Raw genomic sequence first — 72089 nt, forward strand, 5'->3', positions numbered from 1 at the left:
TCTAATTTAGTGACATGCTGTGCAGTGTTTCATTCGGCATGCAGTAGGTTTTTATTTATTTATTTTTTTTACCTTTTGTTTGAAGTTTTATCATATCACTGTAAGAAAACTTGTAAAAGAAAAAAAAAAGAACAAAACTACACAAAATCTTATGATCTGGTACAAAAAAAATGTAAATACAACTAAAATAACTTTCCCAATCCTACTTCATTTGTAATTCAACATCATTTTTTAAGATTTAAGCTGAATTTAGTCAACAAAACTCCAATATGATATTTTCCAAATCATTTAAATTAAAATCAATTCTAGAATAGAAGCCTAAATATTAATAGAAGGCCTAGTATGTCAGCAGGTCAGTCATTCTGCTGCCTTACACCCACGACTGTCACGATGTGAGGTGGCTCGAGAGCCGGTAGGACCCAGATGCAGAGGCGGAGGCACACGGTTCAGGGACTAGAGGATTTAATGAACAAAAAGCGCTGCAGAGCAGGATTACAGAACAAACAAAAACTTACTGTGGCGTGGCGAGGGACATGGAAACATGAGCGTGGAAAAAACATGGAACATGGCATGAAGACAAGAAGACAAAAAAACACCATGACTAAACTAATGGACCAGCACAGGAGGAAGGCAGAGACAAGACTTGAATACAGACAGGGCAGACAAGACACAGGTGAACACGATCAGGGCAGATGGGGACCAAAGGAAGTAAAACTCAAGAAACAAGACAAGACAGGAAACCTTTCAAAATAAAACAGGAAACAGAACCAAACAAGACAGAACAAGAACTAAAACGAAAAACAAGACACAACAAACTCAAACCATGACCGTGACAATGGTACGCTCCACTTTCATTACATCCCTTGACGTAGCCGCACAAGCTCTAGGGAACTGCGAGACACACTTATGCCCTCCAGAAGATGCAGGCGCTCCTGTCTACAACCACTCTCTATGGGCCCGGACATCCTACTTTTACACCACACTTTTGAGAACAGGGACAAGTTATGCAATCACAACACCAGTTCATTTAAGAGAAGTGGGGGAGAAAACAGGAAGTCCATTAATTATCATGTGTTGATAATCTCTGTTTTCTCTATTATATGCTTTGCATGTTTGCGTGTTTATGTATGAGACATTTTACAATCGCTGCATGATTTCTATTTTGATCCGAATTACAGAAGCTAATTTCCTTTTGTTTTGTTTTTTTATGTAGCCTAGGCCCTTGCTTTAATGTACACCAAAGTTGTTTTTTTTAGTTTTTGTTTTTTTGGACTACCACCAATGTTCACAGTTGTCACTTTTTTTTCCTTCCCTTTAGGCAGAAATAATGCAAGTCATCCATTCTGGACTCTTATTTATAACATTGCTATTTACCAAGTATGAAGCTCTGTATGTCGTCGTCTATAGAGTATGCACATGCTTGGTTCTTATCACCCATTTCAAAATGCAGCTTTTTTCCTTTTCATTCAGACTTTGGTTGTTTTGAATCTGCAGGAAAAGCTGCAATATTACCCAGCAGCTCTGTCAATCTCTACAAAGCTGAGAGGCTCTCAGTCTTTGTTTACTTGCGAAAAGCTATTCCTGTTTGTTTTTTCTCTTTTTTTCTTCTGTTCTTTTGTCCTTAATTCAATCGTGTGTAAAAAATTTGCATACATTCTCAGAACAGTAAACCGTTGATTTTGCTAACTCAACCTGCGTGTTATGCTTGCACATGCAACTTGTTTTGACTAAATAAAAATTTCAACTGCAGCTCATTTAATGTCTGGATCAATAACACCAATTTCGTCTATTGGTTTGGCAAATAGTATTTGTTTCTCCCATTATCAGCATGATAAAGGTTACCAATGGAATTTAAAGATGTCAAGAAATCTGATTTCCCCAAAAACCGTAGGTGCGAGTGGTAGCAGAAAAAGTAAAAAAAAAAAAAGGAATGGGAAGGAGAAATAAAATTTGGTCAAAAGCTATCATGTAGCCATTATAAAATGTAATTAAATTGCTGGAAAGAATCCCAATGACACGGAAAAAAGCCACATGCGGACTGCACTTTGATTTGCATCTTGTTTTACACTAGTCTACTTCAGGAAATCCATCCTCAGAGTCAAGGGGGCTACATAAGCAAACCGGTGTCTTGTCTGGCTCCTCAGGGAGCTTATTGAAACCGCTTTCATACCAAGGCCAGCTGAAGTGTTAATCCTTCCAGGTTGCATCCTTGTGTTCAGCCTTCCTACAACACCTCAACAGGAAGCTGATGTAATATCTAAATGATGCAAGGGTCTAAAACATAATGGCTTCACTTGAAGTAGAATAGTCGCTACAAGCCTCTAGATAGCAAAACTCATTATTTTTTCTTGTTTTTATTTAAAATAACAACATTTATAGTACCTGCATACCCATACCCAGGTGATTCTTACCTCTGTGGTTGTGTTGATTACAATGTCAACAGTTTCCAATCCCTGGTTAAATGCTGCATACCAGAGAAGTCACCGGTGACACAAAATAAAACGTATTGTGAACCGCCATAACCTTTTTCAAAATGTCTTTAATTCCAACTGAAGTGAAGAAAAGCAGACTTGTCTGTAACACTTCACTTTTAAATATGCAATACTTCATGTTAGCAAAGTGTTGGCTTTCAGCACAAAGCTGCTTTTCAGCACTCCAGAATCCGTTGGAGTTGCATTAATTTTACAAATAGTTCAAAGAACGTCCCCACTGGAGCTAAGGGTTTGTTTTTTAAGGGTTAATATATCCAGCTGGAGCATGTTGTCTGCAAAATGCAGAGAAGCCCCGATGGCCACACGTTCACCACTAAAGGTAACGTCCATTAAAAATGTCTTCCCAAAATCATGTACCTAACTCCTGATCTGTGTGTAATGGGACTGAAAAGCCTTTGACTGGCTAATGAGGCAATACCACCAAAGTACCTCTACATGAGATTTCAAGGGACAGTTTAGGATTGCCTTTTCCAAAACTGAATTATGCATATGAACTGGGAGTACAAACTCTCCTGACCTCTGAATGACTCAGTCTTGGAAAAAAGTAGCATAGATTAGCCAATCTATCTAGACAGTTGATTAGAATAGTATAAGATATGGTCTGATATTGTATAGTATATTAAAGTAGGCCGTGGTATGGTATGGTTTGGTATAAGCCAGGGGTCTGAAACCTTTACCTTAAAAAAGCCATTTGGGGTCGATGACTACAACTCATACGAGCCATAAAGTCTGACTCCCCCTTTAGAAAAATAAGAGTCTGCTTTGTAATTATGGCCCGCAGCAGCAGTCACTGACTGCAAGGACCATATTGTTTTCGCAGTTGGAACGACGACTTCGCCGCCTTTCAGCGAGAATTTGACCCCCGCCGCATGCTCGAAAAGTCACCAAAATGTGCACACACCTGGGATAAATTGCAAATGAATTTTCCACAAAGTCAACGTCACCCCCCCGAAGACGATGACATCACGGCCAGCGATCCCGTCAAAAAAATGAATGGGCCGAAAATCGCGTATGGGGCCGAACAAAATGTACTTCAAAATACAGCCGCGAAACCAAGACACACGTGTCGGGGATATCCCAAAGATGTTTTGAAATCATTACGGGACGGCCACACGACCTACGGCTTGGCGGCGATTTTGTGGCAAACTCTGAGAATTGGCGATTTTCGTGTTTTCCCACAATATGGGGAAAAGACACTTTTGTGTGAATGATTTTCACGCAATTGCACACACTTGCTGCCAGCTCCAGTCTACAAACACCCCAGAAGTGTCGTTGACCTTTGACCTTGGGAAAAGGCCGCCATCTGGAATTTTCTCAAAAAAGCACCAGATACAAACAAAAACTCGTCGTTGGAATTTTCATCAATCGTCTCGTAACTTTTAGAGCACCAACGGCCAGCTACTCTGGACAAAATGTTGGAATTAGAAGTTGTAGATTTTGAACGGCGTGCGCGTGGCGAGCTAGCAACCGTTGCCATCTTGGCTAGCTCGCACATTTTTCATCGGAATGTCGTGAAGAGGAAATATGCGATTCCTTGGCCCGCGCTGAACAAAACGATGCTACGCACGACAAGATCGATAAAGGAATGTGGGCGTGGTAAGCAAAAAACTGTCGCAAAAAAATGTGCAGACTCGGCAAAAACGAAACAATTCGGAACTTTTTTTTTGAGAATCGACTAACGAAACCAATATACCCTTGTCCGCGATATCCAAAGGACGTTTTGAAATCATTACGGGATGGTGACACGACCTACGGTTTGGCGGCCATTTTGTGCCAAAATCTGCCATTTTGCGTTTTTCGCGTTTTTACACAATATGAAAAAATGAACTTTTTTTCGAGCGATTTTCACGAAATTCGACTCACATGTTGCTAGAGCAAGTCCACAACTACCTCTGGAGTTTCGTCCACCTTTGACCTCGGGGAAAGGCCGCCATCTTGAATTTTCTATAAAAAACACCTTTATCAACAGATTCAAACGTAAACTTGTCATTGGAATTTTCATCGATTATCTCGAAAATGTGTTTTTCTGAGTTAGTTGATGATGCTGATCGCTATGCTAGCACTTTTAGCCACATTAGCATAGCTAGCATAGTTAGCATAATTAGCATTTTAGGTAATGTTTTTTTCTGAGTTAGTTGATGATGCTGATCGCTATGCTAGCACTTTTGGCCAAATTAGCATAGTTAGCATAATAAGCAAAATCAGCCTTGACTAGCTTTTAATTTGTGGGCGGTGAGGGCGGTGAGGGCGGCGGTGGTGCGTAGAGTTCTGCGTAGAAGGCGGGTTGCGTCTGCGGGCCATACAACGCCGCTTGCGGCTTTATTATGTTATTGTTACTACTATAAATATTTATTAACTATTGTTTTTGGCATAGGTAAAACATAAACACAAATAGAAAATAGCCTTTTTTTCCTAAAAATGAAATAGTTTATAACTTTTGACAGAGGTTGACTTCCTTTAAAAATAAATGACACCCATATCGGATCATCTGAATGCAGTAGGTAGGTAGTAATAGGCAGTACTGGGTACTGTTGTCGGGTTCTGCAAAACATTTACACAGTAAATGGCTACACAGTGGGTACACAGTGTTCAAAAATCGATCAAAATGTTTTGAAATGACTTTGGTACACTATATGAAGCCAAACTGCTTGATGGATTGTTGGGGCCCAAGTCAGAGGCCTTGCGGATATGTACTATCCTTCAACTCTTTGTAAAAGTATTGATTAACATTTGACTTTCCTGATTGTTTTGTTTCAGTTGGTGTGCATTGTAGTCCAAAAAAAAAGTTCTTTTTTTTAAATGAAAAACCTTTTGATTTTTCTTTAAAGACTCACTCCTATGAAAATTGTGTTTTCTTTGTATGTTTTTAACTTCTTTTAGTAGCCTTTTTCTCATTTGTGCAGCCGTTTATAAACAAAATTAAGATTAAAATTGCATTTCTGAATATTACTTAATTCAAATCATTGTGATTCAGTATTAGATGAAAAAAATGCCATTGGAGACCTGTAGCTTTGACGCTGTCACTACAGTCGGCGGGCCACAAGTTTCCTGCTTCACTCCATTCTGATGCATCCACTTGTAGACGACTAGATTCACGTACGTCTTTGTTTTTTTCCTCATCTGAGCTGCATCTGGCTCAAAACTGTACAGCTGGATGGCTCTAATATTGCTCACCATTTTTTTTGCACAGCTAATGTTAGCGGCAAGCAAGTGGTAGAGAGTGAACACAAAGGGATGATGGGAAATGAGGGGAGTTTACTCTGTGCGGCCAGTCCTGCCCACAACTCAAACACCAGGGACGTGTGGCACGTTTTTGAGCCCACTTTTAGTACATTCACACTGGACTGTCGTTACACATTACTACCCCATATACTCACTGTTGTCTTAGACTTGGTACGAAATCATGCTCCCGGCTTTTTCTTTCACAGCTCTACTCTGATATATAAAAGACTTTGTGTCAAGTGATTTTGGCTGGGCACAAACCACAATTATTAATTTGTCCTCTGTGATCAATTTTCACGTTTTTTAGCTTTGGCCAAAAATGGCATCATTAAAGGACCACTGAGAATGCCTTTAATTAAGAAGGTGATCAAAGTGGGACTTTCAGAGCCACAATGGAGGGGTAAAAAAAGTCTCATGTGACTCCAAAGCAGATCTTTGATATAATCAATTACAATACACCATATTTAGGAAGGTAAGTATTCTTTTTTAATATTTATTGGTTTAAAAGAAGAAAACAGTTTCTAAGTTTTCTCAGCTTGTAATGGATAGTGAATTTTGCCATCTACATATGGTTGTCAACCAACACATTGAAACATGTCGTGTTCTGAATTGGTGCAGTAAAAAAAATGGCATTATCTTAGAAAAGTCGTTTACATTTTTTTCCATGCTTCATGACCTTCTGAGTTACTTTTCTCTCATTCCCCGGCTGCCTCTTTTCTGCGTTTTTCCCCTGCTGGAACGACAGTGCAGCAGATTACCCAACACAGACTGCATTGATTGCTGCAACTAATTGAAAGGAAAGCATCCCTGATGTGAAGCACATCTGCTTGCCTGTGCAGAAATTGGCATCTGTGCCCCACCTCACCTCATCAGGCAAAGGAGCCAAGAAACCTCTTTGCTGTAGACCACTTAACTCAGCGCTCAATCTCACTTTGGAAAGAATCTTTCCAGATGAAGAGACAGAGGATGTCGAGAAAAACCATCCAGCTCTCTTATTCCTGAAGACAGAAGGAGACAGACCACGGGGGAAATCATGGAAGGAGATAGATGGAAATTCTTCAGAGCCATTGATGCACTCCTTTGTGTGGCTGGTACAAGATCTGAGGGACTGTAAAAGTCTTGTCAAAGGGGAAACTAAAAATAAAGGCTTCTGCAGCCGAAGCGCTTTCCATGCTGGTTTGCCTGAACAGACACTGATCGAGGAGCAGCATTTAACATATTGATGATTTTGCTATTCTTAATTTTCAAGAGAATGGAACATTTGATTTAACATTAGTGAGGGAAATTGTCTCAGTGTTGGCAAATAGCAAAACAAAAAAGAACAGAATCAAAATGCAAAGTATTTAGTTACAGAATTTTAGGTGAATTTAAGAGCAGAAAAATCCAAAACGTTCACCTTCAAGGACAGCCTCTGTCTTAATAGATAGCATCGGCATCAGGGAGAGAGTTTCCAAACTCTTGGGATGTCTGGAAGTTGACTGGGCTCTCATTTATTTAGGTTTTGGAGGCAATTAAATTGTTTTTTTAGGTGCCCCAAAATTGTGAGAATGCTTTCTGGAGAGTAACAGCTTAGAACTAGTTTGAGACAAACATTTCATGAAGATTCTAAATAAAAATAAATAAATAAAAAACATACATTCAATTATTATTGCAGAAACGCCTCACAAAACTCTTGAGAAACAAATAAGTGTCTGAAATGTCAGGTTAGGATTATGGTCTACAACTATAAAATCATAAATTGGAAAATAGTCAGGAAACATATTTGAAGCTAGTTTTTCATTTTAGTTGTCTTTTTGCTTCCAAGCTATTGGAAAAAAACAACAACTTGGACCATTTATGGTCTGTGATTGGACAGTTAAATGTCAGTAAAATGTTCACAACCACATTTTAGCAAACTGTTGATTTTAAATATAACAAAGTTATAAAACCCAAAGAGATGAACCCCCTGAAAGTCTTGAATATTAAAATAAATGGCTCTAAAGAAAAGTAACCCTGTAACACCGGAGATGTCACCGGCAACACGCAAATAACACACACTTCTAAATCTTTGGCTGCTGATTCTGACATGGAGAAAAGCAGCTTTGCATAATGACGCAAAGCTGATACGCAACACTCTACAAACTCTACAAACTACTAACGTTGATTGTGTAAGTGTATCAGTGCTGCTTTTCCGCACTTCAGAATCAGCTGGAATTACTTTAAGTACGACAATGGTCGAAGAGCTTCAGTAGTCCACACAGTAATAACACTGGAGCTATAGCTTCGGTTTTTAAGGGTTAATTTAAAGGGATGAAGTCAAAATGCTTGTTTGTTTGTTTTTTCTTACTGAATTAATATAATTTCTATATTCAATTGAATAGACACAGGCCTGATTTAAAAAAACAAACCCTCTAACAGTTCTTTGGTGAATTACATTGGCTCCAAATTTTGGTTTCAGACCAGTCTACACATACAAGCCCTTGTGAGTATTTAGCAATCACCCGGAGACGAAAGATGAGAATCTGACACAAACAAGAGTAAGCCAATTTATCCACAAACCCCTGGCAGGTTTTAGATATTTTCAGCATTTGGTGCAATACCAAAAAAGTTCCTTTTACAATAAAACTTTGCTAAATTATAAGCTCCTCTGTAACAGTTGATAAACAGTGATAAACTAGCTTATTAAGAGAACTATTTTTTAATTTGATTACAAGGTTTTTTCCTTTCTCACATTTTCCTGTTCAAAGAGGTACATTTTTAAGTTCCTCCTAAGGACAGCAGGGCATCATGAAGTCAGATTTTTGTTTGCATGCAAATTCCATAGTTTCTAAAACCCTAAAACCTGCATGAGAGTGGCAGTGGATGGTTTAGCTGCTCAGATGAGATTAGAGATGACATCTCAGGGGACTGAAAGCCATTTTCTTTACATGTTGACCTACACAGTCTAGCAACAGTCTGTTAAATGTTGCTTTGAGAATGTCTGCATGCCATCACTGTCAGTAAAGGGCAAAGCATGTCTTTGAAAGAAAGGTTACATGGCATGGAGGGAGGCGCCAGCATGTAGTCTCAATTCTAAAATTCCTTTGGAGTTCTTACCTAGAAAACTGTATTTATGAAATGTTTTTTGCTCCTCAGGTGATTTAAAAACATTTAGTGGATATTTGTACATCAAGGCCAAAAAAAAAAGAAGACAAACAAAAGAAGCATGAACCCTTTTGGTAGAAATTTGATTATAATAAGAGAAACCATAAATAAACTAATGGAAAAACAAATTTTTTCTAATAATAAATTTGTAATTATATGAAATTAAAATAAAACATTTTTGTTTAAATTTTGTGAAGGTTTTGAGTATGAATCGGCTTTTCTTCTAAAAGAAAGGTCTAATTTATTTTGTATTTATTCATTTTAAATCTGCCTAAAGCTCTTTTGTGGGTTTACATGTGGTATAAACGGACAGATTTTGAACTAAAGTTGCAACAAAAAAATAATTTATGTACAATTCCTATACACAGGTACATCTGTTTAGGGGCATTTTTAATCTATTTGTATAAACTCAAGTGGTTACAACAACTCAAAACTGTTGCAGAATGGCCACATTTACCAGCCCAGAGTCAACATAAACGTGATCTTGAGTGACCAGCGTAGATTGTTGGATGGTCTGTGATGGCTTAGGTTAAAGGTTTAAGATAACATGTTATAGTTGGTCAAAATTGCCCTGATCAGTTTGGCTGCAGTAGTTCGCACATCAGTTTAATTAACTTGACCAGCTAAAAATCAGAGGAGGCTCTTTTCTAGGGAATGGACTGCATATCGCCACTGATTGGCAAATAGTGTGAAATACAGCAAAATCTAAAACTGAGATTAGATTGTTAGGAGCAATGGGACTAAGGGTGCACTGTAAGACTTCACAAGACTGTAAGGAATGCCATCAAAGATGCTAACAAGTTCCGTTTTTGCCTTTGATTCCAAGCCTATACACAGTCCTTGGTAACAAATCTGCATCAAGTTTCAAGTCTCAAGATTACAGATAATGGTGGTAAAGTGTAATATGACCTAATGTGTAAAAGAAAAAAAGAGCTGTTTTGCATTCTCAGAGTGATGTATTTTTCTAATTAAAATGCTCACAGCATCACATGAAATGTTCAAATGTTCCACTTTTTTTTTTTTTTATCACCATTACATTTGTGAATCTTTAAAGATATAACTTTGAGGAATAAATTCCGTGAAAATTCAGGATATATGTGCACCGCACATGTTCACTGGTAACTATGCAAGTTTTTATGACAGGATGGCAATCCCTTTCATTCATGGAGGTGCAAACTGTCTAAATGATCATGAAGGAGAAATGAATACCTGGAGTTTGTGCCCAGCTGGAATTATGTGACAAAAAGTCTTTCATTTATCGGAAAAGACCTGCGGAAAAAAAAACCTGGAGCCAAATTTTTGAGATTTGCAACGCTACGGTTTGCACGTCTTCAAACTGTCGGTGGATGCATGTGCTAATAAACAACAGACACTCAAAAGAAGAAGTCCCTCCCTGTTTGTCCAGTGTTAACCCCACTGGGTAAATTCATGTTCAAAAATATGCCTCAAATACCTGGTGTGTATGTAGATTAAAAAAGGCGAAAAATGATCACTATTTTCAGGCCTAAAGTAAAAATGTGCATATAGTTTTCCTATGGATGTTAAGCTGTATTGTTTCTAGTATTTGGACATGAATTAGAACATACATTATTCAAACATGCTAAAAAAAGGGAGAAAGTTGATAGAAAGGATATGTTCACAAGTAACCATGGACTCCAGACGTCTTGCTTTGGTATTTCAGTGAGAAAACGCGTTTGTAGATGCCAAGCTGCTGGTGAGCTGGTGATGTTAAACAGTGTAGCATGCAGGAGCATCAGTGCTCTATTACATAAATTCTTGCTGGAGGACCAAATGCCACCACATCACAGCAAATCACATCAATGTTGAACACAGATCATGTGGATGTGGTGGAGTCAAGGCAGACACTCCATGTGACTAATGAACTTCTTTGGACACATCTATCAAGACTAGCTGAGCTGTTATTCCATCGCAGTGACCTTCTGTGACCTTTCTCTGGAGAGGGTTTTGGAAGAAGCATAACATTTTTGGATTTCGATCAGAGGAAAATTCAGAGTGCAAAAAGATAGAAGGAAGAAAGCAAGGAGGGATGATGAGATCTGACAGCTGACACCAAAAAAACCTTCAGAAAAACAAAGAAGCAGTTTGAAAACTATGAAGAACTTTTCTCCAGCTCCCTGAGAAGGCAAAGACAAATATATTAACTAGTTAGGATGTCGCCAAAATGCCTGACAGCCATGTTACTCGTTTTTTTAGCCATGTTTTTTTTTCCCTCATTCTAAATATGAATGTAATACTATGGTTTCCTGTGCTTCAACATATTCAGATCTAATAAGTTTCAGAGTAATGCTAAAACTGCTCTAGTTTAATAACGCTGATCACATCAGTGGGTTTCTGCGCAAAAGCCAGCAGGCAACACCGGACAGCTCTGAAAGGATTTAATGATACCAAGAAAAAGGTGACAATTGGTGAGAAGGTGTCTTAGCCTCGGACAGCTATGGACCCCTTGAGACAACCTAGATGAGTCAATCCTTCATTTCAACAGCCAGGGGAGAGAAGAGGATAATTGCTCTGTTCTCGTGGCAGCTTCAAATTACTTTGCAAGATAGAGGACAGTCATAAAGCCGGGAGTAGCTAACCACCCCGACTCCTTCAAAAGCCTGGTGTGAGACTGTAAAAACATTCTCCTTTGCCCATCAGTTTTGCACATGTCCCTGATTAGGACCTGATCCATTGTGAAACGTTCAATTGTGCATGCAATGCAAATTGGTTTAGTTGTCCTCACTTTTTACTTTTTATTTTCTTATTTTAAGGTCTAATACATATAAACTTTACATACATTGTTTTAACAACTTTAGACTGTTTCAAAAATTTGAATGTACAGTGATCCCTTGCTATAACGCAGTTTAATTTTCACGGTTTCGCTACTTCACGGATTTGCATCGCGCATTGTGTTCTGCATTCTGATTGGCTAAAAAGTCACTCCACTTCTTCTCTACCTGTGCGTCAATAACATTGCAGTTTAAAGTGTACAGGTACGTAAAACAGCCAAATTTACATTACGTACGTGCAAATCATCTGGCAATTTCGAGTTTCTCTAAAACCCATAGAAAAAGAGCGACAACAACTGCCTATCACTATGTTCTTCTCCTGAACAAACACAGCTGCACCGAAGAAAACACTGCAGAGCGGAGTCAGGATGCAGAGGCTCAGTCTGTAGAGCAGTGAAATACACCTGAGTCACTATTTGTCCCACTGTACTTTGTATTTTTTTCATGATCATTTTAAATTTTCTCCTGTTTAATTCTATGACTCGGGTCGCGGTGGGCGGGGCTAATCTCTGCGATTTGAAGCCTTCTATTCACATTGATGATTCAAATTGTTATTTGACAGTACAGTACAGAAGTTATTTGTTGAAAAAAACGTTTCTAAAGTACTTTTTGTGAAACAAATGCTTGAGCCTGTAAAATGGTTTGCTCTTTCTTTTCAATGTATAATAGAGTTTTTAATTGTATAATACTAGTTAAAATAAAATAAAGGTTTCTACTTCACGGATTTTGCCTATCACGGGTCCTTTTTGGAACGTAACCCCCGCGAAAAACAAGGGTTTACTGTATTAAATTATATTATTTATGTGGGAAATTCAGCTTAAAACAGCTTTCATCAACATTTGTAGGAATATTGAGCTTTTCTCGTTTTTTTAACTCATTGATTTTATGTTTAGAAGCATATTTCAGCCACTTTCAGCTTTTCTTTAGCTTTTTTGGCCAATTTGGCAATTAGTCGTAATGTTTAACATTACTGGGTTGATATCAGTTCGTCTTAAGCTTCAGCTTATTTTCATGTAGCTTTAATCCAGTTAACCCTTTACAGAGAAGATGTCGCCGGCGACACCTGAACAACACACGCCCCTTGACCTACCGTAACTCTTTAACCGTTTATGCCAACGGCATAAATACGCTTATTCAGATGGAGGAAAGCCGTGAATCACCTGATTTGCGTCAATTGTGTAAGCACTTCATTAATGTAAATTGTTAAATATACACACTGGAACTTGATCAGTTGCGTAAATGGTTGAAGAATTATGGTGGTGGAAAGAATGTCTAAAGCTAAAGCTCAGGTGTAAAAGGGTTAAATTGGCCTTTATTTTTTACAGTTCATATGATTTAGTATTTAATCTCTATACAGTGTTCTCTTAATTGATTTTTTCAACAGCACATTGTCTACTGATTCCTGATTGGCTGCCAATCAATCTCCTGTGTGCTATGTCTCCGGTACAGAATGCGTTCAGTTTGCCACACTTTAATATTCGATTGTTATCAGATTTTTTTTTTTATTTTTATTCAATGATATGGAACTTTATTATTTTCATTTAAAGTTTTGAACTTTGAAAGTTTAAACAAGAGAGAAAAAGCAGGAGCATGTTCATGTGTGTCCGGTAAAAGTGTGTAGTGAGGGGTTTTACAGCCTATAAACAAAAATTGAAGTTCACTACTTTGCAGATATTAACGACTGTAGGTTATTTTAAAACGCAAACCTCCATGATAAATAAGGGAACACCATATTTACAGGGCTTTTCAATATATATCACATGCTTGGCTTTCTATTTCTATGTCGACTTTTGATCAAACTGTAAGGCCGACCTTAAGTGTCATTAAAGGGGCCCATATGTAAAATGTATTCCTAATATTGAAATGATTCCTTTAGCTAGTGTTTACCATGTTTTTTAATAGTTTTTAGCCTCCTAATTTGGTACTTGCTCTTGTTCATCACTGTTTTAAAAAAAAAAAAAGTTTGCTAAATTAATGCAACATTTGACATTTATGTTAACATTTGTAAGCTAATTTAACCTTTTTACTTTTTATTTTTTGTATTCTTTATTTTGCCATTATTTAACAATATCTAGATAATTTTATTTTTTTATTTTTTGTTATAGCTCAATATACTACCTTTTCTTGAATGGCAAAAAGAAAGTAAGGGAACAAATTTACAAAAACAAATAGTCGGTTTTTATTATATTTCTAGATGGTGTAATTTTCCCTCCAAAACATTGTTTCTATTCATTTGGCCTGAAGGAATGTTGGACTTGTAACAAACCCTGAAAGAATCGAACAAACAGCCTTTGCAATGAAGCAACAAAAAATTAAAATGCGTTGAAAGGACAAGCAGACTTAGATAAAGCCGAGGCCTCACACAACAATGCAGCCAGCAGCTGTGCAGGTCTTAACAGATTTCCCTCAATCTGCGAGTGTGATGCAAACAGGGAACCCACCATACAATGTTATCGGCACATGATAATGAGGGGGAATATGCAGCAACATCTGCTTTGCAGTGTGATGATCAAAGTGTAAGAAACAGCCAAATATTGCAACCACGTGTTTTTGGTCACCACTTACTATTTCGTTGCCAAGGAAGACCCAAAAGCAACAGCCTTCCGTTTCTTGTGACGCATCTGCTGTCCAAGTTTGGCGTCAAGAAGGGTGATGCAAACATGTTGGGGAAAAAAAAGGTCAGAAAAGGCCATCTCATTAGTGTATTTGCAGAAGTGTAACACTCTTTTAACAGCAAAGAACAGCCATGACAGATCTGGTAAAAACATACTTTATTGCACCAGTGCAGAGTGACATTTGCACATATGTATAACAGTGAAAAAAACATACTTAATTAAGGAAGGTAGTCTTTGCCTGGGACTTCAAGGCTGGACAGGAATAAAAGATGAGCAGTCTTTCATCTATTTTTGGTTTGAGACTATAATAATAACCTGGCCTTGCTTTGAGCGGTTGAAATCCCTGATACATTCAGCGGAGGAACACTTATTTAATTCCTGCTAAGCGGCATAAATGATGCATTTAAAAAGGATGCAGACAGTGGTGAGATGTAAGTGAGGTGCAGTGAGCCATGCAAATCTTTTTAATCTGAGCAGGTGGTTGATTGCTGGTATTATTTGAAGTTGATGCAAACATACTTATTTATAAATGCGGCATTGGACATATATTTACACATGTAATGAACGGTTATCTTTAAAGACCCACTTCAATCTTCTTGTGATCTATTTTCAAAGCGTTCCCCTGTAATCACGATTATGACGTTTTTTGCTAAAATCCCAAAACACTTTGTTTTCTAGGACATAGTTTCTGCAACAGCAGTTTGATAGAAATTCACCTCTGAGTTGGCGTGGAACAATTTTTTTTTTGTACTTTATTTATCCCACAATGAAATTGTTCTCTGCATTTTGACCCAGCGGTGAGCTGCAGACTAGCCACGCCTGGGGGTCAACAGCTGGCTGGGGGGAGGGGGAATCAATCCGCCAACCCTTGGGTTGCTGGACGACCTGCTCTACCGCCTCAGCTAAACTGCCCAAACAACCCCACATCCCTTCCTCTTGCTGTTCCTGAAAACTCTGTGTACACGCTCTCCCCATAGCTTACAGCCACTCACACTCCCAAAATAATATTTATCATCATCATCATCATGGCGTAGCTTCGCAAAACAAATATTTTGTGCTCATGGCTCACAACATCAAAAGAAGCTCTCCATCCCCGGCCACGGAAACGACAAAAGAAGGTTGGGTCAGTGCTTGGGGTTGAGATTCTGACTTTGTGCCTTTGTCTCTTCTCTGCCAGGCAGGGTCCCTGGGAAAACTTTGGAGGCACAGGTGGCCTGATAGATAGTTGTGCGCCAGGTGCTCCGGTTGGCAGCGAGATAAGACCACTGATTGAGGTCAATTTTAAAAGTACTGAAGGCCTTTCCTAAGACAGTCTTTGCATCTCTTCCTAAGAGCACCTCTGTCCCGGTGCCCAGTGGAGAGCTCACCATATAAGATCATCTTTGGTAGACAAAGGTCTTGTGGTCTTAAGACCTGCCCTTCTCTAGCAGCATGGCTTCAGTACTAGTTGTTCAATGACATCTGTGGTGAAGTCACTCTGATGGGTGCTGAGTATGGTGCACAGGCAGCATGCACGCACCCCCAAAATAACACTACCAATGCACCAAAAATGCAATATTGGAGCTATACCTGCACAGTTTTGAGCCAGTTGCCAACTCACACGAGGAACTTGAAGACATATGTGACAACTGGATGCATCAGAATGGAGCAGAGCAGGAAGCTTGTGGCCTGCCCGATGTATTTTCGATTTAACATATGTGCTCTTTTTAAAACAGAGTTTTTTCCTCTGCTCCTGATTCACACTGATTTGCACAAAAGAAATACCAAGAAATGCAATTTGAGCTTAATTGTCTTTATATGTGTCCACCATTTTGAGAAAAATGCCACAAAAACATATTAAAACACACAAAAAACAACATATTTTTATTGGGATGAGACTATAATGCTCCTGGTACTAAGATAAATTATTATACAGCTTTGATTCTCCTCTTAGGGAGGCTTCCTTGTTTGAAAACCCGGGTTACCTCTTCTGGATCCCTTTAAATTCAGATTAGTTTCTCTGAGGTGCTGTCTTCTCAATTTCATGGATTTATATCTGGATTCCACAGAGAAAACTCTACCAGGAATTCATTGTTCTGTTGGCTCCAGATTTGTCATCGACCAGATATAATTATATAAAAGGTGACTTTTTTGACTACAGACATCGCCAAATTTTTTTCCACACATCTTACTTTTTCAACTCTTTGTAATTCATTAACAAAGTCCATAATAATATGTATTTTAATTTGTCCATCTTATTTTATATTTATATTACAGAACATAAAAATAAAAATTGCATGTTTATGTTGATTTAAAATGGATTTGTTGCAGTTTTGTGCCCAGGTACAGGTTTAAATCCAAGTGACACCAAGGCAACTTTATTTTTTATCACTTCTAAGAAACCCGTGGAGATGTCAATCATCTACGCTTGCCTGGGGGTTTTCCAAGATACAGTTTATACGCCGGGAAAATGATCCAGCGGCCTGCTGGGAAGACTTCAGATGTGTACAGGAGGCTCAAAGGACAGTGCTGTTTGTTGTTACAGAAGAAATATTTCGAACATCATAAAAGAATTTGTGTGGTTTGGAACCTGAGAAATGTCACTTTAATTAACACACTTTATTATTAGTAATTGCAAGAAAAATCATTACAATAATAGGAAAAATATCAAATAATCAACAATAAAAACATGAACAATTAAACCAAAACAAGTACATGTAATTGTAAAACTGACCACTTCCCTCCATAGAGAGTTACATGCCTTCAATTAATAGTGAAAATATAGTTTTTAAAATTTTGATTTTTGAGGTTGTTCAATGAAGAAATCTATGCAATTTCTGTGAATCAATGCCCAAATATAACAATGGAGAAATAAGCTAACAAGTGAATTGAAGATGGAAGCTCAGTCAGTCACTGTCTCTGTCCTTTTCTCTCTGGAGTGTATTGTTAAATAAATGAATGAAAACATGCCATGTTTGTTTGTTGGATGCTATAACAGCCTCTTTGTTGGGGTTTATAAGTTTTGCTTTGTGTTGGATTTTTGATTTTGTTTGTATCAATAAACCAAAAATTAGAGAAAAAAAATGACATTACGTTATTTTGCATCATGTTACGTTCATTTTAGTTTTAGTTTGTCCTTCATAAAGACTTCAAATTAAAAATAATAAAAATGTTATTGAGCCCAATTTTTTTTTTTTATTCTTTTAAAAGTTATTTTGCATATTCATCTAAATATCATGTTAAAAACGTTACTGATGATGTAACTGCCACAGCCCTCTAACTGAACATGTCTTGGCAATTCGCCTCACGGCTTCTTTGTGAAATGAATCCTGATTCTCTCAATTATTTATTACATCTTCAAACTGCAGCACACGGGTTCTTGAAACAATCTAGTTCTTAAAAGAAGAGAAAAATGGTTTAGAAATCTGGCGTGATAGTATAATAGTTTAGTATGTGACATTCGTTCTTTTGACTGGGGCATTTTGTTGACTGGACACTACAAAATGGATTCTCATTGTTGTGACACTGTTAGAAGTTGTGTGTGGGGTATAGTAATAAGCATGTTAAAGTCTGCTGTTTCTTTGAAAAAGAAAAAAGGTTGTTTTTATGCCTTGAACTGACAGTCATGTACAAGCTGATGTGCTCCTCAGATTGATCAAAGCTGGCACTCTTATGAGCTCTTGTGGGGTTTTGCTTGAGTAACTGCATGCAGATAAACAGACGCCCCAAACAATGAAATGTACACATGCAGCGACAAAACGCTGATAAGCTCGCACGACCTTTAACACACTCAAAAATGACAACGCACTCTTCTTGCGAGCACGATCGCAGCCTTTAGCAAGCGACAGCAGCCAATGATGGATGCTGCGATGTTGACAGGAGGAGTAATTATGCCCTGTCCCATGATTCCTAGCAGGGTGGCCACCCATCACTCTCCATTACGCCCCTGTGTTGTGGCAGCCTTCCACTTTGTTTAGCAAATGAAAAGCTTTTCCACCTGAGTGCTCTGCAGAAGAAGCATGAGAAGAGGCGGGCCCGGGTTGTATGCAATAGGAGGAGGGGGGGGGGGGGGGGGTTGTTATTGCTTTTCTGTGTGCGAGAAATTTGATATGATGGATATTTGGACTAAAATGTGTTGGCGATTTGTCTCATTATCATAAAGGGCAAGCAGAAAGGGCAAACATTTCAGTCTAAAAATGTTTCTCTTTTGTGTGTTTACGGTTCTGTCACTTGTTTCTAACGCATCCAAGGAAGAAAAATCCACTTCTTTCCGGCTCCAATCAGACAGTAGATGCAAAGGCTCTACCCGCCCTCGCAGCCGCCTCTTGGCCCGCCCTCACTGGATAAGCGCCTGCTACACACCCCTGACACTCTCCCTCTCAGCCCCTGACTACCTGGTCAGCGCTGCATGTGGCAAATTCATATAAAATAAATATTGTTTCAAAATGTTGGATTTTTTACTTGTTTTATCTCCATATCAAGCATTTTCTTTTTTGGTCACCTGGGGGTGATGAACAGGTCCATGTGAAATAGTAACTGGTGCATGCGCACACAGGAACGCGTAGAGTTGGGGAATGGTCAAAGTACAGACACGTCCTTATTGCTGCAGTCACATTGCTAGGAACGTAGTTAGGAATATGAAATATTATAAAATACGTTTTTCTGTGTGTTTATTTGATTCTATTAAAGACACTTTGATAAGAATGACGGTACCACTATTTAGCCACAGCTTTAGCAGATAGTGGTAGATCGGTTTTTGGAAAAGCCCCGCCCTTTCAACTGTCTCCACCAATCATTCTTGGAGGCTTAATCATACATCAACAGTCTGACCAATCAGAAGTGGTTAAAGTTCTTACTTCGTGTTCCGACTCAGCCCATGAAGTCTCTCAGTTCCAACAAAAATAACAGCTAAAGCTCGTCTTTCGTGGTGTAGCTCCCCGCAGAATCCAATGTCAGACCGTGGAAAAAGTGAACAAAATAATGAAGGTCAACAAAGCGAATCTGTCTGGCATCGGCATCAGTTTTTGCACCACATCTCCCATGATGCATTGGATTAAAGTGACAGCATCTCTGCATTGATGCTACTCTATGAACTGTCATGAAGCACAACGAATGCACACATTAGTCTTTTAACAGTTTTCAAATCTTCTTGATGAAATCAGAGGTAAACTGTTTGGTTCTCCTTCTTGATTTGTGTTTGTCATTCACAGCCAGACATCCTTGAGTTTGGTCTACGTCATGTTTTTAACTGAAACAGTTTTCTAATAAAATGTGTAATCGAGGAGAAATTCAGCTTCACTTTGGAACAATTTAAAGAGTTAAGGCCCGTACACACCGGGACAAATTTCGGGCGCAATATTCGTCAACGTTTAACGCCTCGTGACTAAACAAAGGGCACCAATGTGAGTGTGCACACCGACACGAAAAACGCCACGCGTCTAAGCGTCATTTTTTTAAAAACGCCTCGGGTTTGTTTTTTTGGTTCGACGCGCAGCGTCAAAAACTATACAACCCATGAGAATGGCGCTTTTGCACACGTGTCTGGAGCTTCTGAAGTTACAGTAAAACACAACTTGGGGGCGCTCAAACACAAAACTGCCTTTCTGAGCACACATACCAGCGAAGAAGATATACGCCAAGTAGCGTCTACACTGCCGCGAAGAAATAATGACGGACATTCTAAAATATCCCCGAAAACGCTCATGATACATTTTCAGCTCTTGTACCAGTCGATAAAACTCCCCATGTTCTTCTCTTCTCATAACTATGGGATGTACCCAAAATCGGCATCTTTTCCGGCGTCTTTCATCATTCAACAGAAGAATAATTTCTTCATTGCTGGAACTGGAGCTAGAGCTACTGGTGCTTGAAATATTCATGTTTTCTTTGTATTATTCTGACAAGCGCGTAAATACTTGCTCTCTTCTTCTGAGTGAAAAGCGACTTTAAGAAGCCTAAAGTTGTGCAGCGCCACCTTGTGTACAGGAGTATTTCTGATTTACATTAAGCGCCATCTAACGTCAGGGAATGAAATTGCAGGTTCGCTCGGCTCATCGTTAGCGAAAATTGCCTGGGTGTGAACACAAAAAACGTGTTGAAAAACGCTGGCGAAAAACGGCTGGCGAATATTCGGCCCGGTGTGTACGGGCCTTTAGGCTTAAATATAAGCAACAACAAAAGAAAAGAAACAGAATTAAGGCTAAATGGCCAGCAGACATATTTAAAATACATTGAAACAATTTATTTACCCAAAAACAAATACAATGTTTTTGGTAAAGTTACATTTTGAATTTTGTTTTGTTTTTTTGAGCCTCTTGAGAGAATTTGGCCACATCAATATTTTTTTAAGGTTTTGCCCTTTGTGATGTGATCATTCTTGGGGATGTTGTAAACTATGCCCAAAATTCTTTTTCACCAGGAACTAGCTACACACAAATTTAGACAGTCAGTTTAGCTTAGGCGGTCAAGCAGTTCGTCCAACAACCGAAGGGTTGGCGGATCGATCCCCACTCTCCCCAGCCAGCTGTCGCCCCCCGAGCACGTCTAGTCTGCAGCTTACTGCTCCCCCCAGGGGATGTATCAAAATGCAGAGAAGAATTTCCTCATTGTGGGATAAATAAAGTATCAATTATTATTATTATTGCAAGGAAGACAGGATTGCAAAAACAATATGGTCCATTCAGCCTAGGACTGCTGGCGGCCGTGATTGCTGACATATTTGGGAGGCTAAAAATAGACCCAAAATTTCCACTGGTTGCATTGCTAATTTAGTAAGAGTTTGTCCATGACAGCTTGTTTGGTTAACAGAATTTCCAACACCTGGATCCCAAAGGCATCATGAACAGTGATTGACAGACACCATTAGCGATATCAATTATCATTTGCCTCAGCACATTAGGACCATGAGTACATTCAAGCCACTAGACAAGGTCAAAGTTATGAAAATATTATGATCTTTCACATATAGATGACATGACTAATCACTGGCAAAAGGCCTGTTGTGTTAGCACACACACTTTGATGTCACTAAAGCTCTACTTATTAGTTTAAGCGTAGTAATCCATCCTACTGTTAGGGGTTAATAAGAGTAATCTGGCTCCGAAACAGCACCGTTTTACTGTGCAACTTTCTGCGTCTTAGTCTTGTTCGGAGGTTAAATGATTCATGTAGGTCAAAGAGAACATAAAAGAATATACTCTGGTTATATTTAACCAAGGTCTGATTTTACTGTGGATGAGTGAGAAAAGTTTACAATATTTTTGATGCAAACAGTCTCATTTTCCCGCTCTCTGCTCCACTAACCGACTAAAACCCCAAGATGCAGAGAAGTCACAAGACCTAGTTAAGGTTGGTGAACGCTGGAATAAATTTCAATATGAATGGTTTCCGATCAGTTTTCAACAGGCTGAGCATATTTTGATTTAGCTGAGAGATGATAACAAGAAAAAGGGGGGAAAAAAGCATCAGATTATCTAAAAATAGAACAGGAAATGGTTTTCCATCTAATTTAATGGGGTATACTCTTCAAAAGAAAGACTAATAATTTGACAAAAACATTTCCCATTTGTCTTTGGATTTCATTCCTTCTATCATCCTCATAACACAAACAAAAGTGGAAATTGAACAGAACCTATAAATGAACACCTCCAAAAAAGTATTGAACTTGAACAAGAATGAATTGAATAATCACTCAGAGTCAGTGACGTGCGGTGAGGTCAATGGCTGGTGAGGCACTGACGTCATCAGTCAGATTTACAAACATATGAACCATACTGAGTAACTTATTCACCATTTGATTGACAACAGTTAACGTGTTTTGTTTAAAATATCATTTCAACGTGTTTTTTTTCATATACAAACTGCAGCATAGAAAAAAGCACAAACGTTATTATCATCTTACCTTTACTTGTAAATAAAGTCCATATGCCGCTCCTTCTGAAGAAAATGACTTGCCGCTTGCTATCACTTTTTCTAGTATTTTTTAGCGTCATAATCTAAGGGCTCACCGGCGCCCCCTAACATGAGGCACGAGAATGTCTGGCCTCACCCAGCGGCTTTTTTGCCGGCGTTTAGCGCTCAGCACAAGAAACACGTCCTTCACATACAGTTTTTTATAAAAACAAACACTGTACATCATATACATCTGCTAAATTATGTAAACTCAGCTCATATAGTACAAGTGATTGAACCGACATACAGAGAGACAGCAGTACCGTCTGACTGCATAGGTATTGCGCAATCCAAGGTGAGGCTCAGCGGGCTGGTGCCTCATCGCATGTCACTTTTTAGCATCTGAACGGCAAATGCGGAAATTCAGCGATTTTGAAAAGAAAAAACACCCAAAAATGGGACATTTAAATGGAAAATGACTGCAAAGCACAAATTACTGATTAAATATAATAATTGAATTTATTTTTTCTCTTTTCTTCCCATAATGACAGGTGAGGCACAGCCTCACCTGCCTCTCCTGACTGCACGTCACTGCTCAGAGTAGATTTAAATTTCGAGACGTCATGAAAATGGAACGTACCATTGGGATGTTGTGAAGTGCTTGTAAGCCAAATGCAAGTTGCATGCACGTATTGTGAGGTATTGGAGCCAGGATGGTTTTTGTTCTGCTTTTATTTTGTTACTTCCTGTATCTCACATGTCCTCTCATTTCAGTTTTCTTGACCTTCCCTCTGTTGTTCCCTTTCCCTCAGTGTGTTCACCTGGCCTCCCTGATGTGCGCACCTGTTTGTAATTGTTTAATCTATCCTCATGTTTGTAGTCTGCGTCTCCCCTGCACTTGTTGCCAGATTGTTTTGTGCTGTTCATAGAGCTACTAGGATCTTTTGTCTTAAGAGCAATTTAAAAATTAAATTTAAGTTTTCATTGGGTAATCCTGTGTCCTGCATTTTGTGTCCACACCGTATGCTGTTGTACGGTGCCCTTATGCCACACTTCCAGTCATCGGTAAGGTGCGAGTACTGGCTCCTCATTGACAGCACATGAATGCCGCACACATGGAGCGCACAGTTATCCCCAAAAACAGCACTAATCGGCCAGTCTCAGTCCACACAATTTGGGAGTTAAAAAAAAACAAAAATTGTACGAAATGCCTGCGTCTCACCTATTTCGCCCTCACTTACCCTGGTTTGTAGTATTGTCGATTGCTACAACCAATGCCTGTAAAGAAATATGTGCATGAACATAGAAATTTGGTGCTGGCCACCTGCGTGCCCTAAACCTTTTCCGCCCGCCTACAGCACATATTCACCCATAACAGCAGTTGAAACTAAGGCTTAAATAAAGAAAAAAGTTGGAAAATAAAACAAAAGGGGAAAATAAATTCTGACAGACTTTGTATATGTCAAGGTGAGCTGAAATTTTGTCAAAAAGTTACAGGATTGATTATAGTGTTAACATTTATCTGCACTATAGAACATCATTTAGTAACTGAATCCAATGTCTTTCATATTGAATGAGGTTTTCCAAACATATAATCCTAAAAGCTTTGTCTTTTAGACTGTTTTCTTACATGGTAATTTAAAAGGTTTAAAAATAAGTGGTCATTTAATAATTGTAATATAAATTTTGAGTTTTGTAAGCAGAGTTATAACATGTGGTATTACTTTAAAAAGTATAATAATGAGAAAAATGATTAATGGTTTTTGGGGAAAAAAAGCATTCTTTCAAACTGAAGATAAAATTATTTATTTTAAGTGATGTAGCTTCTAATAACCTAAAAGCTATCCTACTTCATGTTTTTTTTTCTTTCAATTTAAGACATTCCTACAATGTAAAAATTAATATTTATTGAAAATGTATAACTAAGAATATTTGTCTTGACCCCAAAAGCGATTAAACCTGCAAAACTTACTAATCTCTTTTTGAATGTATTATAGTAAAGAAACACCTAATTTGGCATCTTTGAATGAATCTGGTTGTTATGATGGATGAAACAGCAATTCAGGCCTTTTGCTGGCTACTTGATGTGTAAACATCACCCCTGACAAATAGCACTATTCACTCCACCAGCAGCAGGAGAAGACAGACATATCAATCACACAATGTAAGCAGCAAATGAACCGCTTCAGTTGAGTCCAAATCCCAATTCTGACCAGTGGACAGCAGGTCATAGTAGCTGATTAAGACAAAGGAAAGACAAATCTGCTACAACAATCCATCCCTTTCAGGGGCTGATCTTTGCTCTTTCAGTAATATAAAGTTATTGACCTGTCAGAGCGCTGGATCTGTCTGAGCTGCTTTACCGCTCGAGATGTTTATTTTCCCATGATAGCCTTTGGGAAGAATTTGCTTTTAACAACAAGCAGGGAATCTTAAAGAAAAAAAACCCCTTTGCATTGAACTATTATCAGTCTGCAGAGTGAAATAAGTCTTAATGATCTTTCAAGAGTAGGAAACAGGAAAAGTGCAGGACCTCATTTAGGAATGGCATGAAAAACTGAAAGGCAATGGAAACTTTAAAAACCCACTCCAATAAAAATAGCATTTTTGGTGATTAAACATGTTCTTGTGGTATTTTTCTGATGATGGAGGCCATATATGAGGAAAATTAAGCGTTTGTCTCAGCGCCAATGGCCCCGCCCACAACTCGGAGGTGAATTTCTTTTTTTTTTTTTTTTTTTTTTTTTTTTTTTAACTTGTCCTGTCCAACAGCTGGGCAAACAGATGAGAGCTGAGGGCCTCTTGTGTTGGACATATTTTACTTTAACAAGAGGGGTTATTAATCTTCAGACAAACCAAAGGTATGTCTGAATAAACCCCTTTTGTAATTGAGGCCAAACTTTATTAATTTCAAACATGTTTGAAGATCTTTGGTGTTGGACCGGACGGAAAAGGAAAGAGGGGAAGAAGAGAGAGGGACACTAGAGAGAGGGGGGGAAGGAGGGTGATAGTCGGAGGTGAATTTCTAACAAACTACTGCCCTACTATCCCCTAAAAAAATCCAGTTTTTTAAATTTATTTCAGCTACAAATGGCAAATAAACCCAGTAATAGACTTTTTTTTCTTTTAAAGATTAAGACATCCTCAAAATAATCGTTTTTAGCAAAGAAAACGTTTTATAAACATTTAAAAGCATTAAGACTTTTATGTAAGCAATTATATAAACCCTATTATAACTTGTCAAAATCTACTAAGATTAATATGTTATCCAAATGAAATACGGTAATGAATAAAAAATAAAATAAAATAAAATAAAAAAACAGTCCCGTCCCTGATTAAGTCGTTTGTACAGTTCTGTTTAATATTGCAAAGGCAGCAGGGACAGAAACAATGTCAGGAAAAGAAAACAATAGCATGATTTGTTTTAGCTTTCAATAAGGATGCACTGGTCAATATACCAACAAAACTCTAAACTACAGACTCAAATAACAAAATTCATTACCGGTAAAAGGAGTGTGAAAAACAAAACGTAACTGGCTTTAGAGATACAGGGAAAAATGACGCTTTAAAGGCAATCAATGAATATTTGTCAGCACTAAATGCAGATCATGTATTACTTATATAAACACAAACAGTTTGTTATGACTTTAGTCATAACAAACTGTTTGACTTTAGTGTTTCCTGTAGTCATTTTTGTTACTAACCAAATGTTTAGAAAAGCAGCAAATACATGCTGCATGAGTACTATAGACCTGCAGAACGCAGGCTATGCTCTTAAAAATATAAAAAAAAAACACTGTCCATGAAAACAAAACAAGCTTTGGGGTATAAAATTAAAGCACCATAACTCCAAAAGCCGTAATATTTTCTTTCAACGATTGTTTTGACATTGTATATAAGCAAAGAGTGCTGTGCTTTAATTAGCAGGTTGTCGGGTACCGGGGGCCAGGGCGGTTAGGTTCACCTTCACTTCCGGGTTGAGGCTTTTATTTGTTAGGTTCCGGTTCGGTGTTCTGTTGTGTTTCTGTGGACTTGACGTCTTCATCGCCAGCACCTGTTTACTCACCTGTTGTCAATCACTGTTGTGTGTATATATACCTTGTGTTCCTCCTCACTTATCACTGGATCGTTCTCTTATGATTATCACTAGTTTTCGAGTCTCAGTGCCTTCCTTAGGATTAAAATCCTTGTGTTCTCAACTTCTGTCGTCCTGCATCTTGTGTCCACGCCTTCGTTACTTGACATTACGATCCAGTCTACATGGACGCAGCAGACGCAGAAGCTTCTCGAGCAAACGCCAGCAGCCAGGAGTGGGTCATTCGCCACCAGGAGGAACAGCTGAACTGCCTCCGCCGAGGTATGCTGGAGATGGCCGATCGCCAGGAGAAACAGCTGACTGCGATCTGCGATCGCATCGACACCCTGGCAAGACAGGTTCAGCAGCCGCTGACACCTCAGCCGCTCCATCCCTCCTCTGCCGCATCCACACCGATGGTTCCGGTCCAGACGCCTTCCGCCCCAGCGGTTCAGCTGGCCCGACCGGAGAGGTTTTCTGGTGACTCTGGGGACTGCCGGGCGTTTGTCACACAGTGTGAACTCCATTTCGAGCTGCATGCTGCCAGTTTTCCCACGGATCGTGCCAAGGTGGCGTTTATTATTTCTCACCTCACCGGCAGAGCCGGAGCGTGGGCCACCGCGGAGTGGCAACGTGGGGGAGCAACTTGCGCTTCTCTTTCTTTTTTTCTCGATGCCTTCACCCAAGTTTTTCAGCACACGAAACCCGGTCGAGAGGCAGCCCGGGCGCTGATGCGGTTGACGCAGGGAAATCGTTGGGTGACGGACTACGCTATTGAGTTCCGGACTCTCGCTGCTGAGAGCGGATGGAATCCCGCCGCGCTCGTAGACGCTTTCCTGGAGGGACTGTCCGAGGTGCTGAAAGACAACCTAGCTCCATTGGAGTTGCCGTCGTCTCTGGAGTCTCTCATCGCGCTAGTCATCAGGATCGACAATCGACTGCAGGATCGCCGACGGGGGCGCCAGTCGAACGCTTCCTTTTCCCGGGGACGCACTGACGACTACGACCCGCCCTCCTCTCATCCTTCTTCGGTTGCTTCCACAGACTCTCCTGTAGCTCCGTTGGAGGAACCCATGCAGCTGGGTCGTGGCCGTTTATCCCCCTCTGAGCGCAGACGACGGATAGCGGCGGGTGAGTGTCTTTACTGTGGTCAGCGGGGACATTTCTGTAAGCACTGCCCAAATGTCTCCGTTCGTCATTAAAAGTGGGCACACTGACGAACGGAGGGCATGCGCCCACCTGTTCAAAATCCACCTCCTGTTTTCTGGAGGGTCATGTCATGTCTAGGGGTGGGGGGTTTCCTGTTCAGGCCTTATTGGACTCAGGGGCTGAACAGAACCTCATGGATGCCGAGCTAGCCAAACGGGTCGGACTAAGGACCGAGTTACTTCCCCGTTCTTGGCAGGTTATTTCCCTTAATGGAAAGGCTGTCGCCACTATTGACCAGATTACTGAGCCAGTCCACCTCATACTGTCTGGGAACCATCACGAACATACTCGTTTTTTTCTGTTTAACTCACCACTTAATCCGGTGGTTCTGGGGTTTCCTTGGCTCCTGGCCCATAATCCAGTCATTGACTGGCCTAACAACCGTATAAACAGTTGGAGTAATCACTGTCACGAGGTCTGTTTACGCTCAGCTCGGCATCCAGGGGCTGATTCCGCTGACCCAGTAGGACAGCCGTCCTCACCCGACCTCTCCAAGGTGCCCTCTGAATACCACGATCTGGGGGAAGTGTTTTCGAAATCCCGGGCTCTCTCATTACCTCCTCACAGGTCTTATGACTGCTCAATAGAGCTGCAGCCCGGTGCTACTCTCCCCAGGACTCATCTTTACAGTCTGTCTAAGCCTGAGAGGGAGGCCATGGAGCAGTATGTGACTGACTCTCTTCAGGCGGGCCTTATCAGACCCTCTTCGTCCCCTGTGGGAGCTGGGTTTTTCTTTGTAGGGAAGAAGGACGGTTCTTTACGGCCATGCATTGATTTTCGTGGGTTAAACGCCATCACTATTAAGAACCGTTATCCTCTTCCACTCATGAACACTGCATTTGAGTCTTTACAGGAGGCCCGGATCTTCACTAAATTGGACTTAAGGAATGCGTACCACTTGGTGCGTATGAGGGAGGGTGACGAGTGGAAGACCGCCTTCAACACACATCTTGGACACTATGAGTATTTGGTGATGCCTTTTGGTTTGTCCAACGCTCCAGCTGTTTTTCAGGGCATGATTAATGATGTGCTACGAGATTACATCCATCATTTCGTGTTTGTGTACCTGGATGATATTCTCATCTTCTCCAGGACCCCCAGCGAACATAGGCGGCATGTTCGTCTGGTTCTCCAACGGCTCCTGGAGAATAAACTGTTTGTGAAGGCCGAGAAATGTGATTTCCACTCCTCTAGTGTATCGTTTTTGGGTTTTGTGGTCACTGGAGGGGAGGTGCGACCGGATCCGGCTAAGGTCAGTGCGGTGGTGGATTGGCCCACCCCGGCCACTCGCAAACAGCTCCAACGGTTTTTGGGGTTTGCCAACTATCTACGCCGTTTCATCCGAAATTACAGCTCAGTCGCAGCCCCCCTTACGGGTCTGACCTCCACCTCCTCGCCTTTTATTTGGACGGAGGCCGCTGAGGGCGCTTTTCGGAACCTCAAACGCCTTTTCACCACGGCGCCGGTCCTTGTCCAACCCGATCCCTCCGCTCAGTTCGTTGTGGAGGTTGATGCTTCAGACACTGGGGTTGGAGCTGTGTTGTCCCAGCGTAAGGGTGCGGACAGCAAGCTTCATCCTTGCGCGTTCTTCTCCCGCCGGCTTAATCCGGCGGAGACTAACTATGATGTGGGTGACAAGGAGCTTCTGGCCATCAAGTTGGCGTTGGAGGAGTGGAGGCACTGGTTGGAGGGGGCGGGTCAGCCTTTTGTGGTCTGGACTGATCATAAGAACTTGTCCTATATCCGGACCGCAAAACGGCTTAACTCTAGACAGGCACGGTGGTCACTGTTTTTTGCTCGTTTTGATTTTGTGGTGTCTTACCGCCCTGGCTCCAAGAACGTCAAGCCGGACGCTCTTTCTCGGCAACAGGAACCGGTGGTGGAGAGTCAGCAACCTAAGACTGTGATACCTGCCTCCTGTGTTCTGGGTGCCCTCTCCTGGCAGCTGGAGAGGGATATCAAAGCTGCCCAGACCCGGGAACCTGACCCTGGTAGTGGGCCACCTAACAGACTCTATGTACCCAGGGCCGTAAGGAGTCAGGCCCTTCAATGGGCTCACGCTACTCGCCTCACTTGTCACCCCGGTATACACAGAACTGTCTCCTTCCTGCGTCGCTGTTTCTGGTGGTCCAGCTTGGCAAAGGACGCCAGGGAGTTTGTGTTGGCCTGCACGATCTGCGCCCAGAACAAGGTCAGCAATCGACCACCAGCAGGTCTGTTACACCCCTTACCTGTCCCGAGCCGTCCGTGGTGCCACATCGCCCTGGACTTTGTGACCGGTCTGCCATCCTCCTCGGGGAAGACTGCAATCATGACGATCGTGGACCGGTTTTCCAAGGCAGCCCACTTCGTGCCCCTGAGGAAGTTGCCTTCGGCCGTTGAGACCGCCAGACTCGTCATTGAACATGTGTTCCGGCTGCACGGCATTCCGGTGGATATCGTCTCTGACCGGGGTCCTCAGTTCATTTCACAATTATGGAAGACTTTCTGTGCAGCCTTTGGTCCCACGGTCAGTCTCTCTTCGGGGTTCCATCCACAGTCCAACGGGCAGGCCGAGAGGACCAATCAGGACCTTGAGGTGGCTCTCCGATGCGTCTGTTCCCGTAACCAGACCTCTTGGAGCACCCTGCTGCCGTGGGTTGAGTACGCCCACAACTCTATGACATCATCTGCTTCAGGTATGTCCCCCTTTGAGAGTTCCCTGGGCTACCAACCTCCATTGTTTCCGGAGCAGGAGAAGGAGGCGACGGTTCCGTCGGTTCAACACCTCTACCGCCGCTGCAGGCGCATCTGGAGGGAGGCACGCGCTGCTCTCCTTCGCTCATCCGCAGCTAACAAGAGACTGGCCGACCGGCATAGGTTACCTGCACCTACCTACACGCCAGGTCAGTTGGTTCTCCTATCTACAGCTAACATCAAGCTGCGGACGGAGTCGAGGAAGCTGTCTCCCAAGTACATCGGGCCTTTCAAGGTGGAGAGGGTCATCAACCCTGTGGCGGTCCGACTGCGCCTTCCTCGTACTATGCGTGTTCATCCAGTCTTTCACGTCTCTCAGCTCAAACCACACGTTACGAGTCCTCTCCAGCCTTCTCCCTCCCAGCCGCCACCGCCTCGTCTCATCGACGGTCAGCCTGCATGGACCATCAGACGCATCATGGACGTCAGACGGCGGGGTCGGGGTCTGCAGTACCTGGTGGACTGGAAGGGGTACGGTCCCGAGGAGAGGTCCTGGGAGCCGACTTCAAGGATGCTGGACAAGGACATGCTCCGGGAGTTCCACCGTCGCCATCCTGACAAACCCGGGGGTGCGCCCAGAGGCGCCCCTTGAGGGAGGGGTACTGTCGGGTACCGGGGGCCAGGGCGGTTAGGTTCACCTTCACTTCCGGGTTGAGGCTTTTATTTGTTAGGTTCCGGTTCGGTGTTCTGTTGTGTTTCTGTGGACTTGACGTCTTCATCGCCAGCACCTGTTTACTCACCTGTTGTCAATCACTGTTGTGTGTATATATACCTTGTGTTCCTCCTCACTTATCACTGGATCGTTCTCTTATGATTATCACTAGTTTTCGAGTCTCAGTGCCTTCCTTAGGATTAAAATCCTTGTGTTCTCAACTTCTGTCGTCCTGCATCTTGTGTCCACGCCTTCGTTACTTGACACAGGTGACTTTTGAATCCTCGGCTATGTCCAAATTCCCTCACTACTCCCAAAAGCTATACGTTCACACCGCCCTCGGCAACATGTGTTCCAGTGGCCACTTCCAATGAAAAGTCTATGGGTTTCAATATGTATAATACTCTCATATTCTACGTACTCTACGTACAAAGTGTGCGGCCATAGAACACGTGTTGCAAGTTAAACCAGGTCAAACTTTGACACTAGGGACTCAGATTTGGTGGTGACATGTGGATGGTAGCTCTTTTATTTCACAGTAGTACCATTAGTAGAAATAAATAATTGTGGTTTGTACACAGTTGGAATCAAATGGCATTTTTTGGAATAGAGCCGTGAAAGAAAAAGATCGGAGCAAGATTTGCACCGTTTCAAAATTTTGCACCAATACTCTTACAACTGTATAGGTGGATAACATGGGCTAGTAAAGAGTAGAAAAAGAAGAAGCCCTTCCCTGCCTACCATAACTATACTCACGCTAAAGAACGCAGGTTCTGTTTCTAGTTTTACACTTAAAAAGCTATACAGAACAGGGTGTTATGCAATGAATTTTGGTCAATACTTGCAAATATGAGCATTGATGCATTAGTTTTTTTTTTTGCAGTTTTCTGGGAAACCTTTAGGGCACTAGATTTTGGAGTTTAAAAGAAAAATCCTGGAAGTGTTCCACCAACTCAACCATCCCAGTTATGCATGTTCAGTAACATCATTATCAACTCCTTATCAAATCGACCTTCTGGCAAACTTTTCATACCCTTTCATAGGTAAAGTATTCTGGCTCACCTGAGTTGAGTCAGGTCTAAAACAAAAGTTGCAGAAAGAGGGAAGTGTTAAGCAAAACACAAAACCATGAGGCTGACTAACAGACCAGCTTGGCTTAAGAATAATTAGTAGTTTAGTCTTTTTTTTGTACTTTAGTAATGCGTTTGCTTTGGCATTTGCACACTCCACTTTAGAATTAGTAGGAAACAAACTGAATTAAAGCCTGAAACGTTTCACATAGATTGTAGTGGTTGGAATTAAATGGAAAAAAAACAACTGTCTCTGCCAACACTGTGCTCTGTTAATTACATAAATCAGACAATTTACATTGGTTAAATTGCCTGAAGTGCTTGGTGCTCCAAAGATGCAAGTAAAGTAATTTAACGAACTCAGCCAATCAGGTTAGCTATACAGGCACACATAGGTGAAGCTTAACCTAATAAGACAGATTACAAATTAGGCTTCATTTTACATGAAATTGTCAGACTAGGATTTATTCATATAATTTCTCAGGCCGAAAGCATTTTAAACAGATTTTCCAGCCGTGCTTGGCAATTTCAGTTTTTTTCTTAAACACGTCTACGTTGGTAGTTTTTTTAATATGGAGCTGTTTTCACTGCAGGGATGGAGCACAGGTTCACATGCAAGTCAGTGATTATCCAGACATGCTTTTCATCCCTACAGCACTTTCCTGTTTTCCTGTTTTGCATCTAATAAATTTCGACTAAGTACACCTTTCCATTCCAATGCCCTTTCCACCGCACATTCCACTGAAACACCCAGATACAGACAGAGAGCCTGCAGTGACAGACACTACCAGACACAGCGCGCTGTTTGTGTCAGTTGTGTGCACTCACAGGTTTAGTCCTACACCTCAGTGCATCGTGCCTTCTCTAGTCCAAGTGTGAATGCATTCACATGAAAATACACCTCCCCCATTTGGCTTCAGCTGTCTCACGCTTCTGCTAACTCTGGAATCAAGTCCGTGCTTTTCTTCTTTAGTGTTATCCTCCATTGGATATGGAAACTTGAAACAGAAAAAAAGCTATCCATCTGTGCTGAAAAAGTCGGCACAGAGAAAGGGACTTTGGTAGGTCTTACAGAGTTGGGGTTCTGGTGACATTCAGTTCACACCAACTCAAGCCATGTCCATCAGGAAAACACATGTGTTATATAGTTTCTGAGTGGGTCATGCCTTGTGTATCCAAATATAGATGGCTTGTTTAGTTTCTACAAAATAAAAGGGCAGAAAGAGATGCATACCTAAGGACATGATGATGATGGATTAGCCCACTGCTTGTTGTATTATTCTACATAGTTTATCAAGTACAATACAACAATTATTGACTGTATATTGACTAGTTCAGTCCCCCGAGTGAAGTTTTTTTTTTTTTTTCTAGAAAGTGAAAAACAATTAATATTCATAGATGTATAGGGGAAAAAACAAGAAAAAAAATCAACTCCATTATGTCCTAAAGGCATCTGTGAAGACATCTAGCGTTCATGACTGTTTAACAAAGGTGATAATGTTCTCCAGTCCATAAGCAAAATCTTGGGCATATAATGCCAGAGGACATGTCAAACGATGTCGACGTCTACACTTAGTGCAGTGTATTTACAGAAGAAGCTGAGGAGACTTTATTTTAGGCATTCTGTACACACCTCATCTTTGGACAAACTACAAAAGAGCCAAAATGAGGAAGCTGATCAGAGTTGCTTCATCTGGACAAAAACCAGCAGTAAGAAGTAAACTTTCCCTCTAAAATGATGCTGTTTTTCAGTGTCACTTTCCTCTGCTGGTTCCTAGTCTTCATTCACCAGCTACAGCAGAGCGCACTTTGGGCTCTGTAACTGTTACAATGGCAACACCATTTTTTAATTAGTCTGCATCTTGTGAAGACGATTTAAACATAAAAAAACACTAAAGTACCATTTTTCATTGTACAGACTTCTTGGTTACTGCCTCCACGTCGTTTATTAATTATTAGAAAATGGGACACCTCGTCAGGGATTATTCCTTTCTTGAGGTACAAAAATATTAAATAAAACACAATGGAAATGACAAATAATAGTTTTCTAGTACAAACTTTACATCTTTCCCCACAAGCATTCAGTTGGAATAGAAATATAATGTGTTATTTAAGCATGACACTGACTGAAGCTATGGTGAAATGGAGTTTTGGACTAAAAACTAATTGGAAAATGGTGAATGAAGTACATGTCATGATGTTGCTATGTTCACAAAAGAGTTGATGTGGAGGTTGTATTGTTTTTGTCATTTTTAAAAAAAGATTGGTAAATAAACCAAAGTTGGTATTTTGGGGTGAAATAATTGTATACGTTGTCTCAGCTTTCAGATCTTGAACAACAGATTTGCCTGTCCCCTACTGGGAACAGAGCAAAAACATGTTCTGAGAAGAGACTATTGACGGTGACTCAAAGCTTTAACATTGTTAAACTGGAAGTTTATTAACTCAACGGGGACTCCATAAATAAGCTTGGCTGTCATGAGTGGAACTGTGTTGCTCGGTGACAATTCTCCATAGGAGTCTGTGATGCTACATATTAAAAAATAATTATAATAAATAACTCCTGCACACAAAATTACAATGAATGTTTCCTGTTTTGCCCTTGTGGTCAGCCTCCACCTTACAAACTTCGACAAGAAATTTGACCTTTTGTTACCTTTTTTTCCCCAAAGTAATTCAGAACTTGATTAATGTCTGTAGCTGTATTATTTTGCATTATACAGTTGTTATTCATGGATAAGGAGTTTACAAAGGTTGAGGAGTTTGGTAATGAAATATTTCATAACACTCAGAGATTTGTTTTGAAAATAGTGGTAAATGAGTCATTGGAGATTAAATTAAACATATGAAAGAAACAATGATTGTTTTGGCCTATATGTTGAAGGGGTTGAACAGATCGTTGCAAAGGTAATATCACGGTTTCAAAGCTGCTAGCCTTTCTCTATGCTGCTCAGCCATCTGTTCTCCTTAACTTTCGATAGCTGAGGCCGGGATCAAAGACTGGTTCTCAGTTTGGAATCACAAGTTTGTCAAATACATTTATACGTTAACCTTAGATGAACTGTAATATTTTTGAAATGAAAATAACTCGAATGTATACAGGTTTAATAAAATAATTAATACATTTTTAACTAATGTTTTAATTTGTCAAGATAAACTCGTACATTGTCTTATCTCGTTATTTAACAGGCATATGTGTGTCAGCATTTATTTAGTGTCACTTAGGGGTGCTAATTTCCTTTTGTGCATAATGCACGTTCTCCTTCACACTAAGGTGACGAAGCTTGGCTCAGATCCATCCTTATTTCCAGGGTAATGAGGTCTGTGTTTCACTGTGATGCACATCCATTGGGGTTCTGGCTAATGAATCCGACCCTCACTGCAATACAGTCTGTTCATGCAAAATTTACACATGCCTCGGAATGCCACGTCAAATACACCCGTCTTTGATCGTGCGCTTACTCCTTGATATTCAATGCTGCCCCTGAGTGTGAACGCTTGGTGCTGCCAGTTCAGTGAGACATTAAGCCATTAGATGCTACAGGTTGCTGCTTTTGTGCCAAAAAGGGGCCTCTGTTTTCATGCATCTAGTTAACTTTAAAAACAATCATTACAACCATCCGACCTTATAACCTTTTGCTTGTACGACTTAAAAAATGTTTGTAATCATCATGATTAATATTATAGCATTAAAAAGCCTGCTAATTTGTCCTTTGATGGGAGCTACATTTGTGAGAAACATGCATTTATGAGCTGAGTAATATACCTGAACATGTGAGGCATCTTTTTGTTAAAAAAAATAAAAGTGGTAAAAGTATAATTTTATCTACTCCTTTGGTAGAATTGCCTAAACACAAGATCATCCCCTCAAACTTTCCTGCTAATTGTGTCAACCCAAAAGAGAAGGAACTTTTCTTCAATCACGCATATCAAACATGCCATTGTATCTGCCGAACCACTGAATCCCTTTCCAGGTAGTGGGCAGACAGTGGGCAATTCATTGACTGTATATGAGAACTGCACTGAGTGACTCTTTTCCCTCCAAACAGGAAGTGCCCACTGTCTTCAAGAAGCCAAAATCCCATTGACTTTTATGAATAAATAAAAAAGCTATTACTCAGTCCCCATGTTAGCTATATCTGCTTTATTTTTTAACATGTTCTTGCTAATCCAAATGTTTTTCAGTTTTTTTTCTTTTTTTTTTTCTGTAGCATAAGCTATTCATATTATAAACTTGTTAATCAGATGCCGCAACTGAATTATGTTGGTTAACATCGAACAATCTAAACGTTGAATTGAAAGATTTCCTGTAGCCTGCTTTCAAGAAACAAGGACGTGGAGTTCCAACAAGCAATTTATGAGATTTTAAGTCGTGAATTTATGAGATAAAACTTGTAAATTGACAAGATTTTTTTTTTCTCGTAAAAAGTTTAAAGTTGTAATTTTAAAAAAAATTACAAAGAGTGTTGGATGCAGATGTCACAACGTGGAGAGCTGGGTAAATGTGTATTTTTAGACAAACATATATTTGTAAGAAATTACGTTATGAAGTAAGAAAACACCCTGATCTAGTCCAAATATCACTTAGTTCTCAGGAGCGCGGAATAGTTTGAAACTGAATTGATTTATTTCCGCTGGTAGGAAAAATAAGTCCTCATTTTCTCTTTTTCTGTCATTTCCGTTGTGCTGCGGTTTATGTCGTTGTGTTGTGGGTAATATAGTTGCATGGCGGGTAATGCCGTTGTGTTGTTTCTTTTGTATGTAGTGTGAGCCCTGTCGGCCACCGTATTGATCTTTAATATTCTTTGTGAATACTTCTGAATTGGAATTCTAAGACAACAACAAAAGCTTTGAAATGTAAAAAAAAAAAAAAAGCGTTCAGTGTTTACACGTGTAAATCTTTGTTGGTCCAACAAATTGCAGTAGTTACTGATAAACTCTCAAAGTGCTTTGCAATTGCCACATGTGTACAGATTCTACTTGCTTGAGTCCTCGTTCTTCAGTCACAAGGACAAAGAAAACCATTTGCAGCACCTCTCTGATTACTGTCCAACAATTAAAAATGTTTGCAGAAAAGACATCTCCTTTCAGTATGTCTTGTAAACACTTCCAATAGAATTTAGCACATTTGTTTTTCCTTCTGGATAAGAGCCTTTGAATGTAATATCCAGTTCTGACAGAAAGAGAAAAAAAACTAATTAAAACACACACAAAAATCATTCTTACACAATGGCTGTAAAGACTGGTAAATACTGCATAGCATCTGCCTTCTTGATAGACTCATTACATTTTTCTTTGGATGAAGAAACAATTTCATTTCTCCTGTTTTTAAAGTGCTGAAGCAGTAAGAGAAAGAAAAATGTCATTTTATGCCACAAAAAGAGCTCCCCTTTTCTTTTCTCTGCTTTCTTTTTGGGGAGGGTTAACCCGATTCCAGCCAGTTGTTTCCGCAGCTCCTTTCCTCTCCGAGATCAGTCATAATTACAGCGACTCCTGCGACTTACTGACATCCCTTCCCAGTGTTGCCATGGAAACCCCATCAAGATGAGGCGAGAGGATTGGCGTAAAGGGGGATCTGTATTTTCCATCTGATTAAAACTCCGGCATAGCTAACAAAGAAAGGAGAGAGGCAGGGAGGGGGCGGATGGCTTTTTAATTTCCACACGCTGCTGGCTCCTGAAGGTCTCTTTCATCCCGGAGAAAGATACAGGGTCGACGTTTGTGGTTCTAATGGCTGCCAAGGGGTAAACTGTACCTGGATTGTGGAGGTGGGGGATGATTGATTATGTGGGCTAATCTAATAAGTCTCTGCTTGTGTGATTTAAGTCCATTACACTGTTATGTGTGACATAGTATGAATAACTGGGTAAAAACGGTAAAATGAAAGCAAACAAAACCACTTTAGCCAAGAAAACTATGTAGTATGAAGCATGTGTACCTTCAGATTTACTGTATGCTGCAGTTAATGTAGAAAATCACTTATCTCAACATCAAAATAAAGCAAAAAATAAAATAAACAGGTAAAAACTAAAAAAAAGCTCTTCTAAAAGCAACTTCTTTAGCTGGCAGCCTGATTGACTTTGTTGCATGAACTCCGAAGGTGTGTTTTGCTAAGCTCCTCTACTTCATTCCCCTTGAGTCAAGCCACAGTTGGCCAACAGGGGGATGGTCAGTTAATTAAACAGGTAGAGAATGGTCTTCATGAAAAGTTAATTAGGTTGGCATGAAAGCCAAGTGGGCTGGATTGGCGCTGAACAGATAAAACCGCGCTGAGCGGGCTCCAGAGGAGGTCCATGTGTACCTGTGCACATGCTTAAGCCAGCACCAGCTGCTAATTGCTGACCTTCATTAAAGGCTAACAGGAGTTTAAATAAATAGCTCGCCATCAGAATGAAATGATGCAGTAGTTTGACTTGAGCCCATCAAAACATGGAAATGGAAAATCCGCTCTGATCTTTATGGCCGAGGTCATGTTTGGCCTCAAACCCAGCTGTAAAAGGCTGTTGTTTGGACCTGCATTTCAAATAGAGATTACATTTTCTCTGATCTGCCGCGATGGTCTGGTTCATGAACAAAGACAGACTCTTTGCTGCTTTTGCATTTGGAAAACATAAATAACAGAAAACCTCGGTTGATTTAACGAGCTTTTGTGTGTAACTTGGGTTGAAGATAATTGATAAAGAAAGTTTTAAGCTATGAATAATGACATAATAAAGTCATTTTTTACACAAAAAAGCTGAGTTTGCGGCTAAAATAGAACAGATCATCATTTTGACTTTTTAGAACTCAAATCTGGATTTTATCATCATTAATCATTTCCCCCAGAAAAAAAACATTTGGTTTAAGTACTTCCATGCATCGGTTAAGATTCATTTGTCACAGTCTCTGGTTGGTTTGTTCCAGGTGCAAGTTGTCAAGGAAACGGCACAAGGTGACATTCTATAATATACACACTTTCAACTTCTTCATACTTTTTATACATAAAAGGACTTTGATTTGAGGAATATCATTTTCATACCTAATGCAACTGAATAATTGAAGAAACAAAATACAGATGTAGATGGTAAATGGGGTATACTTGTATAACACTTTTCTACTTTCCTTGAAAGCGCAAAGCGCTTTACAGTCACCTTACCATTCACCCATTCACACATGCACATTCACATGCTGATGGCGGCTCCGCTGCCAAACACTGTTGCCATCCTTCCACCAGCGGCAAGGTAGTGTACAGTTACACTTCAACATATGGGCAGGCAAGGTGGGAATCGAACCTGCAATCTTCCGATAGGAGGTCGACCACCCTACTGCTGTGGTGCGCATTTGAGGGTCAACTGCTCAAGCAGCAACATGTTTTGGTGCAAGAAAGAAAATTGGACACATTTAAACCATGTCAACCAATCAATAACTCGACAACTGCAACTGACAAGGTAATGTGAACAGCGACTAGAATCCAAAAACAGCATGGACAACAATCTGATCTTTGCCGTTTATGCTCCCTCTTAACTTTATGGTATTCCTCTTGTTTGTATGAAACAACAATATGAAAGATCCTGTCATTTTATGTTTTCCAAATAAGTTACAGTAAGTCATCAATCAGGCAATAGAGAGACAGAACTATGGATGATAGTGGCCATCGTCCAGATGTAGATCCTGCTGAAGATGCTGAAACTCACCGTAGTGGTAACGTCCCTGAGTGATCTCGTGAACCCAGATATGACAACTTTGGCGACACCTTTGTAGGAGTCTCCAAAACAAGTTAAATGCCCAAAGCAACTGGCACAAAAAAAGCATTAAACCTTACTTTCAACTAACTTTACCACTATCCCACAGAGAGGCTGAGTGCTCAAAGTCCAATGACCTTCCAAGAAGTATGCTCACCTTTTTGTTCAAATAATACCCATGAAGAAATACAACTCTCACCACTTACTATGATTACATCCCACAGATGGCTAAGACGTCAAACAGACTTCTCTTTAAAAGCATCCTTAATTCCTCCTCCCTGACACAATGAGGCTTTAAATATCACAACTTCCATCACATCATCTCTCCTACATGAGACAGCTTTAAGCGAAATTTAAAATACTGTTTCAATGGTTAGTTTACAGAGTAATGCTAGCAAACAGCAAATGGATCATTAGCAGTTAAGGGTTGAATTATGACCCATATTTCTGGATCTCTTTGCTATTTCTGTACAGATGGAGAAACCACTAATATGTTGAATTGCTCCCGAGTTTGTGCTCAATGGATGTTGCACTTCCAGAAATGCAAGGATGCAAGAGGTTAGTAAAACGTGAGACAACTAAGGCATGAAGGTAGGAAGTAGCCTTCTGAGTATTTAAATCTGGCCTTCAAGTGGAAACTATTGCAGACTTTGTTTACAAATAGAGTAGTTGTTGTCATTTTTCACAGTAATGCAATTCATTTCAGAAGTCAGACTGACTTTTAAAAGCTCAAAAATCAGATATTTTTTCTGCCACAAGAGCTGTTAGCAACAGTTATATTCCATTAACCCTGCGTACAACATGTAATTTATGTAAACTCTGACTAACAAACTATGAACCAATCTAGGCAAGGCAATATTATTTGTATAGCACATTTCATGTACAAAGACAACTCAAAATGCTTTGTCATGTGAGGGGTGGCTCGAGAGCCGGTAGGACCCAGGCGCAGAGACGGGAGGCAAACGGGTTCAAGGGCAAGGGATTTAATAATAACAAAAAGCGCTGCAGAGCAGGATGACAAAGCAAAACTCACTGTGGCGTGGCATGAAACTTGGCATGAACAGACGAAGACACATGAAGACATTAAACACACGACCAGAAGTTAATGGACCAGCACACGAGGAAGGCAGAGACAGAACTTATATACAGACAGGGCAGACAAGACACAGGTGAACACAATCAGGGCAGATGGGGACCAAAGGAAGTAAAACTCACGACACAAGACAAGACAGGAAACCTTTCAAAATAAAACAGGAAACAGAACTTAACCATGACAGAACAAGACAGAAAGCAAAAACCAATACAAAAGAAACTCAAACCATGACAGTACCCCCCCCTCAAGGAACCGCTCCGAGGTTCCCAAAGTCAACTGAGGGGGGGGCCCCGGAGGTCAAACCTCGACGGGCATAAGAGTCCAAGGAGTCAGGCGGACGGCCGGGGTTCCGAGCCGTCCGGCGAGGCAGGTCCGGAGGACGGCCGGGGTTCCGCGCCGTCCGGCGAGGCAGGTCCGGAGGACGGCCGGGGTTCCGCGCCGTCCGGCGAGGCAGGTCCGGAGGACGGCCGGGGTTCCGCGCCGTCCGGCGAGGCAGGTCCGGAGGACGGCCGGGGTTCCGCGCCGTCCGGCGAGGCAGATCAGGCGTGGAGTCGTCAGGCGTGGAGTCGTCAGGCGTGGAGTCGTCAGGCGTGGAGTCGTCAGGCGTGGAGTCGTCAGGCGTGGAGTCGTCAGGCGTGGAGTCGTCAGGCGTGGAGTCGTCAGGCGTGGAGTCGTCAGGCGTGGAGTCGTCAGGCGTGGAGTCAGGCATGGAGTCAGGCATGGAGTCAGGCATGGAGTCAGGCATGGAGTCAGGCAAGGAGTCAGGCAAGGAGTCAGGCAAGGAGTCAGGCATGTCGGGCCAGCAGTCAGGCTCTGGCGGGTCGGGCCAGCAGTCAGGCTCCGGCGGGTCGGGCCAGCAGTCAGGCTCCGGCGGGTCGGGCCAGCAGTCAGGCTCCGGCGGGTCGGGCCAGCAGTCAGGCTCCGGCGGGTCGGGCCAGCAGTCAGGCTCCGGCGGGTCGGGCCAGCAGTCAGGCTCTGGCGGGTCGGGCGTGCCAGTGGAAGCAGGGACCGGTTGGGGTTCAGGCGGCACCCCCCTGGGAGCTGGAACGGGTCGGGGCGCAGGCGGAACCCCCCTGGAAGCTGGAACGGGTCGGGGCGCAGGCGGCACCCCCCTGGAAGCCGGGACGGGTCGGGGCGCAGGCGGCACCCCCCTGGGAGCTGGGACGGGTCGGGGTGCGTCCAGGACCACCACTGAACGTGGCTGCGGTGCGTCCGGGACCACCACTGAGCGTGGCTGTGGTGCGTCCGGGACCACCAATGAACGTGGCTGTGGTGCGTCCGGGACCACCACTGAACGTGGCTGTGGTGCGTCCGGGACCACCACTGAACGTGGCTGTGGTGCGTCCGGGACCACCACTGAACGTGGCTGTGGTGCGTCCGGGACCACCACTGAACGTGGCTGTGGTGCGTCCGGGACCACCACTGAACGTGGCTGTGGTGCGTCCGGGACCACCACTGAACGTGGCTGTGGGGGACGGCGGGGACGACGGCGACGACCCCCCCTCAGGGCAAGACGGCTCCCTCTCCAGTCAAGACGGCTCCCTTCCATAGCAGGAGTGAAAAACCGGAGCATGTCAAAGTCCCAATAGGACCTGGTCCTCTCTGCTTCGAGGCAGTAGGCCTCCAAAAGCTGCATGTCCCGCTCTGCTGGGTCCAAGAAATATGGCTGGTCCATTCTGTCATGTGAGGGGTGGCTCGAGAGCCGGTAGGACCCAGGCGCAGAGACGGGAGGCAAACGGGTTCAAGGGCAAGGGATTTAATAATAACAAAAAGCGCTGCAGAGCAGGATGACAAAGCAAAACTCACTGTGGCGTGGCATGAAACTTGGCATGAACAGACGAAGACACATGAAGACATTAAACACACGACCAGAAGTTAATGGACCAGCACACGAGGAAGGCAGAGACAGAACTTATATACAGACAGGGCAGACAAGACACAGGTGAACACAATCAGGGCAGATGGGGACCAAAGGAAGTAAAACTCACGACACAAGACAAGACAGGAAACCTTTCAAAATAAAACAGGAAACAGAACTTAACCATGACAGAACAAGACAGAAAGCAAAAACCAATACAAAAGAAACTCAAACCATGACATGCTTTACACAAAACATGAAAGGAAACATTGAAAAGAAATAGTAATGGAGTGATTATTAAAAGAAGACTTAAGAGAAAGTTAAAAATAATGGAATATAAAGTAAGCTTAAAGCAACAGTGCAAACTTTTGAATACAAACTAATCAAAAACAGCTGAGAACAGGTTGTTCTTTAACCTAGATATACAGTCAGGATCACACATATTTGGACAGAGACACATTTTTTCTAATTTTGTTTCTGTACATTACCACAGTGAATTTTAAATGAAAAAAATGCCATTGAAGTGCAGACTTTCAGCTTTTATTCCATGGGTTGAACAAAAAATTGCATAAAAATGTGAAAAACTAAAGCATTTTTTAAGTACAATCCCTTCATTTCATGGACTCATAAGTAATTGGACAATTGACTTCCATGCCATTGCATGGGCAGGTGTTGGCAATTCCCTTGTTATGTCATTATGAGTGAAGCAGATAAAAGGCCTGGAGTTGATTAGAGGACTCGTGCTTACATTTTGAGGATTTTGCTGTGAACAGACAACATGCGGTCAAAGGAGCTCTCCATGCAGGTGAAAGGAGCAATCATTAAGCTGAGAAAACAGAAAAAAACCATGCCAGAAATTGCTACAGTATCAGGAGTGGCAAAATCAACAGTGTGGTACATCCTGAGAGAGAAAGAAAGCAATGGTGAACTCAGCAACACAAAAAGACCTGGACGTCCACGGAAGACAACAGTGTTGGATGACGGCAGAATCATTTCCATGGTGAAGAGGGACCCGTTCACAACAGCCAACCAAGTGAACAACACTCTCCAGGAGGTAGGCGTATCAATATCCAAGTCTACCATCAAAAGAAGACTGCATGAAAGTAGATCCAGAGGGTACACTGCAAGATGCAAGCCACCCAGAAGCCTCAAGAATAGGAAGGCTAGATTTGACTTTGCTAAATAGCATTTAAAAAAGCCAGCACAGTTCTGGAAAAAACATTCTTTGGACAGATGAAACCAAAATCAACCTCTACCAGAATGATGGCAAGAGAAAAGTATGGAGAAGGCGTGGAGAAGCTCATGATCCAAAGCACACTACATCATCAGTAAAACACGGTGGAGGCAGTGTGATGGTCTGGGCGTGCATGGCTGTAAGTGGCACTGGGACACTAGTGTTTATTGTTGACGTGACACAGGACAGAATCAGCCCAATGAATTCTGAGGTGTTCAGAGACAGACTGTCTGAGCAGATCCAGGTGAATGCAGCCAAACTGATTGGGTGGCGTTTCATAATACAGATGGACAACGACCCAAAACATACAGCCAAAGCAACTCAGGAGTTTATTAAAGCAAAGAAGTGGAATATTTTTTAATTGCCAAGTCAGTCACCTTATCTTAACCCAGTTGAGCAGCATTTCACTTGTTGAAGACTAAACTTCAGACAGAAAGGCCCACAGACAAACAGCAACTGAAAGCCGCTGCAGTAAAGGCCTGGCAGAGCATTCAGGAGAAAACCCAGCATCTGGTGATGTCCATGAGTTCAACACTTCAGACTGTCATTGCCAACAAAGGCTTTTCAACCAAATATTAGTAATGATCATTTTGTTTTCAGTTGTTTCATTTGTCCAATTACCTGCAAGCCCAGGAAATGAAGGGATTGTGTTTAAAAAATGATTTCGTTTTTCACATTTTTATGCAATCTTTTTGTTCAACCCATGGAGTAAAAGCTGAAAGTCTGCACTCCAATGGCATCTGAGTTGTTTTATTTAAAATTCACTGTGGTAATGTACAGAAACAAAATAAGAAAGAATGTGTCTCTGTCCAATGTAAATGGGAGTGTTTCAGCTGATCCAAGGCTTTCTGGAAGTCTGTTCCAGATCTGTGGAGCTGACTCTAGGAACTGGCAAAAGACCTGATCCAGTCGGATCAGAGGTCTGGCTAACACAGGAGCTAAATCATGTACTTTGGTGCTAAACCTTTTGAAACTCTGTAAACCAGCAACAGAACTTTAAGTCTATCTTCCGGCAGACAGGCAACAAGCATAAAGACCTCAGAAGTGGACTGATGAGGTCTACTTTTTTGATCCTTGTGAGAACCCAAGCAGCAGAGGGCTGAATATCCTGCAGTTTCCTAATTATTTTGTGGTCCAGTGGTCAAGTCAACTAAAGATGAACCCATTAACCTGTTTTTTTTTCAGGTCCTGCTTACATCAGATCTTTAATCATTGAAAAAAAAACATTTTTAAGATGATAGTAGGCTGATTTTGTGGCTGCCTTAATGTGTTGATAAAAATGTGGGTCTGTGTCCAGCACTAAACCATTGACTGTGTATCAGATATAAACCAAGAAAAAGTGACGTCATCCATAGAAAATGACTTGCTTCTGGTTCCAACAAAATTAAGTTAATTCAGTCGCCATTTTTCTGGGATATGGCCGTCGCCATGTTGGAACCAGCGTCATCAGTAAGCAGTGATTGGTCAGAGTCATCATTTCTATGGCAACCACTCTCTTCAATCAGGAGTGAGCATATTAGAAGACCACACCCCTACCACTCAAAGCAGGCTCGGGAGAATCTGTCCATATATGCACGTTTGAACGTTTGATGAGAAACCTCTTACTTCTATTGAGGCATCTGCTTGGCCACTTTATTACTTTAATAATTTGCACTACAGAAAAAAAAAATCATGAAAAAATAAAATTAGATTGACAAAAACATGTTAAGAAAAAAGTTAGCGCAATAATAGTTATTCTGACCAATACATTGATAAAGAAATTGCTGTTTGTTTCTCAATAGAAGTCTACAGGATTTCGTCCATTTGGGACAAGCGGGCACTTCCTTTTTTGAATGTGAAGGGAAAAGGAGTCACTCACTCCAGTTCTCTTATTCAGTAAATGAACTATGCCCAAGTTCCGGGATGGTTGGCGGTTTTTAGATGAATAGATTGACTCTCTGCAGCAACCTCCAACTGTTTCTCTATAGCCCCAAAGACAGTAACTTCAGTTTTGTTTTTGGTTAGCTGAAGTAAGTTGTGAAACATTCAGTCATTAATGTCCTAAATGTATTTACCAATAGCTGCTACGGGGCTTATGACACTATGACTTTCTGAATTGTGTTGCTCCAATGTGTGGCACTGTGGGTACTTTTGCTACATTAATAAACTTACCAAAAAAAAAAAAAAAAGAATGTGGACCCTAAAACATATGCATCATTTATTGACATTCTGGAGGAACAATAGCGCGCCTTAGGATAAAAGCGATGACCCCCTCAACAGCAGCTGAAAGCAGTTAACATTTGTAGATTACACTTTATTCATATGGTGACAAACTGATGGACAACAAGACTGTTTAAGTGAAAATGATGCACACAAAGTCTGATACCATATCTCTACAAGAGAGTTTTTCAGTAACTGCAAGAAATGCAACATTATCGATTAGGAGGCGGCACAGGGGCTGGTGTGGGTGTGTCAGCAACGGACCATAGCTGCAGCTAAATTCTTGGCATTGTGGTTGCTGTTATGTATGGCTGTCAATTTGTCTCCAATAATGCAATAGGAAAAATTGTATTTCTATAAATCTAAGTTTGGATATAGTAGAACTACAAAGTCTAAAAGAAGTTCACAAAATCAACAAAAAAAAAAGAAACTTTCTCTACCAGTAGGTCACGATGTTGCTGTCAAGTCTCTTGTTTTCAAGTGCCACTGAACATCGGCTTCACTGACATAGTCAGTAAATGGGAACGTGATCCAAACAACAAGAATAAAAATCACTTTCTGCCTGAAGAAAAATGTGTCGTGTCCCCTGTAAAATCATTTTTATCACCTCAAATATTAAACGTCAGTTCACCAAATCAGCACTCTATGACTTTTTATTTAGTCCTCAAGGTTGTGAATAAGAATGATGAGCCAGTGCTTCTTTGTCCCTAAAATGTCACATTTTTATGGTTGTACCGGTCTTACAGTGTTTGAAGTTCATCTACAGTTCATCTCCGGCCCATTTCCTCTCCCGCTTCATCCCCGGAGAATTTCATTAAGAGCAAAACCAAGTGAATAAATAAATGGAAGCAGACATAATTACGCTGCTGCTTTTTATAAAATAAATGTATGAATGAAATGAAAAACAAAACAGTTCATGTAATGGAATAAAAACACTGATGTAGAGACCATGAATTGATATTCGCCAATGCTTCAGTGTTATGAAAATGGTTAAATGAACAGTTAAAGTTGACTGAACACCAGAACAGATGAGCCATGCTGGATATAAATGTCAAATTTAAGGCCATGGGACTTCAGCCCAATCAGATTTGGCATATAAAGTCAGGGAGCAAACCATAAATACACAATAAACAATAAATGTGAAAGTATGATTAAGCGCATTTTTCACATCTGATGAAGGAATTAACACCTACAACGAAAACATTTGTGTGTCCCTAAAAAGTGTAAATGTGTATATGATTGGATTGCTCTAAACGTGTTCAGAGGTGATCAATAAATCTTCATCTCCAAAGATGAGCAATCTTTGTAGCAGCACCAAGAAGTAGCACCAAAAACATTTGTTAAATGAAACTCTCATAGGCACTATTTAAACCGTTGAGATCTTTGCAACCATGTTGACAAGTCAAAAAATAAAGAAAAAAAGGCATTTTTGCTTTTTGAAGTTGACACAGTTTGGCTGCCAGTCTTTGACAATAATCGTGTGATCGTATTAAGTTGGAATCACGACTGGGTGAAATGGCTCCCTCTGCATGTCAGCTTGGTTCAGACTCATCCATGTTCAAAGGTTAGAGGGGCTGCTGCCCCCTCTTTCCGATAGGAGCCAGGAGAGGTGGTTCAGAGATCTGATGTTCATGTACCCAAGGTACTCTGGCTTTGAAGTTTTCTGGGTAGAGTTAGTTGAAAGAGTCAAGATAGACCAAAAACTTGCTTGAGGGATCTCCTCTGACCAGACTGGAACTTTTAAAAAAAAATATATTTCTTGGGAGAACCTCTGTAGTCTCTATTTTCTCTACTGCAATTTAAGACATAAAACAGGTCAATGTGGGAGTCAAAAAGCTGAGAAACCATCGAAAATAACATAATGGAGTGAAGATGCAGACTTACTGATAGTCATAGCTCAACAAAATTTGCCTGGCTTTAAAAGATTTTATGTTTTTTATTCTTGTAAATTGAATGTTGTTCATTGTAACTAACATTACAACGTTTAAAATATTTGTTTATTTTTAGAAGTGCCGATATTAAGTCAAAACAAGGGAATAAAAAAAACAATAAAGACTGAAAAATTGAAGACGGGATGAAAAAAAATAAAATTATATATTATATATATATATATTATATATTATTTTATCTATTGTTAGGTAATTTTCTTTAACATATGGATCAGCAACTTTGATTAATTTCTTTTCTAAATCACTAATATTAAAAAGTAAAGAAGTCTGTTAAGGCTTGCATTAGCTACCATCTGATTTTCCTTAGTGTTTAATATATACATATATATTTCTATACCTGAATTGCTCTATGATGGGATTCACAGCTAAATTCTCTTTTGCATCTGATCCTCTAAACATGGACTTTTGTTGTGATTGGAAAGAATTGCATATTGAAGATTGTGAAACTGAATGATAAAGAGTTTAAAGAAAGCATTTTTAATCAGAAAATATTACGTTAAACAGATTAATTTAGTGTCAGACCCATAGTGAGTAAGCTATGAACTTGCCATAAAAAAAGTGTTTTTATTACTTTGAAAATTCCCCTGGTGTTTTATTTTGAACTTACCCAACTTCCTGTACCTACATGATCTGCTCTGTGTTGAATTGATGCACCTTGTTCAGGCCGGTTCAGACGTCTGGCTAAAGTAAAAGTTATTCCTTAACTTATATAAAGCGTTTTTCTGAGCTATGAATCATACTTAAGCTTGTTGAATCAGTGGACGGTGAAGTTAGACCAGAACTCACAGGTTCAAGCTGCTTCACTGACACACTGTCTCTTCTGTCCCTAACTCTTTCTGAAAGCTCTGAGTTTGAGTGGAGCCCCAAAGACAAAAAAGCAGAAGCTCAGAACCCCTGTGTTAGCAGAAAATTTGTTCGATAGAACACTGCCGGTGTTTGTAGCCACATTTTTGTCTTGTATCTCTAAAAGAAATGTATTAATGTTAGTACAAAGAAACAGAGGGCACTTTTTAATATGAGGCAAACAGGTCAGCTAGGGCCCTGATTCCACATGGCTCCTGTGGATCAAGTATGATACTATTTCTAGAAGAAGATTGCATCTCTGAAAGCTAACAGGGAAAGTCTTCTCAACAATCGTTTGTTTAACACCTGAAAATGTGGACAGACTTCGCCAGAGGACACCATCAAAGAGTTAATGCTTCTGGAAGCCATTGTGTCTGTTGCATCCAACTACAGGTCCATGTATTGTAGAGGACAAAATTATAATCTGAATTAAAAAAATATATAAATATCTGTTTTTTTGTCCCCTTTTCAAAGGCTGAACAATGGCAAATATGCTTCTCGTGTCTGAATATTTGAAAGCACCCTCCAATAAAGGGCAACTTTAAACCATTACATGTCTGAGAATTGAGTTTCTGCTTTGTCCAGCAGCATTGTGCAGAACAGGAAAAACAAATATTTATATATATAAAGTATGTTCTTTATTTCTTTTTTACAATTGAGCTCTTAAACCTTCTCAAATATTGCTTCAAAACAGAATTAGGAATCCTTAATTCAAAACAGCATGTTTTTTTGTTGTTGTTTTTTTCTTTACCCCCTGGCCATATTGTCCCATTTTTATTTCAACTTGCAGTGTTTCATACTAAAGCATATGTATTCTTAACCCAATGATGATGCCAGTTTAAGGAAACATGCATTGTTTTATGAGAAAAACAAATCATTGTTTTTGTTAAAACAAAAAAAGCAAAGCAAAAAAAAAAAAAGAACATATAACAGAGAGATATAACAGAAAGATTGGCTTTTGAACATTTTCGTCATCAGGTTTTTTTTTCATTTTCCTGCTTTTTTGATGAAAAAAGTTCTATGTTTATACAAGAAACATTAAATATTAAATAAAAAGTATATTTTCAATGGATCAAATATTTGTATAATGTGCCCTTTGTTTATAGATAGCTGGAAAATCAGCCTTTGTAGCCTAGTTATTAAAACTAACTAATAGTAAAACACATTAGATTATTCAACAAAATCTTATTTTGAACAAAGTTCCTGTCTGTCGCTTTGCCACAAATACTGTATTAACAAAGATTAGTTGTGCTTTTTGTGAGAAACCTGAATTTAGTTCTTCAGTTGCATCCTAAGTTGTGAAATGTCTTTAAGAGAAGCTTCCTGTAAAGTGTAGCATGCTACAGGGTGTTATGCTGTTGTCTAATTAAAAACCAAATGAGAAACGCTCATTATTATATAGTCTGCAAAAGGCTAAAGTCATTTTCAAGGCTATAGGAGCCCAGAGAACTGCAGTGACAGTCAATTTTAACAATAGCAACAAAAAAATTAAGAGCACCAAAAACCATTAGTTGTGACTGAGCAGCTAAAGTGATTCCAGAAATTCCGCTGCAGTATTTCCTACCATCCTTTTTTTGTCCCTTTATTGTTGTTGTTTTTGTCTCTTGAGTTTTATTATTTTTTATTGTTTTTAACCTATGTTTATATATGTATAAATGTCAAGCACCTTGTGCTCTACGCATGTTGATAAAAGTTGCCCAACAAAACCTGTGATTGGTTCGTTAGAACACGTTGATGAAATGTGCTCTATGAATAAAACCATTGGTTGATTAGATGGTGGTTGGAACACATGTTGATAAAAGGTAATCCACACAAAGTGGTTGGCTGACTGACTGACTGACTGTGTAATTACCTCTAGGCCCTAGCTTCTAGTTCAGAAATGTGTTCCCAATTCAACAGGTTTTACTGGATTCCCCCAATTGAAAGCACCTTTATCTGTTACACTTTTCAGATTGTTGCATGTTTAAGCAGTTCAATTGTAACAACAACATAAAAATTGGCTGGTAACACTCATTTTGTTAGTTTATAACAGCAAAAAAACAAAATATTCTTGAAGAAAAAAAAAAACACTCATTGGTATTGGAAAAAAAACGCTTAAGTACATTGTTCAAGCCCTTCACACTTTGAATCTTTCCATTTGAGTACAAGTTGGACCACACGTCTGAAAGAGAGCAGTACATTTTTTTCTATAGAAAGTAGAAAAGTGTTTTTTTTAACCCTAGACAACAGGGCTTCACACAAGTCTGGTTTGGGCTTCCTTTTTTTGCCCCACCGGTGGTGAATATTGCATTTCAGCCATAGTAGTTGAAGTAAGACCTCACATTCCTTCTGCTACTTCTTTTTCTCTCGCTTTTGGCAGATAAAGGTTATCTGTCCAATTGGCCAGGGTTCCCTCTGAGGACAGCAGAGACACACTTAATTCAAACCTATTACAAGGGGCAAATAAGCTGCATGAAATATTCACCCCAGCCTGGGAACAGAGAAGGGCAACCATAAATGATTTATGAGAGAAAGAAAGAGGCATGTTTGCTTGGCTGGTACATCCCGTCTCCCTGAGCCTTGGACTGGTGGCTGTTTTGTTGTGGTGGGAAGGCGGTGTGTGTGACACTAACTGCATTGATAAATCCATATATTTTGGATGACTCGGTTGGGACTTTTCTCACAGACACTCGTCCTGATATATTCCTTACAAAGTTGAAGCAGCAGTTCAAGTGAATCACATGAGCCTCCAAACAAAAGTGAGAGGAACAAAACAAACCGAGCTTGGATGAACCCAAATCCCACATGACAATTTGTTGTCACGGAGCTTAGCATTCGGGACAGCTGTGTGCTTGTCCATGAATGTGGACACATTTGATGATAGAAAATTGGCGTCAGGGCAGACGTGCTCCTGCTATACAGCCCTGGCCCTAATTAATGACAGAAAATCTTTCCAATCAATGATGCTTTGTTGGCCCCGGGGAGCGGTTTTAGGTTCGCCTGGGCTGCAAAAACGTGGCGTTGGGTAAAAAACGAGGATGATTAACATCATCCCTGAGAGAAAATGAGACAATCAACCTCCAGGAAAAGTTGGTGGAAAAGATGATGCAGTGGGATTGGGATGGGGAAAATGACTTGAAGCAGTCATTTGCTTTTGTTTGAGCAAGAACAAAACAGAAACCTAAAGCCAGAGATTCAAATGTGAATTTCTTTAATGGATGTGATTGGCTTTTGCTGATGAGCTTCAAGTCCAATTTCTGGGATGAAAAAACAGTTGTTTTTCTTAATAGACACAGCTGCCTTTAGGATTTGGACCAAATGACAAGATGTTTACTTGAGAAAAGCCTCATCTTTTTTTGGGATTTAGCGCATGCACGTCTCAAGTGCCAGAAATTGTAATTCCGTTCCCTTTTTATACTAACTTCTTCAAACATTTTTTAACAAATAGTTTAACTTTCATTCCTTCATCTTCTTATCTGTTTTTCCCTTTCTGGGTCACGGGGCTGCTGGAGCCTATCCCAGCCACTTGTGTGCAAAGGCAGGGTACACCCTGGACAGGTCGCCAGTCTGTCGCAGGGTAGAGCGTCTGCAATCACACACCCACTCACTCACTCACCTAAGGACAATTTAGAGAAACCAATTAACCTATGAAGCATGTTTTTGGACAGTGGGAGGAAGCCAGAGAACCTGGAGAGAACCCACGCATGCACAGGGAGAACATGCAAACTCCACACAGAAAGGTCCCCCATTGTTGTTCTGTTTTCAGGTCCAGGTTCCAGCCGGGACTTGAACTGGAGCATTCTTTCTGTGAGGCAAGAGCGCTAACCACTGTGCAGCCTTAGTTTTACGTCGCTTAAAAGTACACTAAAAGTTTTAAAGAAAGACTTGTCATTGGTGCTCTCTAGAAAAAACCTTCTGCTTTGGAACGTTTCTTTTATTTTAAATACCAGATGGTCATAAAGGGTCTGGAAATCTTTGCAATTTCAAAAATAACATTGCTTGGCAGGTGACACGACGAACCATCTGTCTATCACCATCAGCAGCAGCATGCAGACTCTAGCCAAAGCCAGTCAAGGGAAAATTGCACTTAAATGGTTTTAGCATTCTCATTTGTTTTTTTCTGTCCTATAACATAAATCACACCTGAGGTCAGACTCAATCATTGCAGCAAATCTTGGTAAATTTCTTAGGAAGTGTAGTTTAAGCTTTTAAAATATACATAGAGCTTCACATAGGTGCCAACGGCAAAGGTACAACCTTGCATATTGGGCTTAATTTCTTTGCTTTTTGAGGGATTCCGTTTTGAATTTAACTGTAAGGTATCATAAAATACATAATTTAGCTACTATAGTAGGATTTTATTCACTTAGTAAAGATAATATTAATATTTCTGTGAAGAATAGTTAGAAACTGCCTTTAACTTTTATTACACTTATGGTTTAAACTTAATTCGCTGAGCATGTATTGTCATCTCAAAATTATATTACATTTGAAGAAAGCACAGCCAAACTATTGTTCTAACAGATTCTTCCCATACTCCCTCTTTTCTGTGCATGTTTTCTGCTGAGCAGGCCTCAGAGTTATCTTCACTTTAGCCTTGGAGCTTCTCTCCACCAGTAACCTGTGGGCGTGATTTTCACACGAGGCCCATCGGACGATCTTCTGAATATGCAAATGCAGGGTTTTTATACCAAAGCCCATCCCTGAGCTCGTTGGTTCGGACTTTGAATGTACCATGTTCATGTCTGTCCCCTTCGTGTTTGTGCGAAGTAAAACCTCCACAAAAGCTAAGTTTTGTCTCTGAGTCGTTATTCATTCATTTCTGTGTGCTGGAAACTGAAAAGGGAACGAACCAACCTAATATTTTATTTAATACAGTCCTTTCTAGAAAATCCAGTTTCCTCACAATTTCTTTTTTTACACCAGCAAAATACAGAAAAAAAAAAAAAAACTTGCAGCCACATTTTCACAGATATCAACATGACTGAACCTGGTGGATAATTAGGTTTATTTTAATGGCTAGGACCGCGGCACGCAGAGTAAATAATAAAAATTCAAAAGGAAAAAACTTTCTGAGACAATCTTTATTTTTTGTCTTATTTGATGTTTGTGTCTGGTTGGTGAAAAGAAAGTTGGCAAAAACATATCTAAACTATAGAGTCATTCAAAGTGTCATATAGTATAGTCAGCGTTAAACCTTCTTTTTTGGAAAACTTCAGAGGTTATCTATGGAAGCTAACAACGGCCTGCCCAAATTTTTGTGATTTTTTTTGTTTTCTCATGATAACGAAATCCACTATCTAATTATTAAGAAGAGACAAAATGTATTATTTTTAATTATAAGTGGAGGTTGGCATCTCATGCAGTAGCCCCCCCACCCTTCCTCACTTCTCCTAAAACCGGCAACAGGTTGAATGACAGAAACAATGACCGACAAACATCTCTGGGTGGTGCGTTCACTGAGCTGCGGACATTAGCGGAACCCAACCAGCCACCCAACCCAACTCTGTCAGTTCATTTTTCTATAATCCGCTGCAAAACAAAACAGTTTGTTAGCGAAAATGTTGAACACCAGAAGAACTGATCAATTTCTAATTGATCAATTTAATGGGGTCAAACTCAGGTGGAGATTGTGCTGATGTTGTCGTCAGTCATATATTCAACTTGTAGATTCTTGTTACAAAACAAAATCACATTTGTTTTTGCAAATATACCTTTCGTCCACGTGTTTTCTATCAGCTGCAAAAATTTCTTAATTTAACTAAAAGATAAAAGTGCATGTAAAAACATGTGGGGTCTTTTTTTTTGTATATGAACCTTCCCGTTTCCTTCTGACTTTCTACCATTTGTGGGTGTTCTCTGGTTTCCCTTACTCTGTTTTGATCTACAAATAATTTACTTATTTTTCCCCATTTCTGAAGCACTGCATGCTCTTGCATCAGCGCATATTTCTTACATGCTTCCAGAGCATGAGCCAACTCAGCCCCTGAGGTTTTCTGCTATACCCATCTTTGGATTTTTTTTTTTTTTTCCCCCCGGAAAGCTTTGAAAAATATTTCTGCTTTCATGCTTGAAGTTCAAGTTTTTTTTTTAGAGAAAAATTAAAAGGACCAGTTACATATACATGTACTACTAGTATATATTTACATGGACTATGTTTAGTTTGTAATTAGTTTAATTTGTTATTACACTGGATTATGTGCGATGAGAACAGTTTGACAAAGTAATTAAGGTATATGACAACAAATTCCAAGTTGATGGTTATGGAAAGAACATGACAGATGTTTTACGTTAAAAATCTAAATGTAATGGTGTTGAAGCAATTTATAAAAATGCTACCTTTTTAATGGTTGTTGAGAAATGTTACTCAACTGTGCTTTCCCTTTTTGCTTGACATTAACCACAGTGGAGAATATCTATCACTATACTTTACATTTTAGGTGTTAAAGGAATCTAAGCCCCTGGCCTCTTAGATGTGTACATTTATCACAATGTGCTATGCATAAGAGTTTCTTTTTACAAAAAGAAAAAAACACAAAACACATATGTATTTGTAAAAGTTTTTTTTAAATGGACTTAAAATAGTGAAACTGATGTTTTATTGGGTTTTCTGATGGTTAAATAAAATGTGTACATTTAAAAATAAAGGTTTTAATGTACTGTACTCTGAGATTTTTTTTTGTAACCTACTTATGCCCGATCTAATTACAAATTAAATAAAAACATATTCTTCATTTTTTTTTTCCATTCAAGGTGACGTTAAGTTAAAAGCAGACCTGGGTTTAAGGATACATAAAGGATAAGGAGTTAAATGTGGTTTCTGATCACTTGAATCCGTTTCTTTCAATTTGCTTTTCTTCTTAATATCCATTTTCTTCTCAATGAATAAAACTCTAAACACCCTTTATATATTTGAAAAAAGCACCATCAAAGATGAAATGTGTTATACTTTTTGTATTTTTTTAGATCTCTATCCTTTAAGTAAATAATATTTTTAAAGCTATTAATTGATTTGAAGTTTAAGCCTTTCTTTGATTATTAGATATTACATTTAAGGGTTCGTTTTAACTTGTTAATGTGTATTACAAGTCTGAATACTTCAATGTTTTTGTGTTTAAAACTGTTGTTTCCTTTTTATAAAAGGTAAACTTTATAAAATTGGCTCAAAAAGAACATTTTAAGCCTTCAGAGGTTTGGACGTCTTCTATAGAACATGTTCAAGCTGCTACAAAAACAGAGTGAAGTCCTGTGTGCAGTTAAAGAAGTCTCTAAAATCAAATGTATTTTGCATCAACAAACATTTGTGATATTTTTAAACCCTTAGCAACAGTCACTCGCATTGGCTGGAATGTCAATAATGAGGTCCACCCACCAGCTTTGCATGATTTTATCTAACCAAGCATCTCATCATAGAACCAAGAACAGGCAACAGAAGCAGGGAGGCTCATGTAGAGACTGTGTGGATATGTTTGCTGACCTGCTACCTTTGTGCTGATTGTGGCTTGGCAAACTGGATGAACCCTTTGATGTTTTTTTTATATTTTTTTATTGTTTTTTATTTGTTATTTTTTTCTCCACTGCAGAATATTTGCCGACTTCCCTGGAGGCACTAAGTTTTATATCTAAGATTGGATCAACTCCAAAGACTTGTATTGCACACATGCCAGAGCATCGGGCGGGAACTCTTTCTGCTGGATTGTAAGGCAGAGAAAAATATACCAACAGAGAAAAGGAGCTGATAGAAAAACTAAGGATTAAAAATAGCATTCTATTTTGATTTGGTTGGAGCACATGTTTATAAGAATGTCTCTCAGCATAAAACCATGTTAATAAAAGACCCAATCTAATGAAATGTTGATGTTTTTACCATGCTCCGTTGACATATTCACTATGACAGATGACATATACTAGCAAAATTAAGCTCAAAATTGCATTTCTGAGTGTTTATATATTTATATGTCTGTAAATGAGGAGCAGATGAAAAAATGCTGTTTGATAAAACATTTTGTTGCACTGGCAATGTTAGGTTGGCGGTGTAAGTCTGTGTATGCTTAGAGTTTGGAGCGTAATATCTTTCCAAGTCCCTACGGGGCTCCAAAAAGCATGCTATCATCATATCAGTTCATCTATCTACATCTATCCCTGTCATCTACCAAACTCCGGTGAGCGGCGGCCTCCTATTCAGCGAGCAGCGATCACCAGCTCCGTGGAGAAAGTGGGTGTGTCTGTTAGCTTGAGGTGGTGCTGGCAGCACAGACTCTTCCTGAAAGGGCTGTTCCTCACATCTACGTCAAAATATGAGAACGCACTCGTTTTCGTAAATTGGAAGGGGCTGGTGCTCAGAACGCAGGTTTTTAGAGGAATACTCAGAAATGCATGAATGGATCAAAATACATGAACATTATAATAAACTTGGCTAAAAAAAAGTTGATTTTGTCTGACATAGGCCCTTCAATTTATTAATTTTGAATTTTTGGGGGCAATCACATTTAAGGGGGCAGTCACAGCATTTGGAGGTCTTGGTGACGGGAAGGGGAAACGGGACTGCTCTGCACCACTGACCCCGCCAACAATTCAGAGGTGAATCTCTGGTGAACTCCTGCCGCTTTGCAGAAACTATGTCCTAGACAACAACAAAAACTAAAAACAACAAAATCATAATTAAAAGGTCACTGGGAATGCTTTGAAAATAGATCAAAATATCATCAGAGTGAGTCTTTGACAACATGTGTATATTTTATCTCTAAACATTAGAGATAAATGTCACCGTTTTGGACTATCTCACCCATGCTTATTTGTGTTGAATCCAAAGGCGAGTAAGCCAACAACATGTTTTGGCCCACAGAAAGGATATACATGGAGTTCAACTGGCAAACAAGCTTGTGAAATAATTCATTTTCCTGCTGTTTTCTCCTCTCTAACAAGTAAATAATGCCCGACGCCAATCTTGGAGCAAAATGACACGTGAACACATGTTGCTGTCAGTGTTTGTGCTCAGACACACATTTCAGCTGCTGTGCCACTGTCACATGCATTCTCTTGGAATGTGTCATGATTAGGTTTACGGGTGTCTGCGGCAGCCACTATACAGGCGAGTTGGGCCTCTTGTTATGGTTTTACTCCACTGTTCACACTCACCCACGGCGGTTTACAGATAAAACTGCAAAGACTCACAGATGGTTTGAGGCCGTGTGACTTCTGGTGAAAGAATTTGGAGATGACAGGCCAGCACAGATATGAATGCCAAAAATCATACTGCAGTATATTTGTGCGCTAACATATTGTGAGAGATATATTGCGGAATTAGTTCTTTACTAAGGCAGAATTCTGTGGACACCATGAGACAGAATGTCTTTAAATATTGGATTTCCCTGCCAGGTATCATCCCGAACTGAGAAGATATAGTTTAAATTTGTCTTGATGGTATAAACTGAGTAATTGGAAACTGTTCTCCTGATTACATTGGGCTACGCTAGAGCTAAGCAGGTAAAAGACACATTTATCTTTTTCAAATGGTAATGTAGCATAATGAAAACAACAAAAGCTAAAATCCAGCCATTTAAAAAATAAATAAATAAAGAGAGAAAAAGGAAAATGAAAGGACTGCTGCAACATAAATGACAAAAAACAGGCTTAAAATGTATAAAACGCACATAATAGCCCCAATGTTTTGGAAATATTTATGTAAAATCCTTTAAGACCAACAATCATGGAGGCTTCTGCTGGATGGTGATTTTGTAGTTTTTCATTTTTTAAGTAAAATGTTTCTTTTTACTAAAAAGTGTTGGAAAAAAACAATAAATGAAATTAAAACAAATATTTTTCTGTTATTAATTTTCATTTATGAGTTTTTTAGACTTTTTTTATTGATTATTTGTTGATTATTATTTATGATACCTTTCTTCTTTATTGCTTTGTAAGAAACTCTTAGTTTGGGGATACGTTTTTAAGAAAGTATTACCTGTCTTGAATGGGTTTATGCATAAATAAGGTTCATAAGGTTTTTAACATGTTCTTGGAGCATTTTTTCTGATGATGGATGACCTATATACGAGAATGTACGTGTAAAATTGCACTTCTGAGCTTTTCTTTAAAAAATGCAGCATAGAAAGACCTTAAAAAACCTTAAAAAAAGCTTTCACGCAGCAACTGAAATAGGTGAGCCAAAGTCTTCCTGCTCTGCTCCATTCGGATGCACCCCTTTGTAGACAAATAGATCCATGTAGGTCTTAGTTTTCCTTGTCTGAGCTGAGATCTGGCTCTAAATCGTACGACTGGATAGCTCAATATTGCTCGCCATTTTTATTGGATTGCCAATGTTAGCTTGGGGTTGCGAGGTGCTAAAAGCGAACTGGAGAGAGTCTAAATGAAGGCATGATGGGATATCAGGAGAGGCATCCATCTGTGAATTTCTTTTCAACTCCTGCCACTCTGCAGAAACTATGTTGTAGAAAATGGCAGGTTCTTTTATAATTTAAGTTTAAAACAGCATTATCATAATTACAAAAACCACTAGGAACACAGTGAAATTAGGTCAAAATATAACTAAAGTAGGGCTTTAAGGTGACTACCTAATCTGAAGCTCTGGATTGTTTTTATGCCAGCAATTTAAGATGTGCTCCTAGTCATAAATAAGACAGTGCTCTGCTCTGCAGGGAGAGGACTGATGGAATGAGTCTGACACCATGTCTTCCTCCTGCACATTTTAGGTCTACCCCATAAGGAAATTAACCACCTAGCTTGTCAGTTCTCCATGAAGATTACATCTGACAAACAGTTCAGATAAAAGGAAGGACAAGCTGTCTCAAATCTAGTGAATAATCATTCAATACAATCCTTTCATCGAAAGAGGAAAAGTTTAGGATTCTGTTGCTGTTGTCCACTAGGTCATCAGGTTAACTTATAATTCTGATTGGCATTAGCGAAGGAAACGCAGAGCGCCAAAGCTGCTCTCTGGGTTCCCACTCTGTAACCTCAGGGCCAGTCAAGATTACCTGATGTTATGCTAATGTGAAACTGGGAGTTATAAAATCTCCACATCTTTATCAAGCGGCATCGGCAGCTGACAGTCAGAGAGCCTGTTCTCAAGTCTTTATCACCAAATGTAGTCAGTCAGTGTTTGGCAGTTATTATGCTGTTTTTTCCCTGGTCTTTACTAAAAGTCCATCCATAAAAATCTTTTTTTTTTTTTTTTCCCTATTTGGTTTTCTATTTATTTTAATTTTGTTTGTTTGTCACAAATTAATTGAAATATAGAAAGATAAATAAAAGTGCTGGTTAACATATTTATTACTTTTAAAGTCAAACGTATATTATTCCCTGCTCAAATGAAAAATAATTCCTACAATGACTCAATTGTTGTTTTGATTGACAAATACATTATTTTAGCATTAAATCTTTATGATGCCTCCACAATCTGCTTGTTAGTGGAAGCAGGCTTGTCTAGAAATGGACTAAAATCCCCTTGATAGATATGAACTTGAGAAAGAAACACCAAGGGGTTGATGTGGAACGATGTGCACCGGTGTAGAAATGTGTAGCAGGTGTGCTGGTGGACTCGGCCCACATGGGGCGTCACACTGTGGGCGTTTAAATCTGGTAGACAAACATGTAATAAAAGGCCTTTAAAGTCTAATTAATAATCATCAAGGCTACTTTTTTTTTAAAGCTTTCCACCAATTTTCCAACAAGTCCTCTCTGGCTTGCTGTTATTATGTTACTTTGCCAATGATGAATTACTGCTTTGATTTTTAAATCAGTTGAGTCAATGACAGATAATGGTTCAGCCTAAAATGCCTGATTGAAGCACAGAAACTGTATATGTAAGAAGGCAGTTTTCATACTTTCTAAAAGATAAAAAATATGGTTATGTATCTAACTCATACTGTGCAGTTCACACCATCTTAGCACTTTTGACACGGACACCTATGTTTTTCTTTTTTTTTTAATTATCACACTGCTGCTACGTAGTATCTGTGTGTTTTTCACGTATGAAATGCTGAAGTGCTGGCCATGGTGCTGACACGATATGATTTCTGCCCAGTGCTCTGAATGTCAAAGTGAAGAAATTTAAGGAAGCACAGGTTTACGTGTCCTTTGCGTTGCTTTTTTGGTAATTTGACCATGGTTCTAACATGGTTAATTTGCAATACATCTGTGAAGAATTTACATACACCCCACAACTTTTATGACTTTTTCCACGTATATTCATCTTGTTGCTTTGCCTCACCCTAATAATTCCCAGCCAATAACTGAAGAGATCTTTAGTCACATGGTTTTGTTGACAAGCTTTGGTTTCAGACAGAAATGTCAGATTGAAAGGCGGTCTGAAGACAGAGCAGGCGCACTTGATCCGGACCAAATTAAGCGAACTGTCCAAAGCAAAGGACTTTTTCAGTCTAAATACACCCGTAGACATATTACATAAGCAAAAGTAGTAACGTGGAAACAAGAGAACCAAATGCCTTTTTCTTTCTATTATAGTTTTGACAGTAGAACAATTAAGATGGGTCAATTGAGAGAGCATTTAGGTGTGGAAAACATAGTTCCTAGACCTTTAAGCAGAACATGGAACTGATGAGTAGGTAGGGGGAAAACATTCAAAAACCAAAGTGCTGTAGGGGAGTGAACTCAAAGTAATGCTGGTTCAGAAATATCAGTTAACAAAAAAGAAAATAATAAAGAAAAGGCACATCCTAAAGAGCCGGAGTGGCCCAGAAGATCTGGACCACAGGTCTTTAATGTGATCTGAAAAGTAGGTCAAGCTGTACTGGATGGGACTAACCTTTAGAGGGGCATTAGGTAGGACCACACAAGATCATACCCTATCCACTCTGCCTCAGCAATTGGTGAGACCGGAGGTTCTATCACAAATGCATATGTACATAGAAGATATTTATAGGTAGAATCCCATCTAACTTTCTTCATGTCTGGTTGCTCGAGCTCTTTAAAGCCTTTACACTCCCATCACCTTTTCTCCAAGCCCCTAACACCAAGGGTCTTACATGCTAAGCCCCGTGAATCTCTTCTTAATGAAGTCTGGAAGCAAAAAGCACAGCCTGTCCATCGCTTGCCTGACATTTTTTTATTACAACAATGGCTGCTGCATTCTGAGCAGTTTATCTTGAATCCTGGCTGATAATGCACATTAATGTAGAATCTCCATAAGGCATTTTACCTCACATCTGTTTACTCTTGACACCGCCAATCACCTTTCACATTTTTAACATTCTCACCGATGGACCTGAGAAGATGCAGAGTCAAAAATGTAAAATCCCTTCACAAAACTACATTTCTGTTTAGCGTGCCCCACTTGTGTTCTTCAAATGAGGTTTTGAACCCTTGCTGTCTTGATAATTATTGTGATTTTCTTGTTTTCTGATGCCAGAATGGTCTTAGAGCTCAAGTAGTGAAGTAAAATAGAAGAAAATCCAAGACTGACTGACAAGGAAATATGCCAATTCAGGGAGAAAGGTTTAGCATTGTATTTATTGCAAAAGCTGACACTTGTGAATAGACAAACACCTTGACAGAGTAGATAAAAAGCCAATGTGAAGCTTTGAACACAGGAAAGCAATCAACTATATTGGAAATCCAGCTGGCTATTCAGTCTTGTCAGTTTTATGTGGTGTTTGTGTGACTCAGACTTTACAACAAATCTCTGCTACCGACTATATTCCCAATATCCCCGGGCCTCATGCTTCCTTATATAAGTCCAATACTTCTTCACTACATGATTGAATCTGACTGGATAAATATGTGATTGTTAGCACACAGGTAAAATACAAAGGAAACAGAAAAACAATAAATAAGTTAGTCAGAAGCAACAAGAAATTCTTTTTTTGTACTACATTTAGTTAGAATCACCTGATTCTATGTAAACCAGATCTTTCTTCAGATAGATTTATTGAGGAAATGTGCTTTTTTTCAAAGAGCAAAGGCTGAAACTCAACACTTGTAGGAGTAACTGCAAGATAAAGAGAACAATAACAAGAAAATAGTGCATGCAATGTCACTTATATACTCTTTTCTTGTAAAAATTATCTTTTTTTCTCAGGTAACTGGCTAATGATACATGTCTTCTAAGTAAGTAACTAAGTTACTATTTTTTTCCAGTCTTTGTTCAATCAGTTATTTTTTAATATATTTGGGATGTACAGTCGAAACACTTATTTCTGTTTCAGTTTTTGGTTTTGCTCCAGTGTGGTCCTCAGGACGCATTTACACTGAAAGTGAACAACACTATGGTCTACTTGCAGCTAAATTTACACATTTGTTAAAAGAAAAACAAAAAAAAACGAGCGAACACCATATGCTAAAAGCATTCCGCACATACTTGAATGCACACCGGATGCATGGTGTGTGCGTAGCATTTGGTTTGCACCACAGTTCAGATAAGCTTTTTCAAACTTGCAAAGGGAGCAATCCCAAGCTCTGGTGAGGACCTAACAGCACAGTGTTTGTCTGTAATAGCATGCAGCTATTTATGAAACAAAATAGCAAAAGACTTTCAAAAAGCTGAGCGTTGAGTCATACCTAAAGGTAAAAGGCTATAACAACAATGCAAATGATGTTAACAGCATTTCTCTGCAAATACAAATTTTCTTCAACGTTGGGAGTTAAAATGTTTTTAATTTAACTTATAATTCCCGTATGAGTAACAGATGCAACAAAGTGAAAATGCGCTTACTAGTCCTTTAAAACAAATGCAAATGTGAAAAGTTGGTTGTTTAGCTATTTTCACAGATCTTTTAAAAAGTGCACTTCAAAATGCATGAAATATATACAGTTGGATCTTTGTTATATCTAGATGTTTGTACAGTATTTTGATGAATGCAAAAATACTTCTTTGCCGACATATCATTATGGCACTGTGCTTTGTTGAATCAACATAAGTACTAATTTGCTTATTACTCGATTAAACATTTCAACTTTGCATGGTACCTAAAATACTGAAATCTGTCTAAGTTTGAAAGTGTATTTTATTTCAGTACATTTCTATAAGTATAGTCTCTATGCAGTTTAAAATAAAAATGCATAAGGAAAACTAAAATGTGTATTGTGGAGCATAGAGGTCAATATCTTACTAGAGCTATATAAGGGATTTTAATCACTTTTATTGTGCTGTGCAGGTTTACTTATTTCCTGTCAAACTGCCGTGTTTTTATGTCTTGTATTGTCTTTAATGCATCTAAAAAAAAATACCGATACCAAACCTGATGAAAAGCATTTTGTATATGTAGGAAGTTTCTCTGACTTGCTTCATGGTGTCACCACAACTTGAAAAAAAGTGACAAATGATTGCCAGCATTAATTAAACACGCCCACGCAACATTTCCATTCTGCAGTTTATACAGACATTTCCACCGGGCTGATCCTCTTTTAAGGCGGCTGATAGTATCTGCTGTACACTTGTCATAATAGTCCACCTTACATTAATAACTGCTTCTTCTGTTCTGGTATGCTGCCTCGTTTAGGCGCAAGGTGACGAAATGTTCACCTCATGAATATGTTGATGTTCCTATTAAATAAATATGAAGATTATAGCTAAAATAAAAGGTTTTAGTTCATCTTTATGACATGCAATTTACGGTTAATAAAGCCTGGTGGTTGATTCATTAAAAAAAGGTTCCCTAAAGAAGATAGCTCAGGACTCATGAAATGATAAATAGCATGGTAACAATGTGCCACAGAGGTTAAAAGAGAATAGCATTTTTACTAGAAGGTTTTTTTTTCTTCTTTTTTGATTAAAAAATAATCATAAATTAACAACAACAAAGAAACAATCGGGTAATATGAACTCCTTTTTTTCTAAGATTTTTAATGACAAAGGGAGAGAAGACAGCATCACCTACAGAGAAGCAACAGGTCAATCATTTTAGATAGCTCTGACAAAACAAATATAAATGTTTATATAAGTGGGCTGGGACTGTGCCAAGCTGCTATTGAAAGATTAATAAAGATCATCCACCTTTAACCTCAAATCGTAACATTATTAAACAACACAGCACCATATTAAACATATTTTCCAACAGATTTTTGGTTTATTGTTCTCTCTAATTCATAATTCTTCTTCTTTTAATTTCAAAAGCACAGATAAAGATGTCTTACATAGTAACAAGGACAGTGTTCTTTTCATTGCAATCTGATGATTCGGTTTTTAGTTTTTTCACAGTCCGGTTTTGTGATCTGTGTTAGTTTTCAACCAGGTGTTCCTATACTATTTGCCATATGGACCAAAGTATTGGGACATGCTTCATAGTCACTGCACAAAGATGATTCAATCAGACTAAATCAACCACCCAGCCATGCAGGCTCTATTCTCAAATGTTCCCCTGCTGAAGGACTCGGTGACTTTGTGCAGTCTGACAATAGAATGCAAAAATGAAGTTCAAAATTTCATTCAGGCTAAATATTTCTTTGTCAGCTTTTTCTTTTTTTTTTGTAGCAGCTTCTTTCATCTCACCTTGATTTGTCCCTTTTCCATCATAGGTACTACCTAGTAGAATCTTTTTAGTTCTCATTCTAAACAAGTTTTTTTCTAGTTTGCCTCAGTTTTTCACCTTTCACGTCACAGTTAAGATGTTTCAAACAGAAAAAAAAGTCACAAAGGAAATTCCTGCGAAATGGGTTTCAATAGAACTGTTTTTATACTTCAAATTACTCCGTCTATACATTAAAAAGAGAATTCTACAGCAAAGAGTATGTGTCGGTATTGAATTAAGTTTCTTTGAGAAACGATCAGATAGTATGGATTTGACAGATGCTGGAAGAACGTTATCTCCCGGAAGCACTGAGCCAAGTGTGAACATGTGAAATGGAAACTTCCCAACTTTGAAGAAAAAGTTGAGGTTGATGTCGTTTTCTATGCATTTTGCTCAGCCTCAGTTTGCAGTGCACAGTCACAGAGCCCTATTGTCCAAGTGAAACTCATTGGAGTAAAGTGGAACAAAGACTGTAAATCAGAAATTATTTTATCATACAGATAATAAACAGAGTTTTAAATGCTCTACAAAGTAAGCAAAATATCTCTGTGGAAAATCTCTAAGGGTTTGTTGCAAGAATAAAAACACACACACAAATACATTGTCTTAGTAACTACTGCCCTAATACAAGGAGGCGGGCCGCTTGCAGGCAAAATATGGGCGATTGGAAGTATGTAGCCTACACAGAATTTCAAGGGAGGGATTTTTATTTATTTATTTTTTACTAAAAATACAAAAATGCATAATTGAAAAGATCCATTCCAATCCAATTCACTTCATCTATAGAGCACATTCCCAATACAATCAATTTCCAGATGGGGCGGACACAGACACAACTTTTCATCCATTTACAATCCTGTTTTGAAATCCCTGCACAAACATACTCAGTATAATTCAATTCAATTCAATTTTATTTGTTTAGCCCAAAATCACAACAACAGTCGTCTCGATGGGCTTCGAAGTAAAACATGAACTCAAAAGGATCATGAATACAAAGAGTTCAATAGGAAAATATTAAAATGAACTAACAAACTTACTAAGCTAAACTGGCATCCCTGCCCTTAGACCTCCCTTCGCGGTAAGGAAAAACGGATTGCGGAAAAAACGAAGAAACCTCAGGGGTGCCCACATGAAGGAGGGATCCTCCCCCAGGGAGGACAGGCAATTTACCAGAACTCTTAGAGAAGAATTAACTTATCTAACCCTACATCTACATATTTAAAGTTCAGCAGGAGCAGGAGCAGAGACAAGGTACACGGTCAGGTACAGAGTAGAGACGAGCCAGAGTCGAGTGGACAAATAGTCATAAAAATAGGTATCGTTTGCCAGAGGTGTAACTCAGGACATGTGATGAAACTCAGCGACACAGAGGTCAACGACTCGGTTATTAGGGGACTTTGTTGGTCATGAAACGAAAGAAACTTCAGCGAGGAGGATAAAAATCTCTAGCTCAACACCAGTTGGACAGTGCTGAAGTAGCCACTCGGATGAGAGGCGAAACGTCTTCAAAGCAGAAAATTTGAATGAAGTTGATTTTTTTTAGGACTTTTCATTTTATCATGACCCAAATGACCAAGAATCTACATCAACGTTTTAGTCAATAAAGCAAATATGTTTATGTGGGTATCCCACAGGGGTTCTTAGGACACTTAGGTACTTACCTGCAGTCAGCAAAGAGCCAGTGTGCACATCTTTCTAACGGCTTAAGTACGGAAACGCGGGCACTGTATGACATCATCACCTGTGAGTCATAAGTGCGTGCAACTTACATTGTCCTTGAACATACCTCACGGTACACTTACCACAGACATTAAATGGTACGTTCCATTTTAAGGACGTCCCTTAAGGTGGCCGCAGGAGTCTCAAGGAAATTTCAAGTCATTCCCAAGTAGGGAAGAAATGCAGCACTCAAACAAGAACATTTGACTTAATACTTTTTGTATCAAAGCTTTTTTTTCTTGTTTTTTTTAACACACTTTACTTCTTAAATTTTTTGTTTTATCCTACAGAAACAGCGGGTCTCCAATAACTTTATTTTGTTGCATGGATCAGGGTAGCTATGAAGACAATAACTTAATTTAAGAAAAAGAACGACTACGGTTGGGTTAAGTCTCAGTCATGCACCCTTTCCGGGGGTTGACCACTATGGCACTATGGGTGCTACAGGTTTTTGGGTTGTCCAGGCCCGTGGAGTGTTGTAGAGATGAGGGATCGCATCTTAAGGGGAGAGTGCAAGCTGTTCTCTTGATACTTGTTCGACTCCCTCAAGGGACGTCATGAAAATAGAGCATACCATTGTCATGGATGGGGTAAGTGCTTTATAAAGTATTTGTGAGGATAATGTAAGTTGCATGCATTGGGTGATGTTGATGGACTCTAGTCTTTAGTAAGGTATGCACCTTGACGTCTTACTGACCATGTGCAAAGGATGTAAGTGCCCGTGGGATGCCACTATTTATACCTAAATTATAAATAATTAACGTGCCCCTGGCACAGAATTGGGTGGGGGAAAAAGGGGGGGGGGGAGAACAAACCTTATGACACACCTGTGTCTTACCTATTTCCCCCTTATCTACCCTTGTTGTTGGCTATGTGTTTGCTGTTGCCCGCAGCATGCCCGTAGGAAAATGTACAGTAATATTTTTGCTTTGCGGGTTCACAGATTTGTCTACAACCTTGCTACTTCCTTTACCCACCTGCATGCCTTGTAAAGGTTTGGCCATCTTGTGTGCGCAGACATCCTGTATCCACCCATAACAGCAGTTGTGACTGAGGGTCTTAGGGTTAGTTGTAAAAGAAAAGGGTAAATAAATCTTCTTTTTTTTTTTTTTCAGAGATTTTATTTGCAAAATCTAGATGTTTCTGGATAGTCTCTTAGACAGGTGGAAATTGTTTGAATGTTTGATAAATTTACTACCAACCAGGTTTCTATATGTGACTAAGATGAGGTTAGACAGGGTCAAGGAAAACACATTTATGCTTAAAATCGGTTAAGAAGATAAACAATACAATAATAAAGCATTTCTAATATTTTTTTATCCTGGTAGGATAACACTTTCCATTAACATGCTCCAAAAATCTGGCCTGAGGCTATTTCCCGTCAAGCAGGTTTGTTTTTCTACAGACAGCTCAGACTGTGATTGTTTTTCATTTCATCCTTTGCCACAATGCACTTTATGTTTGTTTTTTTGTGCTGTATCAATTACATTGCCTGCATCAGTGGAAAGATGGAAAAAGGGCCTCACTGCTACTGACAGGATCCACGTGTTTGTTATGAATCATAAATTATTGGAACGCTGTGTACTACAAGTGAAGCAACCAGTCACTGTTTTCTCGTGAACTCACGTCAAGGCTCAAAAACAGGACACAAAAACCACAATTTCTGCATTGCCAGCTTGGATCTTATGAGTGTTACGAACATTGGAAAGCCACGGATCTCAAACTTGAATCAATACTGCAAGTTACAGATATATTTCTCTGAACCGTGTCTGCACCCCTTTATCTACTTTTAATAAACTCTTCCATGTTTTGTGTCCTTGCTTGGTCCCCTTTTTGGCAGAGGTTGTAGTAATGAATCCAGGTCAGTTTGCCCTGGCACTTTTTACATTACAATGAGCCCAACAGATTAAAATATATGAAGATATATATATAAATATATATATGAACAACAAAAGGGAGCTTTTTTGTTTGATGCTTATGCTCCGTTTGTTTGCCCATCTTTGCTTCAACCTCGTTTTACTTCTTGACTGTCAATTCATGGCGATTTAGCCTTGAGACTAAAAGCCAGTCAAAATATTGTACATTTTCAGACAAAATCCCACTTCCAGACCATGTTTTTCTTTCTGTATGCAGGTTTTTCTTTTACTCTGTGACCCTAGCAGGAAGTTGTTTTACACTGAAGCCTAAATAGACCTCCTACTGACAAAAAATTGATTCAGGTTAGCTTGTTCTTGCACCAGGAGAAGAATTACATATCTGTCCGTGAGCACAACTACGCCTCATTTATAATTTGTCTTGATGTATTTGTATTTGGTCGATCACTTAATCAGTCAAAAATAAATAGTCTGATTTATTCCCCAAAAGCTGCTTGAATTATTCAAACTGAGAGTCCAACATATTTGTCTGTTTTTAAAGAAGACTTTATTAGTGAAAAGCACAGCAGGATACCCACCCTGTTGAGAAACAGAGCTGCACTTCCAGATAGGTATTTCTTAATGGGCAAAATAAAAGAACTGTCTAACTGAGCTAAAAGCAGAAACATGTCTAGATTATTTGAGTCAAAAGAAGAAGAAAAAAATGCTGAGCATTTATATGACCACTTAGAAAACCCGCAAAAAAGAGCTGACTCCACTCTAAATCTGACTGTTTAGATAAATATTTTTTTTGTTTTTTATATAGGATAAACTCAAGTGATATTCAGATAGGATTTTGATAACAAATCTCATCTGTTTGAAGAATATGTTTAGTTTGGTGTTAGCTCTGACAGATTTATTCATTTCCATAAGGAATGCTAAGATTATCAACGTGCCTTTAGTTTACTGTTACACAATGTTCTGAGGCCCCAAATGCAGAAGACTGAAGTTGAACTCCATTAAAGCTGAAAAAAAGTCAAAAGAGAAGAACACATTACTTATTAATGGCAAAAAAATGAAGGGTTATTGGTCACACCTTAACCTGTTATAGCTGATTCTCTTTGTTGTTGCCTAAAATGCTTTTATTAGGAATTTCTGTCTTATTATTTACATTTTTATGGTCCAGCCTAATGTCCTCTGCCTGTTTTCATGACTCTATTTCTTAAAAGATAACTTTAGCAGTTCATTGGACAGTATTGATACAAAAACCAAATGTTATTTGAGCTGCAGGCGCGTCCACTTTCAATGTTAAGTCAATGTACAGACATAATCAGATGTCCTGCACCGCGTCTTGAGAATCCAGTGTGACATAATTCTCTAATGGCGTTGGAATATTTCCAGACTTTGGCAAAGCTTCAAATTGCACCAACCAATCAGTGACTCAGCTTTGGCACTGATGTGCTGATGTGAACAGTGGCTGAAGTCCAAAAGCAAGATGGTGGAGAAGCTTATCGTTGTTGTTTGTTCTCCTCCTGAAGTTTAGATTTTTTTTTTTTACCCATGGAGATGGTAACAAAAGAAAAGTCCTCTAAATGGATTCTTAATTTTTTTTTTATCCCTCCTCGGACTATTGTGGGGCAGCCATTTGTCAAACTGGGTCACAGAGAGACGGAAGTACTGCTGAAAGCAGCCTCTCTTCAGATGCAACTCCTGCAGTAGATTGTGGACCTCACTGATCTCATCAAGCCAGACATGGAGACGTTTTTAGAGCACTTCAAAGAAAAAAGAAAAAAAAAGATCTTTTAACAACATCTGTGTCATCTACGTAGCGATAAGGCTAAAAACTGTTAATGGAAGCTCCTCCCACGTTTGGTGGGAGCAACAGGTTTATTACACTTTTGGACAAGCGTCGAGCAGAAAATTTGATCTGGTCAATATAGAGGCGGAGGATACAAATTTGCTGCATGAATTGCGTCCGGTGTGAACATAGCAAAACCTTTCTGTGATTTCTTCAAATTTTGTAAGTGAAAAGCTTGTTTAGTTTCATTTACATAGCATATAGGTGTGTTAAGTCAGAATCAGTTGACAGTCTTAACCTGAAAAAAGTATCTATACAATCATAAAAATTGCATGAGCAACAAACTAAATTTGTTTACAATCACTCCAGGGTTTGTTGTCTTTCCCTGCAGAAGTCAATAGTTTAATGCTTAACAATAAAGATAACCAAATTTGCCCATCACCTGGAATTCTCATATTTTTTTTCCCAGTTACCATTGAAAATAAGTAGAATAAAACCTGATAAACAATCCCACTGGACTTTACACATTCCAAAACCATCATTGGGTTTCTGCTATTCCATCATACGTCCCTCCTTCATATTGGAGCTCTCCAACCAATCACACTTGTCAGAGAATCGTTGGAAATCTTCAGAATTCTCTTTCATACACATGGAGATCTGATGACTAGTAATGAGTTCCTCTTTTTCTCTGAAGCAGATGTTTAGTGATGCTTTTCTCTGAAACCTTTTTTGAACTCTGCATGAATCCAAAAGCTGTCGCCTAACATTAGCTTCCCTCCAAAAAGCAGCACCCTTTGGGAGGACTTGTCAGGACTTTTCTTACGGTTAACTAGCTTCCTCTTTTACAGGCCCCAGGTTAGACTTTGCCATATTCCATATTTCCATATTCTACATACCAAGAAAAGAAAAACTGTGATACATTCTTAAAGACAGTTCCTTAAATGAGAATTTGATCATAAATCCATAGAATACTTGACTGGGTTTCTATAAGCCTTCATAAAATATCAAATATGAATTTGTACTTTGTTGTCAGTGACTTTTTAATGTATCCCACATACTGAACATGGAAGACAGTGATTTTGATGGATCATGATAGACAATGCCATCTCTCAACAATCAGTGTGACCCTTATTAAGTTGTTAGATTGTGTCATAAAGTATTTTTGATAGATTACAATATAAGTATATCTATATATAAACAAGCAAAACGCCCCTCTCACCCTCCGCGGGTGGTTTCTCACACAAAGCTTGGGTCCTCTACCAGAGGCCTGGGAGCTTGATGGTCCTGCAGTATCTTAGCTGTTCCTAGCACTGCGCTATTCTTGACTGAGAGGTCTGAGGTCTTTCCAGGTATCTGTTGTAGCCACTCCTCCAGCTTGGGGGTTACTGCCCTGAGTGCTCCAATTACCACAGGCACCACTGTCACCTTCACTTTCCAGGCTTTCTCCAGTTCTTCTCTGAGTCCCTGGTATTTCTCCAGTTTCTCATGTTCCTTCTTCCTAATGTTC

This window comes from Oryzias latipes, chromosome 2 (assembly GCF_002234675.1).
Source record: "Oryzias latipes chromosome 2, ASM223467v1".
NCBI lineage: Eukaryota > Metazoa > Chordata > Actinopteri > Beloniformes > Adrianichthyidae > Oryzias > Oryzias latipes.